Source organism: Mobula hypostoma, chromosome 7 (genome assembly GCF_963921235.1).
Source record: "Mobula hypostoma chromosome 7, sMobHyp1.1, whole genome shotgun sequence".
Lineage (NCBI taxonomy): Eukaryota > Metazoa > Chordata > Chondrichthyes > Myliobatiformes > Myliobatidae > Mobula > Mobula hypostoma.
In genome coordinates, this window is record NC_086103.1 from 125,352,850 (window position 1) to 125,424,938 (window position 72,089).

Consider the following 72,089-nt stretch of genomic DNA (forward strand, 5'->3'; position numbering starts at 1 on the left):
AACTCTGCAGATTGTGTCTTCAATCAAATGTGTCCATACTGTACATATTATAACATATCCTGAATTCTTTAATTGCGTGAAATTGTTTTACAATATATAACATCTCTGGTCTTCCTGAAATTGGCATGAAGTTAAAATAGCACAGACAACTTCACTGGTATGAGATTATTATCCCACATACACCATTTACCCACCTGAACCTTCACTTGTTCCTTGTTCCATTTTCAGGGAATGTTACATCTAATCAAGTGACATTTAATAATTTATTTGTGTTGCTCACTGTACTGCTGGCAACCACAATAACAATGCAAATGTCATATGGATTTAGGTTGGAGTATGCCTATTAACAAAAACTGCTTTTCAATGCAGAGGTGTGTGAAGCAGAGTGCAGGCACAATGAAACCTTTTGCCACAAACAAAAGGAGACTAAATAAGATTAGAATGCATATACTGTATTAGTGTTGACAAAATTGAGCTAAAAAAAGAAAGTGAAATAGTATTAACAGAAGTAATATTAGACGGGTTTTATGATTAACTTTGGTTACTTGTTTCAAATTATAGCAAAAGCAGCAAAGCCCATTCTTCCTTCAAAAACCATCAGAACTGTTGTCTAGTTAGTAACTTAATAGAAGTTTTGAGGAAGTTATGAAGCTGGTACATGGGAAACGCACACAGCATTGCGCTTGGTGATTATCCAAACAGAATATCTTTGACAAAGGTACTTTGAAAATATCATCCCTTAGTTGACCCTTAGCATGAGTAAACGTAATACGATATAGTACATGGGACTGTGCATTCAATTTAGCTGAGCAGGACTTACATTTTCTGGTACATGGAGTACAAGACTATCTTTGTTTATGCTTGCTGCTTCAAGAAGCTGGTTTACAACTATCTTTTCAAGGACAATTAGAGATGGATAATAAATGCCGGCCTCGCCAGTCTTACCAGATGCTGATAAATGAATGAATGAACAAATAAGTAAATAAATCAATCCAAAAATGTTTCATAGGTAACTAAAATTAAATGACAAGAGGTAGATAATGCAAGAGTGGTCTTTAATGCACACTTTGTACGGTATGCCATTATTGGCAATGTTGCTATTTAATGCAAATCTCTGTATACCCTTGAAGAGGTAGTAAGGTTGCCTTCTTGAATTTGCCTGGGTGGAAAATATTGCTTAACTAGCTGTGGACCAGGTGTGTCCACAACCTGTAAAAATTACACTAGTAAACAAAGTAAGGGAGGGACGGCACAGTAGCGTAGTGGTTACAACACTTCACAGTACCGGCAACCCGGGTGCTGCCTGTAAGGAATTTGCACATCCTCCCCATGAACGTGTGGGTTTCCACTGGGTACACCAGTTCCTTCTCACAGTCCAAAGACCTACTGGTTGGTAGGTTAATTGGTCATCGTAAATTGTAGCGCAGCTCAATGAGCCAGATACGGTATCTCAAAATATTAAAGATGTGGTAATTGTTACAAGGAGTGCTCGGAACGGACCCAAATGCAAGACACAGACACTGAAGTACAAGGAACAGGACTTGTCTAGTGTAGGGATATGACAGGATTCAGACCAGGAGCAGGTACAAGAATGCAGACTGAGGCTAGGGAAAGCGGGATCAGGACTAGGAACCATGGACTAGGAGACAAAGCTTGAACTCTGAGCTCAAGACTGGACAAGGACCCAGAATCTGGGTCTTGCCTCGGACTCGGACCCCAGAACCAGGCAAGGTCATGACATGGTTTGAGGCTGGGGTCTTGGCTCTTGAGCTTGGATTGGGGTCCTCAAGGCTTGGGTTCTTTTAAAGTGTTCCGGAGACTTAAAGCACAAATTTTATTTTTACAAGAGACCCATGTACGGAGGGGGGACAGACTACGTTTTTTCAAATTCTGGAAGGGACAACAATTTCATTCGAACTCCAATGCTAAGATTCGAGGCGTCTCTATTTTTATAGATTCCTCAGTTACTTTTATACAACAGGATATTATCTCTGATCCGAATGGTAGATTTTTATTGGTTAGTGGTTTACTATTTAATAAAAAAGTAGTTTTGGTTAATGTTTATGCTCCTAATATGGATTGTCCGGAATTTTATAAATCATTGTTTGATCAGTTTCCGAATTTGAACGAGTTTTCATTGATTTGGGGCGGAGATCTTAATACCTGTTTATCTCCAGCTTTGGACCGTTCGGCTCCTTTACGGACTTTACCTAATAAATCTGCAAATTTGATTAATTTTTTCCTTTCTGATTCTGGGTCGACAGACATTTGGCGTTTTCTGCATCCTCAGGAAAAAGATTTTTCCTTCTTTTCACATGTTCATCATTCCTATTCAAGAATTGATTATTTTTTCATTGATTCTCGTCTCATTCCTTCAGTGATTAAATGTGATTATGATTCTATAACCATTTCGGATCATGCTCCACTTAAGCTTTCTATTAAAATTATGGCCAATATACCAAACAATAGACAATGGCGTTTTAATTCGCTGTTGCTTCAGGACTCGGACTTTGTTAATTTTATGAATGAACAGATTGAGCTTTTTTTTTACAATTAACCATACAGAAGATATTTCGGTTAACACTCTTTGGGACACTTTTAAAGCCTATATTCGGGGTCAGATTATTTCGTATTCCGTTGCTTTGAGGAAGAAACAGAAGCAGGAGGAGATGGCAATTGTGGACAAGATTAAAGAAATTGATAAGAAATATGTTATGGCTCCTTCTGAGGAGCTATACAAACAAAGAACTGAACTTCAAATGGAACACAGTTTACTACTCTCGTCCTCGATTGTAAACCAATTAAAGAAAACAAGAAGTGATTTTTATGTTCACAGTGATAAAATTGGCAAGCTGCTGGCTAATCAATTGAAATCTAATTATGTTAAATCTCAAATCAATCAGATTTATAACCAAAATGATCGATTGATATTGGATCATGTGGGGATTAATCAAACCTTTTGTGATTTTTATTCTTCTTTATATCAATCAGAGTCTCCTCGAGATTCTAAATATATGAATGATTTTTTAGATAAGTTAGACTTCCCTCAGATTTCACAGGATATATGTCTTCTTTATTAGATACTTCCATTACAATGGATGAGATTAAGAATGTTATTTTTTCTATGAATCTGGGGAAAGCTCCTGGCCCTGATGGGTTTACCGTTGAATTTTATAAATGTTTTGCTTCTTTATTGATTCCTTGGCTCTATAAGGTTTTTGAGGCTTCTTTGAAACTTGGTAAACTTCCGGAATCTTTTAATAGAGCATCAATTTCTTTAATACTAAAGAAGGATAAAGACCCTGCTCAATGTGCATCTTATAGACCAATATCTTTATTAAATGTTGATTCTAAAGTTTTTTCTAAGTTATTAGCAAATAGACTAGAAAAAGTACTTCCTTCTATTATTTCGGAAGACCAAACGGGTTTTATTAAAGGTCGTTACTCTTTTTATAATATTCGTACATTGTTAAATATCGTTTATACTCCCTCACAAAATGTTCCTGAGTGTGTTATTTCTTTAGATGCCGAGAAAGCTTTTGATAGAGTAGAATGGCCTTATTTATTTAAGGTGCTTGAAATGTTTAATTTTAGCTTGAAATTTATATCCTGGATTAAACTGTTATATCACTCCCCTGTAGCCTCGGTTCGTACTAACTCTTTAAACTCACCTTTTTTTCCTCTCTTTCGTGGTACTCGACAAGGCTGTCCTCTTAGTCCCCTATTATTTGATATTGCATTAGAACCTCTTGCAATTGCTATTCGAGAATCTTCAAATATTACTGGGATAACACGGGGATTAAAGTCCCATAAATTATCACTCTATGCTGATGATTTACTTTTATATATTTCTAATCCTGAGAGATCCATTCCTGCTGTTTTAGAGTTATTAGCACAATTTGGTCTTTTCTCAGGTTATAAATTAAATCTTAGTAAGAGTGAACTTTTTCCGATTAATAAACATCTTCCCTTATATTATAAATTTCCATTTAAATTGATTAATAATTACTTTTCATATCTTGGGATTAAAATTACTTGTAAACATAAAGATTTATTTAAGACTAACTTTTTACCATTAATAGACCATATTACTCAACTTTCATCTAAATGGTTTCCCTTATATTTAACTTTGATTGGTCGTATTAATGCAGTTAAAATGTTTTTTTTTGCCAAAATTTTTATATGTGTTTCAGGCATTACCAATTTTCGTTCCTAAATCTTTTTTTGATAAAGTTGACTCTAAAATTTCTTCATTTATTTGGCAGAATAAGAATCCGAGACTGGGTAAAATACATTTGCAGAAAGCTAAGAGAGATGGAGGTTTAGCATTACCTAACTTTAGATTTTATTATTGGGCTATTAATATTCGACATATGAAATTTTGGTTACTTGACCGGGACATACTATCTATTCCTAAATGGGTAGCATTGGAATTACAATCTGTTCAGGGTTATACACTTGGTTCTATTTTAGGTTCCTCTCTTCCTTTTGATTCGAAACGCCTTAAGCAGGTCTCTAACCCGATAGTTAAATATGCTTTGCGCATTTGGTTTCAATTCAGAAAATTTTTTGATCTTAATCAATTCGGGTTAGCGATTCCTATTTTAGGTAACATATTTTTTCCTCCCTCTTTTACGGATCGCGCTTTTCAAACTTGGAAGACTAAGGGTATTTTACGGTTTTTGGATTTATTTTTAGATGGTTCCCTTATGTCTTTTGAACAATTATCTAATAAATATAACTTATCAAGAATACATTTTTTTAGATATTTACAAGTTAGAAATTTCCTAAGTACTATACTTTCTTCCTTTCCAATGCTTCCTCCTATATATATTTTAGATTCGATAATTAACCTTAATCCATGTCAGAAAGGTGCATCGGCTATGATTTATAATATTATTATGAAACTTAGGAAAGCTCCATTTGATAAGATTAGGGTAGATTGGGAACAGGAATTGGGGCTTACCATTTCTGTGGATGATTGGGGGCAGATTTTACAATTAGTTAATACTTCCTCTATTTGTGCTAAACATTCCCTAATTCAATTTAAAGTGGTTCATAGAGCACATATGTCCAAAGATAAGTTAGCGCGTTTTTACTCGCATATTAATCCTTTCTGTGATAGATGTTCGGGGCAGATAGCCTCTTTAACTCATATGTTTTGGTCTTGCCCTACTTTGGAAACTTTTTGGAGAGATATTTTCAATATTATTTCTAAGGTATTAAATATAGATATCTCTCCTCACCCTATTACTGCTATCTTTGGACTACCTAAAATTTCTAGTAATCTTTCCCCTTCAGCCCGTAGAATGATTGCATTTCTTACTTTAATGGCGAAAAGATGTATTTTACAACATTGGAAAGAGCTTAATGCTCCAACTACCTTTTTTTGGTTTTCTCAGACGATTTTATGTTTGAATTTGGAGAAAATTAGAAGTAACCTTTATGATTCTTCATTTAAATTTGAACAGATTTGGGGACCTTTTATTCGATATTTTCATTTAATGTAATATTTACCCTTCTTGTTTTTTTTTCACTGTTTTAATGGAGGTCGGGATTGAGGACGTGATTTTAAGTTTAACTCTGTTTGGTTTCAAGTTAGCCCATTGCTTTGCCTTGCTTTTAGTTAGCTGCACGGTGGGTTTTTTTTTTCTTTTTTTCCATTGATATATATAAAATTTAGTATACTATTATGTTATCTTGGTTTCTTATGCTTAAATTACATTGTTTGTAGTATTTTCTTTTTGGTATTGTTATCTTTTGGAATTTTATTATACTTTAACATTGTATTAATGTTTATATGGCTTACCTTTTTTGTATACTTACTCAATAAAAAGATTTAAAAAGAAAGAAAGAAAGGCTTGGGTTCTTGGAGCTTGGCTTGGGATCCTCGAGGCTTGGGTTCTTGTAGCTTGGCTTGGGATCCTCGAGGCTTGAGGTCTTGGAGCTTGGCTTAGGATCCTCGAGGCTTGGGGTCTTGGGTCTTGAGCTTGGCTTGGGATCCTCGAGACTTGGGGTCTTGAGCTTGGCTTGGGATCCTAGAGGCTTGGGGTCTTGGGTCTTGATCTTGGCTTGGGATCCTTGAGGCTAGGGTTCTTGGAGCTTGGCTGCGGGATCGTCGAGGCTAGGGTTCTTGGAGCTTGGCTGCGGGATCATCGAGGCTAGGGTTCTTGGAGCTTGGCTGCGGGATCGTCGAGGCTAGGGTTCTTGGAGCTTGGCTGTGGGATCGTCGAGGCTAGGGTTCTTGGAGCTTGGCTGCGGGATTGTCGTCTTGAAATGCGGAGGCTGATAACTCAGAGACTGGAGCTGAGAGACAGACTGGAAACTGAACATCAACGTAGAGCCGGGACTTATCCTTTGACAAGCCAGGACTCATCTTTAACACAACACAAACATGAGACAGGACAGAACATAGACATAGAGCCGGGACTTATCCAATGACAAGCCGGGACTCAACTTCATCTCCACACCAAGGTGGGACAGGTCCACCTGTTGGGTAACGGCAGGTCGGCCAGACTTACCCAACAGAGGCAAAGACAAGACATGACGCCTCCCCCCCCCCCCGCCCCAGCAGGGCAACGGCAAAACTGCCTGACTTACCCCATGGAGGCAAGGACAAGACTAGACAAGACATGCCCCCCGCGGGGCAATGGCAAGACAGCCTGACTTACCCCACAGAGGCGAGGACAAGAAGAGACAAACACCAAAGAACAACAGACAGTTCCATCTCTGCTCCGGGGTAGCTCCAAGTCTCAGTTCAGCCAGCAACGTCAGCTGGCTACAGAAACAGCGAGATCCCTACCTAGCTCAGAGTGGCTGGCAGCCACTCAGCTGGCCTGGGAAACAGCCAAATCCATACCGCAAAGACTACTCCAACAAGTGGCAACAAGGCTCCATGAAGCAGTGATCCTCCAACCAGGCCTAGGGATCACAAATAGTTTCATCAGCACATTGCTCCAAGGGGGACTGACAAGACAAACCAGCCGCCCACACTCAATCCCAAGGCTACTTATATTGCAAGCCCAAAGATGGGAATCAGTTGCCTTTGATTTAGTCAAACAAGGGACAGCTGGAAGACCCGGAGTCCTGAGTCCACGGACCGAACCATGAACCAGAATGCGGACATCATGGACCAGACCATGACAGAAATAGTTTTTAATATGCATCTTAGGTGCATAATGCCTAAATTGCATTTAAAAAGAATAAGCGATGAATAGAAATATTAAAAGCCAGATTATGAAGGGGTTTAGCATCTTTAAAACTGGATAAATAACCACAGCCGCACAGAAAGATCATCATTGTTTCCCAGAGTGAAACAGTTTCACGGTGCAGATACCAATGCATCATGCTGATCTTTTTTCCTATTTACACCAATCCCATTTGCCTGCAATAGGACTGACTGTATTCGTCCACAGCCCCTCCCAACCTCCCCCCCCCACAAGAATCAGAATTAGAATTAGAATCAGGTTTATTATCATTGACATATGTTGTGAAATCTTTTGTTCTGTGGCAGTAGTACAGTGCGTTACAGAAAAAGTAAAAGTAATATTGGTTACAATAAGAAATACAAAAAAAGTAGTGCAAAAGGAAGGAAGTGTTCATGGTTTCATGGTTTATTCAGAAATCTGATGGCAGAGGGGAAGAACCTGTTCCTAAAACATTGACTATGTCTCTTCCAGTTGGTGAACATCCCCCATGATGGTGACAATGAAAAGATGCCATGCCCTGGATGGCAGGGGTCCTTGGTGGTGGATGCCACCTTCTTGAGGCATTGCCTATTGAAGATTTCCTCAATATTGAGAAGGTTAGTACCACACTCTGTAGAAAGATTTGCCAAGAACAATCATAGCCATGGATAGACCATGATTGTCCACGTCATACGACACGGTACATAATGTTAATGATGATACCATAATGGAGCTGGCTGAGTCTATATTCCTCTGCAGCTTTTTCAGACCCTGTACATTGGTGCCTAAATAGCAAATGGTAATGCAGGTAGTTAGAATGCTTCTCACGGTACACCTATAGAGTCTTTAATATACCAAATTTCCTAAAACTCCTAATGAAATGTAGCCACTAGCATGCCTTCTTCGTAATTGCATCAATATGCTGGGCCTAGGATAGATCTGCAGAGGTGTTGACATCCAGGAACTTGAGTTCATCATTTGTACTGTGTATCCCTCAATGAGAAATGGTTTGTGTTCTCCCAGCTTTTCCCTTCTGAAGTCCGCAATCAAGTAATTGCCTTTCTGATGGTGAGTGCAAGGTTGTTGTTGTGACACCATTCAACCAGTCAATCCATCACACTCCTGTATGCCTTCTCATCACCATCTGTGATTCTGTACACAACAGCTGTGTCATCAGCAAACTTGTAGATGGAGTTTGCACTTTGCCTTGCCACACAGTCCTGAGAATAACGGAAGTAGAGCAATGGGATATTTATTATTTTACACACATTCTTTCTCTCACTCTCCTTTTTCTCCCTCTGTCCCTCTGACTATTCCCCTTGCCCATCCTCTGGGTTTCCCCCCCACCCCCTTGTCTTTCTCCCTGGGCCTCCTGTCCCATGATCCTCTCATATTCCTTTTGCCAATTACCTATCCAGCTCTTGGCTCCATCCCTCCCCCTCCTGTCTTCTCCTATCATTTTGGATCTCCCCCTCCCTCTCCCACTTTCAAATCTCTTACTAACTCTTCCTTCAGTTAGTCCTGACGAAGGGTCTCGGTCTGAAACGTCGACTGTACCTCTTCCTAGAGATGCTGCCTGGCTTGCTGCGTTCACCAGCAACTTTGATGTGTGTTGTTTCAAGGGGATAAGATGCATCTTTGAAGTGTGTCTGTGTTGATTTTCAGTGAGGAGGAGACACTATTTCTGATCTGCACTGAACTTGTCATGATGAAAAGTTAAGGATCTAGCTGGAGAGGGAGGAACAGACACCTATGTTCTGAAGCTTGTTGATCAGTACTGAGTGAATTATGGTGTTGAACACTGAGCTGTAATCAATAAACAGTAGCCTGATGAAGGCATTGCTGTTGTCCAGGTTGTCCAAGGCCAAGTGGAGAGACAGTGAGATTGCATTCACTGTAGATCCATTGTGGCAGTAGGCAAATTGCAGCAGGTCCAATTCCTTCTTTAGGCAGGTCCTTATTCTGGCCACGACTAACCTCTCAAAGCACTTGATCACAGTAGATCTGAGTGCAAGTTGATAAGAGTTGTTGAGGCAGCTCACCCTTCTCTTCTTGGACACTTACACGATCGATGGCCTTTTGAAGAAGGTTGGAACCTCTAGCTCCAACAGTGAGAGATTAAAGATATACTTAAAAACTCTCACAGTTGGTTGGTACAGGATTTCAGTGCTCTGTAAGACACAACATTGGGGCCTAATGCCTGTGAGAATTTACCCTCTTCTTTACCTTATCTATTTAAATGTCTGTCTAAATTCCTCTAAAACAGATTAATTGTATTTGATTCCATCACCTCCTCTTGTAGTTTGGCTAGATATCAACCACATTTTTCAGATCCTTTCAGATCTCCTTTAAAACTCCTTTCTGTCACCTTTAAATAATACCTTTTTGTTTTAAAGAACCTTAGCAGGAGAAAATAAATGACTGAATGCTCCATGTATGCCTCTCTTAATGTACATGCTTCTTTCAGGATGCCTTTCAGTCTCTTTTGCTCCAGAGAAAACAAGCTCAGTCTATCCAATTTCTTCCAACGACACCTCAGTTTGGTAAATCTCTTCTGCAATCTCTCCTCTGCACAGAGATTCTAGTCACCTCAATCTTCTAAAGTGCTCTAAGTGCAGCCTAATCATTGTAAGTTGCAAGATAATACACATGCTGTTATATTCTATGCCCTTTCCAATAAATGCAAGAATGTTATTTTTTTCATTGCCATATTAACTTTATGTTCTGTCTGGAACTAATGCAGCCTTCCGGAGTCAATATTCAATTCTCGAGTCATAGAGAAGTACAACACAGAAGCAGGCTTTTTGGCCTATCTAGTCCATACTGAAACCATTTAACCTGTCTACTCCCATTGACCTGCACTAGAACCATAGCCCTCCACATCCCTACTATCCATATACTCATCCAAACTTCCCTTAAATGTTGAAATCAAGCTCACATGCATCACTTGTGCTGACAGCTCTCATGGCCCTCTGAGTGAAAAAGTTACCCCTCATGTTCCCCCTAAGCATCTCACCTTTCACCCTTAACCCATGACCTCTGGTTGTAGTCCCACCCAACCTCAGTGGAAAAAGCCTGCTTGCATTTACCCTATCTATTCCTCTATCAAATCTCCTCTCAATCTTCTACGTTCTAAAGAATACAGTCCTAATCTATTCAATCTTTCTTTACAACTCAGGTCCTCCAGACCTGACGAAATCCTTGTAAATTTATCTGCACTCATTCAGCTTTGTTTACATCTTTCCTGTAGGTAGGTGACCAGCAGAGAACACAATACTCCAAATTAGGCCTCACCAACTTCTTATACAGCTTCAACATAACATCCCATCTCTGTACTCCAGATATTGACTTATGAAGGTCAATGTGCCAGAAGCTTTGTTTACATCTCTCTCTACCTGTGATGCAACTTTCAATGAATTATGTATCTGTATTCCCAGATGCCTTTGTTCTACCACACTCCTCAGTGCCCTACCATTCACGGTGTAAGACCTACCCTAGCTGGTCTTACCGAAGTGCAATACCTCGCACTTCTCTACGTTGAATTCCATCTGCAATTTTTCAGACCATTTTTGCAGCTGATGCAGATCCCCCTGAAAGCCATGATATCCTTCTTCTCTGTCTACTCTACCCCCAGTCTTGGTGTCACCCACAAATGTGTTGATCCAGTTAACCACATTATCATCCAGATGGCAGGTGACAAACAACAATAGACCCAGCGCCGATCCCTGTGGCACACCACTAGTCACAAGCCTCCAGTCAGAGAGGCAAACCCTCTACTTCCATTCTCTGGCCTCTCCCACAAAGCCAAAGACTAATCTAATTTACTACCTCATCCTGAATGCCAAATGACTGAACCTTTTTGTCCAGTCTCCCATGAGGGATCTTGTCAAAGGCCTTACAATGTCAGATTTCTTCATTGGTACCAAAAATGTGCTGTAAGTCATCCATCTGTGATATTTCTTTCTCCATTAATGCATTGGATCACATTCTTTTGTTCTTATTCTTGACTCAAGCTGCCCTTCTCTCATTGTATTTGTTCATTTTCTTTGCCTTTAACTACTCCCATTAATACATTTTGTTAGCCATTGCAATTTATCCCTGTGGCAACCTTGGTCTCACCCTTTTTGAAATGATGTCTTCATCTTTTCCATCCCTTCCCATCTTTCTCTGCAAGTTAAAACTTATTTCTTTCTCACCCAGATCTGATGAAGGGTCTTCAATCAGAAAGTGGCCTGATGGCATGAACATCAATTTCCCTAATTTCTGGTAGTTATTCCCCCTCAACCTTCCCACTTTTTCCATCCCCTCTCTGGCTCCCCTCCTACCTCTTCTCTCTTCCTCAGCTGCTTATCAGCCTCCCCCCTCCACCTTCCCTTTTTTCCAAAGGACCATTCTCCTGTCCTATCAGATTTGTTCTTTTTCAGTCCTTTGTCTGTTCCACCTATCACTTCCCAGATTCTTATCTCATTCCCCCCTTCCCCGCCCACCTGGCTTCACCTACCACCTTCTAGCTTGTCCTCCTCCCACCTTCTTATTCTGGGTTCTTCCTCCTTCCTTTCCAGTCCTGGTGAAGGATCTCAGCCTAAAATGTCAACTGTTTATTCATTTCCATAGAGGCTGGCGGACCTGCTGAGTTCTTCCAGAATTTTGTATGTGTTAACCTAGATTTCCAACATTTGTATAATCTCTTGTGTTTATGTTAACTTGGTCTCTCTTTTCATTCCTTTAGGTTCTTTAAGATGGTTTCAGCTGGGGAGGGGGTGTGGGTAGTGGGGACAAGCTCCCACTACATATTAAATACCCAAAATGGTATGCACCTCATATAGCCTCTGACAACCAAGTCCATCTTCTAGCCTTCATGTATGGCTTAGTTGCTAAACCTGGCATAACCATTTCTACTATTCTACTGACTTGAGAAGGGGCAGAAGTGGGTTACTAGCACCTTTAAACCAGCTGCCTTGGGCAAATGAGGTTCATCAGTGGTTGGTTGTCAGCTCATCTCTGATCTTAAACTTCTGCTGCCTTATGGCTATAAAGTCTCATGGTAAAGGCTTTGGGAGTAAACCCTAAGGAAATGTCTGGAGCTGGAGTCCCAAGGCAGTCATATGTCAGGTTCAATGCTGACTGCTAATTCCTGCCATGCTACTGGTGCCAAACTCTGCTGTTCCTTTGGATTCATCAGTTGCATGGAGGGGGAAGCCTGCTGCATGGGCAACAACTTGCTCTTCATATTGTACTGCCCTGGCTTGCATATCACGTAGATAGTGAGACCACAACATCCATGGTCAACCTTGACCAACAGTGGGCCTCTTCTCTTTTCACTGATGCTGTTTGACTTGATAAACGTTTCCAATCTTTTCTGCTTTTATTGCAGGTTTTCAGCATCTGCAGAATTTTGACTTTCATGTATGGGAAATGGGGCTGATGGGAATGGTGAAAGTCACTGTAGAGGATGGAGCAATTGGCCTGCCTCTATGTCATAAAAGAACATGTATGTGTGAATATAAGATGGGGTAGGAGTTATACTAGAGGAGAATGAAGATGAATGGATGGAGTTGAAGGAAGAAATACTTTAAAAGAGCTGCAAAGTTGATATTAAAGGTGATTGGTTTCCTGCAAAAACAGAAGATTGGTTGCCTTCCGTTGTTGATACTCTCATTGGAAATGTAACCCCTTTACTCTAGTGGAAGGACTCCGAGTACTTCACATTCTGTCTTTGAAAATGCAATGGTCCAGAAATTGAATGACTCAGCATATCTTTAATGAACAATCTGACTGACTAGAAGTTCAAGTCATTTGCTAAACTAGATCATCACTCTATGTAAGTGTACACAGCGTATTATGGGAAATTGAATTGCAGTTCTGTATCTGCGAAGTGTGTGTAGCTCTGGTCATGCAGCACATTTGATATTGCTTCTGCAACATTGGAGTGCTCTTAGTGAAACTGGGAAACAGTTCCTAATGATTAATAGGAGCTTCTTTGGGAATTATTTAAAAGAAAAGTCTTTATTGAAACTGATTTGGGCAGCTTACCTTAGAAAACATTGATTAATTCTTCTCCAATGCTCCATTGGCCCATGTTTCTGCAAATTGAAGGATTTTTATACTTTTGGATTACTCTGAGCCTGGTGCTCGGTGTCCATTTCCACTGCCACAATGCCTGATTGAGCACTAGAAAAGCAAGGTCCCTACCATTCCTTGGAGAAAGCAAGTCAAAATCAGTCCACGGTGCTGCTTTACGAACCCTACAGTTAGGGGTTCTGCAGATAAGTTTAAAGGAACCCTGAAGGTTTTTGTAGATACCATATGTACCTGCATTAAAAGCTGTGAAACTACATCGCTTATCCATAGCCTTGTCATACAAATTATTCAAAACTCATCCCTCACGAGCCCACTGCCCCTAAAATTTCAGCCTTTGTGTCTCAACTCAAGGCAATTGTATTAATGTGGCAAACTTCTTGAACTTCTTGAGCATATTTCTGCATTATAAGGCCAATAATTTAGAAGATTGGAATTTAGAAGATTGAGGGGGGATCTGATTGAAACGTATAAGATCCTAAAGGGATTGGACAGGCTAGATGCAGGAAGATTGTTCCCGATGTTGGGGAGGTCTAGAACGAGGGGTCACAGTTTGAGGATAGAGGGGAAGCCTTTTAGGACCGAGGTTAGGAAAAACTTCTTCACACAGAGAGTGGTGAATCTGTGGAATTCTCTGCCACAGCAAACTGTTGAGGCCAGTTCATTAGCTATGTTTAAAAGGAAGTTAGATATGGCCCTTGTGGCTACAGGGGTCAGGGGGTATGGAGGGAAGGCTGGGTTCTGAGTTGGATGATCAGCCATGATCATAATAAATGGCGGTGCAGGCTCGAAGGGCCGAATGGCCTACTCCTGCACCTATTTTCTATGTTTCTATGTTTCTATAACAGGCAATTTTCTAATTGCTCATCTCTCAGCGATATGTGTTTTCAAAGTGCTCAGACAGTCAATTCTGATTCATGTTCACCTACCTCCTAATCAGGCTTATGTCTGAAAATGCAGACTCACCTTAAGCCTAGATTTAACCCAACCTAATTGACAGGAACAATCTAGGTTCAGGTCAGCCACCTTCTCTACACCCTACCACATTTTACCTACCATAGGTTTGCTAAAGGATCTCAGATTACTTAAAACATCAAAACTTAATTTTATTTGCAGAAATCCTTTCCTTGGGTGTCAGTTGATGAAATAGACATGTTATAATCATCCATCAGTTTTCTAAATTGACAGTTATTCTATGTGTCAACTTGTCAAGGTATCATGAAAAAATCATCTTTTTCCACACTGCCTGAGAGTTCTATTACCACAATGTATAATTATAACTGTAGTTAAAAACAATTTTTTGATCATTTCCTTCTGACATTTTTATGATTGACAGCTTCTATAAAGAGCTGATTAAAGAGCATATGCTTTGAAACTCAAAACCTGTTGTTGTATTTCTTACTAACTTAATGGCCCTGAGATTCCTCTGTACCATTTACAATATTGCTGCACCAGAGAAAAGCTGTATCTTTCAGCTAAAATAGACCTGTAACTCTGTGTATCAATAGTCCACTCAAGAATACCCACCTCACAAAAGTGAATAAGATTCAAGTGAACAAATCTTCATTCTAATGAAGCTTCTACCCTGCTTTCTCTTTATTGCTGACCACCTTGGCATCTGCTTGGACCATGGATGAAGAAAGCACCATATTTGTAGAGTATCTGAAAATTTGTAAACCATATTCAATTAGTAAGCAAAATAAAAACATGCAAAACTTAATGAATTTGCACATTCTTAGTGATTGTCCTCGACATTTCTTTGCTTCTTGTACTGCTTTTGTGTAGTCTTTCCACCAGCATGGCATCCATCAGATTGCTGACTTTTAGTGGAGAAGCCTGCAGACAGTTTTGCTAAACAACAAAACATGCCTCTTGGCGGAACTAGCTTTTGATAATACTGTGCTATCCATCCATGAGCCGTAGTCATTCCTACTAGCTGACAGAGAGTAGAAAGTGGACTAGCAGAGGTCCAGTGATGGAATTACAGATGTTGACAGAGAAATCAGCTGATACTGAGTTCTAAAGATCACTCCACCTGATGTGGGCAATGCAGGCAATGTTTTGGAGGGCTGATATGCTGCAAAACTTTCATAGGTTTTTGTACAATGGTGATGCAGACTCCATGCACATAAATTTAGTCAGTTAATATTCACCTAATAAAATATTACCCTTACTACAAAGATCTACTTCTGCATGCATGGCTAATACTATTCATACTTCATACAGATGTGACTGAATTTCGTGAAAGTAATGTCAAAATGGACACTGATGCTATTTGAAAATATAGTGTATGTTCCAAAGACTTTTTGAGAAAATAGGACCTATACACAAAGAATCCTGAAGCAATTTTATATCCTTCATCATTGATAACCAAGCACCAAATTACTTTGTTTTCTATCAAACAATACCTATAAACTTTATGTTACATGATAGGATTTCCATACCCCCACCCTTTCGTAATGTATTTTATTGCCTTTCAGACTAATACATTGTCTAACAATTTCAGTTCATATTGATAACTCCCTGTATCAGGAGGGTACATGCTTGTAATGACCCCACTGTTGTTGCTTACTCACCCATTTTCCATTCTTGTCCCTTTGTCTTACTCCAGCATTCCACTTGTCATCTTCTTTCACTTCTGCATTCACATGAGCACAACAGATTCTGCAGATGCTGGAAATCCAGAGTAACATACACAATTGCTGGAGGAACCTAGCTGGTCAGGCAGCATCGAGAGGGGAATGACAAGGTAATGCTTTGGGCCATGACCATGAAGAGCTCGAGTAGTATTAGCCATGAAATGTCAGCTCTTTATTGCTATTCATAGTTGATGCCTGACTTGCTGAGTTCCTCCAGCAATCTGACTTGCTGCAGTCACCAATGCTTTCGGTTGAGACCATGAAGGCTGTGAATAGTATTAGCTATGAAAAGTTGGCTCTTTATTCTTCTGCATAAGTGCTTCCTCATCTGCTGAGTTCTTCCAGCATTTGTGCTTTCACATGTCTCCTTTGTCCCTTCTTTTCCATTTCCCCTGGATCTCTACTTATTTGAACCTGTTATATGTGTAATATTTTCTAGTTCTGCTGAAGGTTTAATCACTCAAAACATTGATGGTCTCTGTTGCCACAGATGCTTTTCCTTTGAAGAATTATTGGATTATCCAAATCTAAGTTTTAGTAGTTAGATTTACAGCACTTTGAAACTAAATTAATTTCATGATGGAGTATTTTTAGTTATTTAATTAAAGTTTTTCATTTCACATTGTTATGACAAACACATTCCCCCTCTCTCTCTCTCCCTCACTTCTGTTCCTTCACCCTCTCCATCCACCTTTCTCTTTCCCTCTTTCCCTCCAAATCTTTGCTGAACAACTGCTAATATTATCTCATGCTAAACAGCTGAATACAGATTGCTGTTCCTATTAAATTTTAAATATTCATCTTCAACCTGTTAATGGATTACTAAATCAAACACCTGTTAATGTGTTATTAAATCAAAAACCTTCAAACAGCTAATGGATATTTAAATTTTAAATAACCCATTTCAGGTGTCTCACGGTTTTGAAGATTACAATTCAGAAAGAGCAAGGAATGAATCTTAAACTTGTTAAATTTGCATTGGAAATAATGAATGACAACCTGGTTTGAGTGGTCAATCATTAGCAAACAATGGGAACTTCATAATGTATTTACTATAAGAGTGGCTGGGATAGGAAAACAGCTGCAGGAATAGAAGTGTGCTATTAATATCTGCCAACTTGGCCTGATGTGGCATGGTCATATATTTCAAGCAAATCCCCAATCATCATAATTTCACCCTGCATTCGAACAGACTGCAGTTTCATGAGTGGTTAGCACCAGCTGAGGTTAGCTAGCTGATGGCATTCTTTCACCTTTTAATGGAAAGGCCACTGCCTGTCATCACTGGAGAGATTCACTCCATGGCTTGTGATGGATGGAGCAAGACATTAGTGAAGAGTGGAAGGCAGCAGGCATCCTGATTTCCTGAACCAGCTCTGGATGCCTTTGGATGAGAAGGAAAGATTGAGAGGTGACAAATATGGAAGTTCTCTGGGTTCAGAGTAACATAGCAGAGGGAAGAAGTCACATAAAATCAATGCTATGTGAGGCCCAAAATTCATAGACTCAGTGGAACCAAAAAATTAATGACCATCCACTAGTGCTCAAGGTAAATAAGTGCATCATCAAATCTCATTTTTTGACTCCAAAATAGGGCTCGTGCATTTCCTTGATGTGAACTGCATCATTCATCTAGAAAATGCCCTTTATAGACAGGATTCAAACATTCACATTCCAAGAACAGATACATATCTTTGTTGTAACTCCAAACCTCATACTCACAAGGCATGTTATACACACATTGTCAGGCCATGTTCCCCTGTCATATTGCATAATTTCATTGGCGAACACCCCCTCTCTCACCAATTAGGGAAGATGGTGTATTCATGGTGCTGGTGACACAGACTAATATGGCACAAAATTAAGTGCTATTGATTTATTGAGAGAAAATCTCCAGTCCATTGCCCTGACATGATCTGAAGTCCCTATTTACTCAACCCCTGCTGAGGCAGTGACTTTATTGTCAATCCCCAATTTATTGCAATAATCCCTTACAAGTTGCAACCTACCTAACTTCATATAACTTAAATATGAAAAGCTTTCTCTATAGCGCATGACACCTTAGGTCTTGTGTGCTAATCACACAAAGTGCACATTGGCTTACTGCAGACCTTCAACTCAGACGTCTTCAGTCCCATAGAATTTCTAGGCTGAGATGTTATTCTTTGAGCTTCTGTGATATTTTATCATAGTAGGTGACTTGGGGATGGAGCTCAGAGTGGGAGCTAGCAGAAAATCAAAAAGATGATGGGCTTGACAGGATAGGGGTGGTCATGTGTTGGAATGGGGAGGCAGGTAACAATTATGTATCAATCTGTACTACTTGTCCCATTGTAGAGAAGGTGACATTGGGAGCTTTGAATACGGATTTGTAAATTGGTAGAACTGGGGCAAGAGTAGAAGTGATGTAATAGTGCAGCTAGCACAGTTACTGCCTTGCAGTTCCAGAAACCCAGGTTCAATTCTGACTTCTGGTGTCAAGTATTTTGAGTTTGCAATTGCTGCTTATGACTATGTGTGAATCCTCCAGGTGTGCAGGTTGAATTATAGAATCTGGGTGAAGTTGAGGAGAATTAAATGAGATTAATGAAAATGGGTGTTGGATCTTAGGCAAGGACAAACGGTCTGTTTCTCTGCTGGGTACAGATAGTCACAGTTGCACTGGAGTTATGGTAAATTGCAGGGAATGATATGTTGACTAGATGGCTTCCAGTGGAAACTGAGGTCAAATGGGGTCTCCTGTGGAGGTGTGAGGACAGAGGGCAGGTAGAAATGGGCAGATGCAGTAACAGCATCTGTGAACCATGGTGAAAGGGAAGCTTCAACTGATAAAAAAGTAATGTATTTCAGAAGCATTGGTATGGAAGGGTATTTTATGATTTTGTCTGAACAGATGAGGGGGAGAAAGAGAGAGAAATTGAGAGAATAAATATGAGTTTGGGAGAAATGTAATGAAACAGCTGGTGGGTATTTGGTGTAGTGGTATTCAACATAGCCCCAAAAATGGACAGCATTCTTTCTTAATTTCTTTATGGTCATTGAGAAAGGATATGAGCATAAAACATTAATAAACTTTTTTTTCCAAAAAGGATGTTGTTAAGCCTCCTCTATAAAATCAATGCAAGAAGTGACCTAGAGTACATAACAGTCCTGGTCAAAGGAGGTATTTGAGTATAAAAATGAAGGGAAATTAATGTCTACTGCCTTCTGGTGAGCTGAACAGATTTGTGCTTGGCTGTGATGCTTCAGCCCATAAGTATTGGTACCTAGCAGAGGAAAAGAAGACAAATAACATGTTGGAACTGTGATGCGATAAGGAGTCACTTCCTTCTGGACAGGAGGAGAGGGAAAATATGACATTAGCATTTGCAAAAGTAAAGAGCTTAAGTGGTAAAATGGTAATATTAGAAGCAATTATTGGTGTTATTTTATTTAGCAGCCTTTGCATTCTTTGTAACATCCTCCTGATTCAACACTTTCAACAAAGGAGATTTTTATGATAGAAAGAGCAACTGTGAGTGAAGTCATATAATTTAGTTCCATGGGATATAAAAGCCAGCATCTACTGGTAGAGCCATGCCATTCAGTTCGGAAACATGTACACATAAATAGACAATTGCGTACGTATGATGAGAGTTAGGAAAAAAGCAATTAAGTGGAAGTTGGTCAAATATCAGGATTCTAGCTTCTGTCTTTCTAAAGAATGAATGACTGTCCCTATCAAACCCAATGTACTCACTACAGTCACACCGATACTCAAAATTACCAAACACAATATGCCAGTTATTTAATATTTATAAGTGGCAAGCTGTCTGTGACTTGTAATATTGAACCCCTTATGACGACTCACAAAATAGATTTGCATTGACTAATACTTTATCTGACTTTTATATTTCAAAGGTTACAGGGAGCAGGCAGAAAAATGGCGTTCGGAGGAATAGTGAATAAGACCTTAAGACTACAAGTTATAGAAGGAGAATTCGGCCATTTGGCCCATTGAATCAGCTCTGTCATTTCATCATGACTGATCCATTTTCCCTGTCACCCCTAATCTCCTGCCTTCTCCCTGTATCCATTCATGTCCTGACTAATAAAGGAACTATCAACCTCTGCCTTAAATAGAACAAATGACCCTGTCTTCACAGCTGCCTGTGACAACAAATTCCACAGATTCACCACTCTCTGGCTAAAGAAATTCCTCCTCATCTCTGTTCTAAAAGGACATCCCTTTATTCTAATACTGTGTCCACTGGTCTTAGACTCCCCTACCACAGGAAGCAATCTCTCCACATGCTGTCTGACATGATCTTTCAGCATTTGATAGGCTTCAATATGGCACCTCTCATTCTTCTGAATTCTAGTGAATACAGACCCAGAGCCATTAAATGCTCCTCATATTATAAACCTTTCAATCCCGGAATCATTATCGTGAACATCCTTTGGACTGCCTCCAATGTTGACACATATTTTCTTAGATAAAGGGCACTAAACTACTCACAATACTTCATGTGACATCAGTGCTTTATAAAACCTTAACATTACAATCTTGCTTTTATATTCTAGTCCTCTTGAAATGAATGCTAACATTGCATTTGCCTTCCTCACCACTGACTCAATCTGTAAATTAACCTTTAGGGAATCCTGCACAAGGACTCCCAAGTCCCTTTGCACCTAAATTTATTGCATTTTCTTTCCATTCAGAAAATAGTCAACCCTTACATTTCTTCTACCAAAGTGCATGACTATACACTTCCTGACACTATTCCACCTGCCACTTCTTCGCCAATTCTCCTAATCTGTTGAAGTCCTTCTGTAACCTCTCTATTTCCTCAAAACTACCTGCCTCTCCACCTGTCTTCATATCATCTGCAAACTTTACCACAAAGCTATCAATTCCACCATCCAAGTCATTGACATATAACATAAAAGGAATCCTTCCTGACACAGATCCCTGTGGAACACCACAAGCAGAAAAGGCTCTCTTTATTCACACGCTTTGCCTCCTGCCAACTGTCAATGCTTTATCCATTCTATTATCTTTCCTGTAATATAATGGTTTCTCAACTTGTTTAGCAGCCTCATGTGTGGCAGCTTGTCAAAGGCCTTCTGAAAGTCCCAGTGCACAACATCCACTGATTCCCTTTTCTCTCTCCTGCTAGTTATTTCCTCAAAGAATTCCAACAGTCTTGGCAGGCAATGTTTTCCCTGAAGGAACCAATGCTGACTTTGGCCTATTTTATCATATGCCTCCAAGTACCCCAAAACCACATCCTTAACAATCGATTCCAACATCTTCCCAACCACTGAGGTCAGACTTTTGGCCTATAATTTCCTTATTCTTCTGCCTGTCTCCCTTCTTGAAGAGTGGAGTGACATTTGCAATTTTCCATTCTCCAGAACCATGCCAGAATCAATTGATTATTGAAAGATCATTACTAATGCTTCCACCGACAGTTCAGCTGCATCTTACAGAGCCCTGGGGTGTAGTCCATCTGGTCTAGGTGACTTATCTACATTCTGATCTTTCAGTTTCCCAAGAACCTTCTCCCACTTCACACACTTTTGCCTCCTGACACTCTTAAACTTCTGGCATACTACTTATGTCCTCCACAGTGAAGACGGATGCAAAATACTTACTCAGTTCATCTGTCATTTCTTTGTCCCCCATTACTTCCTCCCCAGCATTATTTTCCAGCGGTCCGGTAACTACTCTCACTTCTCTTTAAAAATTTATATATCTGAAGAAACTTTTAGTATCCTCTTTAAAATTATTAGCTATCTTCCACTGTTGCCTTCTGTTAGTTTTTTAAAAGCTTCCCAATCCTCTAACTTCCCACTAATTTTTGCTCTATTATATGTCCTTTCTTTGGTTTTTATGTTGGCTTTGACTTCTTGTGTCAGCCATGGTTGTGTCATCTTGCGTTTAGAATACTTCTTCCTCTTTAGAATAGTTCTTCTTCAGGGTTGAAGGATACTTCTATCCTGTACCTTCTGAATTGTTCCCAGAAATTCCACCCATTGCTGCTCTGTCGTCATCCCTGCCAGTGTTCTTTTCCAGTTTTGGCCAGTTCCACTCTCAAGCCTCTTTAATTCCCATTACTCCACTGCAATATTGATACATCTGACTTTAGCTTCTCCTCAAATTGCAGGGTGAATTTTATCATATTAAGATGACAGGACCCCAAGAGTTCCTTTACCTTATGCTCTCTAATCAATTTTGCTTCATTGTACAACACCCAATCCAAAGTACCTGATCCCTAGTGGGCTCAACCATGAGCTGCTCTAAAAAGCTATCTTGTCGGCATTCTAGGAATTCCCCCTCTTGGGATCCAACACCAACACAATTTTCCAAACCTACATGCATATTGAAATCCCCCATGATTATCATAAAATTGCCCTTTTGGCATGCATTTTCTATTGCCTGTTGTAACTTGTAGATGACATCTTTATCACTGTTTGGGCATCTGTATCCAACTCCCATCAGAGTCCTTTTACCTTTACAAATCCTTAGCTCTACACACAATGATTTAACACCTTCTGGCCCTATGTCACCTCTTTCTAATGATTGGATTTCATTTTCTTTACCAACAGAGCCATGCCACCCCCTCTGCCTACCTGCCTTTCTTTTCGATACAATGTGTATCCTTGGACATTAAGCTATATAGTCTTCTTTTAGCCATGATTCAGTAATGCCCACAAAGTTATCCATACGAATCTGTAACTGTGCTACGTTCCTCTACCTTATTCCCTGTACTGCAAGTGTTCAAATATAACACCTTCAGTCTGTATTCATCAGTCTTTTCAATTTTATCTGCAACTAATCCTGTTGACTGCAATTTTGCTCTATCATCAGCCCCCCCTTATTAGCAGTCTCACTACATACCGCCTCTGTTTGTAAACTAACTACCTCATCCTTAGCACTTTCACTCCGGTTCCCACCATCCTGCAAAATTAGTTTAAACCCTTCCAAACAGCTCCAGCAAAATTGCCCGCAAGGAAATAGGTCCCCCTCAGGTTCCAGTGTAATGTTTCCCTTTTGTACAGGTCATACCTTGCTCAGAAGAGATCCCAATGATACATAAATCCGAACCACTGCTCCTGCATCAGTTCTTCAGCCATGCATTCACATGCCAATTCATCCTATTCTTACCCTCACTGGCATGTGGCACACTCCGCAATCCAGAGATTACTACCCTGAAGGTTGTGTTTTTCAGCTTTCTGCCTGGCTCCCTAAAATTTCTCTTCAGGACTTCCTCACATTTCCTACCTTTGTCATTGGTGCCAATATGTACCAAGACATCTGGCTGCTCACCTTCCCCCCTTCAGAATGCCATAGACTTGATCCGTGACCCTGGCACATGGAAGGCAACATACCATCCAGGTGTCTCTATCTCTGTTCTTCTGACTATGGCATCTCTTATCACCACCGCAGCTCTCTTCACCTCAGTACCAGAGACTCAGTCACTGCTGCTCTCCTCGGTAGCTCATCTCCCCTAACAGAATCGAAAGTGGTATATATTATTGAGGGGAATGGTCATAGGTGTATTCTGAACTGGATTCCCTTCCCCCGACAGTCATCAAGTTACCTGCCTCCTGCAGCCTAGGGGTGACTGCCTCCCTGTAGCTCCTATCTAGCATCTCTTCCGTATGAGGTGAAGGTCATCGGGCCACAGCTCAAGTTCTTTAATCCATTCTCTGAGGAGCTGAAACTCCATGCACCTGGTGCAGATTTGGTTATCTGGGAGAATGGAGGTCTCCCAGAATTTCCTCACCTCACACACAGAACAAAACACAGCTCCTGGACCTATTCTCACGACACTAATAATAGCATAAGCTCTAACAGAGAAGGGATGAAAGATTAAGAAAGAACAAGGAAATTTATCGGATACTTACTTTGCTAAAGCCTGACCTTGCCTAAGCCTGATGAACCAAATCCAGTCCAAACACTGGCACACTCACAACAATGGCTGCTCCAAGAATGGCTGATCAGATTGTGCTTGCATTCTTTCTATTACTTTTCTAATGAATCCAGCTCAGTGTTTAGCTGCAGTTCAACTGTGAAAAACAGCTGCAAAGTTTTGCCTTTTTAATCTTGACTGCGAACCTGATTGAAAATGTAGCTCTCTTCACATACTCCTGCTCAATAATTGGTCACAGTCCAATTCAGCCATGATGGAATGGCAGAGCAGACTTGATGGACTTAATTCTCCTTCTATATCTTATAGTCTTATGGTTTTAGTAGTTCATTCCACTTAACTCTGGCAGAGAATTTGAAGTTGCACACATTTGTAAAATTTCAGGTGTATTTCTCTATGAACAAACAAACATGTGGAAATACAGTAACAAAATTTCATCCTGCATCGCATGTTATGAAACCCCTAAATGGATGTTTTAATGATAAAAATCAAATATTCCATGCACAAATTTACAATAGGACTTAAATAACTTTAGGATGTTATTTCTTTCAATTTACAAGCTGAATACACAATAATGAGCTCCACAGAACTTCACTTCATAAAAAAGGAACAACTGCCCTCATTTCAATAAGCAGTAATTACTGAATGAATAAACATAGTTTCTCAATGCATATTAAAGACATGATGTGATCAGCACGTCAATGACACACTCCATCAAAGCATTTCAGCTCATCAAATACTTCCCATGTACAAGCATGCAGGAAAAGACATGGAATGTAAAAAGTGACATCTTTATAAAGAGGAAACTGTGTGGTAAACTCATTGTATTTTGGTAGAAAATAATAGTAAAACAATGGGGAACTCACAACAGCAAGCAGAAACTAGCCACTAATAAGATATAGTTAAGAATCATTTTGCAGTCATGAATTACAAAGGCTGAGGGATTTGTTAACACCCTGCCCACGCTACTGGGGCAAAATGAATGCCTATGTATCCAAAATGGTAGACTCAGTGTTAGCATATTATAAACTGAATTTTTTTTTTGCATGTTTGTCACATCATGAATTTCAAGTGCACTAAAAACTGTAATGCTTATGCATTCCATAATTTCTACTTGCTGAAATAGATTTCATGCTTTTTGAGGTTCCACAATAGTAACAAAAATGCTATTAGTTACTGATACTGTTTATTTTACTGAATCTCTATGTTTGCATTTGCAGTGTGTCAATACATGTCTTTTATGCCCCTCTGGAATGAACAAAATAGTTTTAAGAGGAAGATAGGATCAGAAATTCATGACAATTATTCATGTAAATTATCTGTATCATTGTTCCTGGCTCTCAAAACAATAACAAAGGGTCAAATAATTCTTCTTGCAGATATTGTATTGTAAAAATTAATGGGATTAACATTTAGAATAGAAAAAAATGTTTCAATAGTAATCCTGCTGTACACTCATGCTATACTTTTGTAAATGTTGTAATCAAACCCATTGATGACAGAAGAAAATACAATTGTTTTCAAGTTATAAAAACACATATACTGTCCATACCTTGTTTTGGATCCAGAAATACCCATGTATGTCTAAGGATGTGCCCTGGGTCTCCAGCATCGAGGACGTCTTCAAAAGGCAATGCCTCAAAAAAAGAGGGCAACCACCATTAAGAGGCCCCATCGCCCAGGACACGCTCTCTTCTTATTACTGCCATCAGAGAGCAGATGCAGGATCCTGCAGACACACACTCAACGTTTTAGGAACAGCTTCTATTCCTCCGCCATCAGGTTACTGAACGGACAACAGCTCAGTAGTTTTGCTTTCTTTTTGTATTACTTATTTAATTTAATATATATAAGGCAACAAGACCATAAGATATAGGAGCAGAAGTAGGCCATTTAGTCTATCGAGTCTGCTCTGCCATTCAATTATGGACTGATCCAATTCTTCCAGACATCCCCACTCCCCTGCTTTCACCCCATACCCTTTGATGCCCTGGCTAATCAAGAACCTATCTATCTCTGCCTTAAATACACCCAATGACTTGGCCTCCACAACCCCTCGTGGCAACAAATTCCACAGATTTACAACCCTCTGACTAAAGTAATTTCTCCGTATTTCAGTTCTAAAAGGGTGTCCTTCCATCCTGAAGTTGCGCCCTGTTATCCTAGAATCCCTTATCATGGGAAATAACTTTGCCATATCTAATCTGTTCAGGCCTTCTAACATTCAGAATGTTTCTATGAGATCCCCCCTCATTCTCTTGAGCTCTAGGGAATACAGCCCAAGAGCTGCCAGATGTTCCTCGTACGGTAACCCTTTCACTCCTGGAATCATTCTTGTGAATCTTCTCTGAACCCTCTCCAATGTCAGTATATCCTTTCTAAAATAAGGAGCAAGCAAGCAGCTGAAGAAGGGAGTGGAAGAAATTGGGTAGAAAAAGTCATTTTTTTTTTAAACACTGCTCGGGGAGAAGGGTCTGCACTGTGCAGGCGCGTAACATAGCATGCCAAGGTTTAAAAGCAGACCACCATATACTGCGGCCATCGTTGTAGTGGCCATCGGAGTGGACTGAGTCAGAGTGGGACAGCTTTGGCTCAACAGGCTTCGGCGAGAACAGGCGGAGGCCAGGGTAGGTTCTGGTAAGTTTTTTATTCAGATTGTCTAGCGTAGAGAGAATGCCAGGCAGGACATTGGAATGCTCCTCTTGCAGGATGTGGGAAGTCAGGGAGCCCTCCGGTGTCCCTGACAATGACACCTGCAATCAGTGCATCCAGCTGCAGCTCCTGACAAACCGCGTTAGGGAACTGGAGCAGGAGCTGGATGACCTGCGGATCATTCGGGAGAATGAGGAGATTATAGATCGTAGCTACAGGGAGGTAGTTACGCCAAAGGAGCAGGAAATTGGGTCACTGTCAGGCGAGGGAAGAGGAAGCCATTCCCCTCAATAACAAGTATACTGCATTGGATACTGTTGGGGGGGGATGACTTACCTGGGACAAGCTGCAGTAGCCGGATCTCTGGCACTGAGTCTGGCTCTGCAGTGCAGAAGGGAGGGTGGAAAAAGAGGAGAGCGGTAGTGATAGGGGACTCGATAGTTAGAGGTACAGATAGGAGGTTCTGTGGTCATGACAGAGAATCCAGGATGGTTTGTTGCCTCCCGGGTGCCAGGATCAAGGATGTCTCTGATCGATTGCATGACATTCTGAAGTGGGAGGGTGATCAGCCAGATACTGTGGTGCACATAGGTACCAATGACATAGCAAGGAAGAGTGAGGAGGTCCTGGAGAGTGAGTATAGAGAGCTTGGTAGGAAGTTGAAAAGCAGGACCTCAAGGGTGGTAATCTCAGGATTGCTACCTGTGCTAGGTGCCAGTGAGGGTAGGAATAGGATGCTCTGGAGGAGGAACAAGTGGCTGAGGAACTGGTGTAAGGGGCAGGGTTTCAGATTTCAGGATCATTGGGACCTCTTCTGGGGCAGGTGGGACCTGTACAAGAGAGACGGGTTACACTTGAACTACAGGGGGACCAATATCCTTTCAGGGAGGTTTGTTAGTGCTATTGGGGAGGCTTTAAACTAGATTTGCAGGGGGATGGGAACCAGAGTGCCAGAGCTGACAGTGTGGCTGGGGTGAAAATAAATGATGTTAAAAGTTCAAGCAAATCCGCTAATAGAAAGGTTGTGAGTGGTGGTAAAAATCTTCTGAGGTGTATATATTTCAATACTAGGAGTATTGCGGGGAAGGCGGATGAGTCGAGGGCATGGATTGACATGTGGAATTATGACGTTATAGCAATTAGTGAAACTTGGCTACAGGAGGGGCAGGACTGGCAGCTTAATATTCCAGGGTTCCGATGTTTCAGATGCGATCGAGGTAAAGGAATGAAAGGTGGGGGAGTAGCATTGCTTGTTTGGGAGAATATTACAGCAGTGCTCAGGCAGGACAGATTAGAGGGCTTGTCTACTGAGTCCTTATGGGTGGAGATGAGAAACAGGAAAAGTATGGCCACATTAGTGGGATTGTATTACAGACCACCCAATAGTCAATGAGAATTGGAAGAGCAAATCTGCAGAGAGATAGCAGGCAACTGCAGGAAACATAAAGTTGTGGTGGTAGGGGATTTTAATTTTCCATATATTGATTGGGACTCCCATACTGTTAGGGGTCTAGATGGTTTAGAGTTTGTAAAATGTGTTCAGGAAAGTTTTCTAAATCAAGATATATAGAGGGACCAACTAGAGGGGATGCAATATTGGATCTCCTGTTAGGAAACGAATTAGGACAAGTGACGGAAGTCTGTGTAGGGAAGCACTTTGTGAATCACTTTCCAGTGATCATAACACCATTAGTTTCAATTTGATCATGGACAAGGATAGATCTGGTCCTAGGGTTGAGGTTCTTAACTGGAAGAAGGCCAAATTTGAAGAAATGAGAAAGGATCTAAAAAGCGTGGATTGGGACAGGTTGTTCTCTGGCAAGGATGTGATTGGTAGGTGGGAAGCCTTGAAAGGAGAAATTTTGAGAGTGCAGAATTTGTATGTTCCTGTCAGGATTAAACGCAAAGTGAATAGGAATAAGGAACCTTGGTTCTCAAGTGATATTGCAACTCTGATAAAGAAGAAGAGGGAGTTGTATGACATGTATAGGAAGCAGGGAGTAAATAAGGTGCCTGAGGAGTATAAGAAGTGCAAGAAAATACTTAAGAAAGAAATCAGGAGGGCTAAAAGAGGACATGAGGTTGCCTTGGCAGTCAAAGTGAAGGATAATCCAAAGAGCTTTTACAGGTATATTAAGAGCAAAAGGATCGTAAGGGATAAAATTGGTCCTCTTGAAGATCAGAGTGGTCGGCTATGTGCGGAACCAAAGGAAATGGGGGAGATCTGAAATAGGTTTTTTGCGTCTGTATTTACTAAGGAAACTGGCATGAAGTCTATGGAATTAAGGGAAACAAGTAGTGAGATCATGGAAACTGTACAGATCGAAAAGGAGGAGGTCCTTGCTGTCTTGAGGAAAATTAAAGTGGATAAATTCCCCGGACCTGACAGGGTGTTCCCTCGGACCTTGAAGGGGACTAGTGTTGAAATTGCAGGGGCCCTAGCAGAAATATTTAAAATGTCGCTGTCTACAGGTGAGGTGCCGGAGGATTGGAGAGTGGCTCATGTTGTTCTGTTGTTTAAAAAAGGATCGAAAAGTAATCCGGGAAATTACAGGCCAGTATTTTAACGTCGGTAGTAGGTAAATTATTGGAGGGAGTACTAAGAGAGAGAATCTACTAGCATTTGGATAGACAGGGGCTTATTAGGGAGAGTCAACATGGCTTTGTGTGTGGTAGGTCATGTTTGACCAATCTATTGGAGTTTTTCGAGGAGGTTACCAGGAAAGTGGATGAAGGGAAGGCAGTGGATATTGTCTACATGGACTTCAGTAAGGCCTTTGACAAGGTCCCGCATGGGAGGTTAGTTAGGAAAATTTTGTCGCTAGGTATAAATGGAGAGGTGGTAAATTGGATTAGACATTGGCTCAATGGAAGAAGCCAAAGAGTGGTGGTAGAGAATTGCTTCTCCGAGTGGAGGCCTGTGACTAGTGGTGTGCCACAGGGATCAGTGCTGGGTCCATTGTTATTTGTCATCTATATCAATGATCTGGATGATAATGTGGTAAATTGGATCAGCAAGTTTGCTGATGATACAAAGATTGGAGGTGTAGTAGACAGTGAGGAAGGTTTTCAGAGCCTGCAGAGGGACTTGGACCAGCTGGAAAAATGGGCTGAAAAATGGCAGATGGAGTTTAATACTGACAAGTGTGAGGTATTGCACGTTGGAAGGACAAACCAACATAGAACATATAGGGTTAATGGTAAGGCACTGAGGAGTGCAGTGGAACAGAGGGATCTGGGAATACAGGTACAAAATTCCCTAAAAGTGTCGTCACAGGTAGATAGGGTCGTAAAGAGAGCTTTTGGTACATTGGCCTTTATTAATCGAAGTATTGAGTATAAGAGCTGGAATGTTATGATGAGGTTGTGTAAGGCATTTGAGAGGCCGAATCTGGAGTATTGTGTTCAGTTTTGGTCACCAAATTACAGGAATATATTAATGAGGTTGAAAGAGTGCAGAGAAGGTTTACAAGGATGTTGCCGGGACTTGAGAAACTCAGTTACAGAGAAAGGTTGAATAGGTTAGGACTTTATTCCCTGGAGAGTAGAAGAATGAGGGGAGATTTGATAGAGGTATCTAAAATTATGATGGGTTTAGATAGAGTGAATGCAAGCAGGCTTTTTCCACTGAGGCAAGGGGAGAAAAAAACCAGAGTACATGGGTTAAGGGTGAGGGGGGAAAAGTTTAAAGGGAACATTAGTGGAGGCTTCTTCACACAGAGAGTGGTGGGAGTATGGAATGAGCTGCTAGACGAGGTGGTAAATGCGGGTTCTTTTTTGACATTTAAGAATAAATTGGACAGGTACATGGATGGGAGGTGTATGGAGGGATATGGTCCATGTGCAGGTCAGTGGGACTAGGCAGAAAATAGTTCGGCACAGCCAAGAAGGGCCAAAAGGCCTGTTTCTGTGCTGTAGTTTCTATGGTTTCTATGGTTTCTAAAGCTGCACACAATACTCCAAGTCTAGTCTCATGAGTGCCTTAGAGAGCTTCAACATCACATCCCTGCTCTTAAATACATATATCTTATTGTAATTTATAGTTTTGCACTGTAATGCTCCTGCAAGACAACAAAATTTCATGATCTATGTTAGTGATATTAAACCTGATTCTGATTCTGATTCTCATTTGCTCCAACTGTCTGTTTAACTAAAGAAACATTTTAATTAAGGATTCTACATTGCCACAAAGCCCATCATATTAACTATATGAAAACTGATAAATCCCAATGACATGATAAACCCATAAAACCAGAACACAATTTAGTCGTGGCAGATTTATTTTCCCTCTCATCCCTATTCTTCTGCCATCTTCCTATAGTCTTTGTTGTCCTTACTAATCAAGAACCTATCAACCTCCACTTTAACTCAATTATTTAGCTTCCACAGCCATTTATGGCAGTAAATTCCACAGATTCCCCACCTCTGACCTACCTTCCTTGAATTCCTCAACCCTCCCTTCTCCTCTGAAGCCACCAACTCTCTTCCTCCCTCTGATCCCAGTTCTAATCACTGCTATGTCTTCACCATTCTCCTTACTGAGGCAGAATGTTCTGTCCACAACAAGGGCCTCACCTTTTTCCCCTTTCACCCTCACCTCAATGAGTTCTGCACCTGTCGTGATGCCAAGCTCCTCTTCTGTCGCTTTTTTCTCTGAGCCCACTTCTTTAGCATGGATTCCTGACTTTGCATTGATGACCCCTTCCTCCTTTTCTCGTGAATCTGGTTTGCTCTGGTTTTCTGATCTCTCCCTGAAATGAAATGATCATTTCATCTCTAATTGCCGAAGAGATATCAACCAGCTTGAACTCAGCACTCCTCTCTCCACCTTGAAACTTTACTCTCCTGAACACATTGCCTCCACTCTCTCTGCACCAATCTAAATGTCACCATCAAGCCTCTGCTCAAAGGGGTTGCTGTTGTAGTGTGGCAGACTGATCTCTATCTTGCTGAGGCCAGGTGGCAACTCTCAGACCTCTTCTCTTACTTACCCCTTTGAAAGGACCCATTCACAACCATCAGGACTTTGTCTCCAACGCCATCAGTGACTCATCTGCTCTGGAGGTCTCCCATCTACTGTCACCAACTCTATAGTTCCCTTACCCCACACGGCTTGTTTCTACTTCCTGCCCAAGGTCCACAAACCTGACTGTCTGAGTAGTTCCATTGCTTCTGCCTGTTACTGCCCTACTGAACTAGTGTCTGCATACATTGAATCCCCTTTGGTTCAGTTCTGGCCCATCCGTGGCACTTCACATGCTCTCAATCTCCTCAAAGACTTCAAATTCCTTCGCCCTCACCATGGATGTCCAGTCCACGGTCCAGTCCCTATACACTTCCATTCCCCATCAGGAAGGCCTTAAAGCTCTCTGCTTCTTTCTTGACAACAGACCTGACCAGTTTCCCTCCACCACCATCCTCCTCTGTTTGATCCTCATCCTCAAATATTTCTCTTTAGGTACCTTCCGCTTTCTCCAAGATGTAGCTTTGGGTATCTCCATGGGCCTCTGCTATGCCTGCCATTTCATTGGTTATGTGGCACCTTCAAGCCTTCAAGCCTTCCACTCTAACGATCCCCAACTCTTTCTATGCTACATTAATAACTGCATAGGTGCTGATTCGTGCACCCATGCTGAGCTTGTCAATTTTATCTAATTTCCACCCTCCTTTAAATTCACTTAGTCCATTTCCGACACCTCTTCCCTTTCCTGATCCCTCTGTCTCCATCTCTAGAGATAAACTGTCTACCGATATATTTTATAAACCCATCGAATCCCACAGCTATCTTGACTAGACCTCTTCCCACCGTCTCCTGTAAAGATGACATTCCCTTTCCTCAGTTCCTTCATCTCTGTCACATCTGTTCCCAGGATGAAGCTTTCCTTTTTAGGACATCAAAGATGTCCTCCTTCTTCAAAGAACAAGGTTTCCCTTCTTCTGCTACTGATGCTACCCTCACCTGCATCTCCTCCAATTCCCAGAGATCCACTCTCACCCATCTTTCTGCTGCCTTATCAGGGAGAGAGCTCATCTTGTCCTCACCTACCACCCCATGAGTCTTTGCATACCACACAACATTCTCTGCAACCACTGCCATCTCTAAAGGGATCCTACCACCAAATATGACTTTATCTCCCCTTCCCCCTCCTACTCTCTGCTTTCTGTAGGGATCTCTCCCTCCATGATTCCCTTGTCCAATCTTCCCTCCTCACTAATCTCCCTCCTGGCAATTATCCCTAAAAGTGGTAGAAGTGCTACACCTGCCCATCCACCTCCTCCCTCACCTCCATTCAGGGCCTCAAATGCTCCTTCCTGGTGAGGCAACAGTTCACCTGCAAATTTATTGGATTTGCCTCCTGTATCTGGTGCTCCAGATGTGGCTTCCTCTACATTTGTGAGTCTCAATGTAGATCGAAAGACCGGATTGTTGAGCGAGCACCTCTGCTCCATCCACAATAAGTGGAACTTTCTGGTGGTCGATCATTTTAATTCGTACCCCCGTTCCCACTCTGACATGTCGGCCCATGGCCGCCTCTTCTGCCACGCTGAGGCCACTGTCAGATTGGAGGAGCAACACCTCATATTCCATCTAGGTAGCTTTCAGCCTGATAGCATGAACATCGATTTCTCCAGATTCCAGTATTTTACCCCTGTCACGTACCCCGTGACAAGGATAAAGAAACCAGCAGAAATAGAAAACACTTTGGAGTCCAGTATTGCTATAAACTAATAATATTTATTAGTAACTATGCAATACAGTAATATAAATGTAGATAAATCAAACAGGTTAGCAATGATTATATATTAAAGTAAGTGTGGAATATATATGTATGAAAACCAAGCTTCTTTAAATCTAGGGGGTAAAAGATACAGTCTTACAATGTTGAGTAAAGTTCAGTTCAGTTCAGTTCGTGGTACGTAGTTGAGTAGTAATGGAGAGAGAGAGAGAGAGAGAGGGAGAGAGAGAGAGAGAGAGAGAGAGAGAGAGAGAGAGAGAAAGTGAGTTGAGTCTTCAGGTGAGCTAATGCCGTCGATCTTCTCGTCGTCCTCTGAAATCCTTTACAAGTCACCGACTGTGACTTTAACCAGGGGGACCGGTTTTCCTGTGGTGAAGCTATCACCCCGGCAAGGGTGGACACATAGACAACTCCCCACCAGTCAACCCCTTCTTCACAGGTGGAATAGCAAGTTGGATCTATCCGCCTGATCGATCCTCCAAAACCCACTTTCTCTGCGGGCACAACAATGCTCATTCAGTGTCCAAATCATGTGTCTGAGGTCTGTATCATCTGACCTCCCATTTATTTCTCTGTGCTGAGCATCATCTGTCATTCAAAGAGTCCCTCCTTGCTTTGTCTGCAAAGAAGTGCACAAGCAGACAACAAGTCCTTGAAAGTAATATCAACAACCGGCCTTTGGTCACCATAGCAACTTATGAGCTGCTCGGTGCTGTCTCCAACTCCAAACTCAGTAAAAATCCAAAGTTACTTTCAATGCCTTAAAGTGACAGTCCAACTGTTAATCTTCCTCTCTCTCTCTCTCTTTTCAAAAGCAACATATCGGTGGTAAATAACTCTGTCTCTCTCTCCTTCCCAAACAAACCATCAATGATGAATGTCTCTCTCTGTCTCTCTTCAATCAGTTAATAGGGGCACTCCTGGATCCCCTCACACTCCCCGTCCTCAGAGAAAAAATAAGTGTCAAAGACTATTTTTTAAAAATGTCCATCACGGGGTTTTAAATAATACAGGATAAAAACATCAGATGACAAAGCAAAAATGGTTACAGTTTTCAACTTAACATCTGGATAACTAATCAGCTATAATATTGTCAGTACCTTTCACATGTTTGATCTTTAAGTCACCTTCCTGCAATATTGGACTCCAATTTAACAACCTTCTATTCTTATCCTTCATCTTAGTTGGAAACATCAACGGATTATAACCCATGTAAACCACAAGTGGTCTCTGAGCAACAGAAAGGTTTTGAGGTCTCTGATCATAGGCCTCAAAATGTTGTGAAGCCAGAATAAGTGCTAGTAGTTCCTTTTCAACAGTTGAATAATTTTTCTGGTTTACATTAAAGATCTTTGAGAAATAAGCTACTGGGTGTTCAATGTCATCCATTCCCTTCTGTAACCGTACTGCCCCAGCAGCTTCATCACTAACACCTGTTGTTATTGAAAATGGCTTTGAAAAATCAGGTGCTTTGAGCACAGGATGGTGTCCAGACGTTCAAATGCCTCCTGGCAAAGGTCACCCCATTCAAACCTTTCACTCTTCCCCAGGAGTTTTGTTAGGGGGAGAGCGATGTCAGCAAAGTTCTTACAAAATTTATGATAATACCCAACCATTCCTAAAATCCTTCTTAAAGCTTTCTTGTTAGTCAGAAGAGGAACTTCAACAATCGCTTGAACCTTGGCCTGTACAGAAGCCAGCTGGCCTTGGCCCACCACATAACTCGGATATGTGACTGTGGCATGGTCAAATTCACTTTTAGCAAGGTTCACCGTAAGATCGGCCTTGGAAAGTCTGTCAAACCGTTTCTCTACAGCTGCAATATGCTCTTCCCACGTGTCATTCCAGACCACTAAATCATTCATATGAACTCCTGTGCTTTCTAACCCTCCAATCACAGAATTGATTATTCTTTGAAGTGTTTCTAGAGGATTCTTCATCCCAAAGTGTAAAACATTGTATTCATACAGTCTAGACGGTGTCACAAATGTTAGTATCTCTTTAACCCTCTCTGTTAAAGGAACACCCTGGTATCCTTTTAACAAGTCAATCTTAATAAGGTATTTCGCCTTCCCCACTCTATCAATACAGTCATCAGTTCTCTTTCTTTGTTCTTTCCTGTTTCTAATTCCTTGTTCAACCCTTTTACTTTCCTCAAAGTTCACACTGTGAAGGTACCATTTCATAGGCTGGGCTAAATTCATAATGACATGATGCACTGCACCTGTGCACCATTTCAAAACACCAATTAGTCCTTTTACTTGTTTTTTTGGCTTTGGGTCCAACTGATGGTCCTTATCAGTAATATTTTTCAAAACAATGGAATTCTGACATATTGGTGAGTCTAGGTTCAGTGAGTAAACATGTTTTTCCCTTCCATTATCAGATTTCACGACTCCATTTTGTTTTACAACCATTCTCCCAGCTGCAATTCTAGTAAACAAGTGTCTTATTTTGACTCGACTATTTTGTAAACTTTCCTTAGCAAGGACACAAAGCTTACCAAATCCCTTCCAAAGTTCTCTGAGTAGGGTCAAAGGTCCTTTTGGCTTGTAACTGAACACAGGTTCCAACAAATTACCCTTCACTGCCTTCTGAATCGAATCTCCACCACTAAGTAAAAGGAGGGGAACCCCCCTCGTTCCAATTTTCCTCATTTCTCACACAATGATGTCCAACTAAAGGCATACTGTGAGCCATGTTTAAAATTTCAGCCTTGTAACCTTTCAAAACCACCACGTGACTTGCAGGAGCTGTGGCTGGTCTCCACCTCCTCATCAACACCCCATCTTTAAGGTAACATCCCACTGACTCTCTCTGAACCTCCTCTCCTGTGAGAGCCATCTCCCTTAAAGCCACCATTCCAGAATCTCGCTTCTGTTCCTCGATACATTCCTTTCTCAACAAAGACAAACCTTTCTTATACACCTTACCCTTATCAATTGTACTACCCTCTAAGTCCTGCTGAAATCTGGAGGGTAGAAATGTCTCTGACACATCATAATTTAAACCTTTGGTCTTGCTATAGGCCTCAGCAGCAGCTTCGCTCATTAGCTGAATTGCTGAAACACTCTTATCTTGGAGAGCTGTCAACATGCCTCCATTGTTTATTAAACTCAGTACCATCATCAGGCTGATGAGAATATGAAAGAGACCAAATAAACTACCCATCTCATTACGACCTATACTTCGACTTGTATCCATGGCAACTTTCACTCCAAATCCACAACAATTCTTCCTCCCCTCGATAATATCACTCTGAATAACAGTATGAACTTGCAGGTGCTCACTTCCAAATGTCCAAACAAAATCCAACAAACTAGCACATCCCGTCTCAGCAGGCCTTTGTCCTGCAAGCAGAGTCAAAGGTCGCACAACCAATCCGACCTTTTCCATCACTTTATCCAAAAGTCTAGGAACAGCACTTTTCCCATTATTTTCAACAACACTGACCTCACCAGGTTCCACTTCCTGACCAACTTTTAAAACACGGTTAGATACAAATAACTGAGAATCCTCACATTCCACTGGTACCAAGGTTAATCCCTTACTCACTGAACCAAGATCATCTGACACACTAAAACTGCATTCCTTTTCAACCAAGTCAGGCACCTCAGACTTTAACTGAGTCTCAACATAAGGTTCAGAATCCTGTGAACTCACAGGTACTTCAACAACTTCTGGGCTGTCATCACTTGTCCCAGTTTCAAATTCAAGGTCTTCTCGAACCTCCCAGCTATTCTCTGGCCAACTCTCACCCGGAGTTAACTCAACCTCATGGGTTAAAACTTCTTCATCTGCTTTCTCAACAGACCCCTGCAGGGTAGGGGCATCCTCTGCCACTGGGTATGCCCTTACCTCATCAGGAACACAACTTTTAAATTCATCACACGAAACAAGCCCTTCCGAGTTGTAAAAATCATCAGGGTCCGACAATAAACCTCTTTGCTGCAATCTCTCCCTTTTAACCTGTCTCTGCCTTTCTGCCACATGATCTTCACGTTGCCATTTCTCCCTCTCGAGCTGTCTCTGTCTTTCTGCCTCTTCTCTCCGTTTCTCTGCCTCTCTAGCCTCTCTCTCAAACTGTTGTAATCTCAATTCGTGCTCCCTTCTTAATATTTCCAACTGAAGCTGAAACACATCCTCAGCAGATTCACCTTCCACGAACAACTGTAGCGCCTCGTCATCAAATGTTCCCGTATCTATATAATATTCTATTATTTTCCTTTGAATTTCTACCTGACTCACACCCTTCTTTACCTCAATTCTCAATTCTTTAGCAATGTCCCGCAACTCATACTTTTTAGCAAACTTCAAAGTCATCAGGTCTGGTGATTTCAGAAAGTCTCTGACATCCATTTCTGCTGTTTTTCCACACAACCAAATCAAAAGGGATTTTCCCCAAATCAATCAAACTAGCCTCCCGACCAATTTGTTCATATTGCAGACGCAGGCCCCAATTAATGTCATGTACCTCGTGACGGGGATAAAGAAACCAGCAGAGATGGGAAACACTTTGGAGTCCAGTATTGCAATAAACTAATAATATTTATTAGTAACTACGCAATACTGTAATATAAATGTAGATAACTCAAACAGGTTAGCAATGATTATATATAAAAGTAAGTGTGGAATATATATGTATGAAAACCAAACTTCTTTAAGTCTAGGGGGTAAAAGATACAATCTTACGATGTTGAGTAAAATTCTGTTCAGTTCAGTTCATGGTACTTAGTTGAGTAGTGATGGAGAGAGAGAGTGAGTTGAGTCTTCAGGTGAACTGATGTCGTCATCTTCATGTCGTCCTCCGAAATCCTTTACAAGTCACCGACTGTGACTTTAACCAGGGGTCCAGTTTTCCTGTGGTGAAGCTATCACCCCTGCAAGGGTGGACACATAGACAACTCCCCACCAGTCAACCCCTTCTTCACTGGTGGAATAAGCAAGTTGGATCGATCCGCCTGATCGATCCTCCAAAACCCACTTTCTCTGCGGGCACAACAATGCTCATTCTGTGTCCAGATCATGTGTCTGAGGTCTGTATCATCTGACCTCCCATTTATTTCTCTGTGCTGAGCATCATCTGTCATTCAAAGAGTCCCTCCTTGCTTTGTCTGCAAAGAAGTGCACAAGCAGACAACAAGTCCTTGAAAGTAATATCAACAACCAGCCTTTGGTCACCATAGCAACTTACGAGCTGCTCGGTGCTGTCTCCAACTCCAAACTCAGTAAAAATCCAAAGTTACTTTCAATGCCTTAAAGTGACAGTCCAACTGTTAATCTTCCTCTCTCTCTCTTTTCAAAAGCAACATATCGGTGGTAAATAACTCTGTCTCTCTCCTTCCCAAACAAACCATCAATGATGATTGTCTCTCTCTGTCTCTCTTCAATCAGTTAATAAGGGCACTCCTGGATCCCTCACACCCCCTTCCCTCATCTTCAATTCCCCACTCTGGCCTCTTACCTCTTCTCTTCACCTGCATATCACCTCCCCCTGCTGCTCCTCCTTTTTCCCTTTCTCTTATGGTCCACTCTCCTCTCCCATTTGATTCCTCCTTCTCCAGCCCTTTGCCTTTTCCACCTATCACCTCCCAGCTTCTTACTTTATCTCCCTTCCCCCAACCTGTCACCTTCTAGCTTGTCCTCCTTTCTCTCCTCCCATTTTCTTATTTTTGCATCTTCCCCATTCCTTTCCAGTCCTGATTAAGGGCCTGAGCCAAAAACATCAGCTGTTTATTTCATTCCATAGATGCCTCCTGGCTTGCTAAGGTCCTCCTGCATATTGTGTGTTTCTCTAGATTTCTAGCATCTGCAAAATCTCCTGTTGTTACAAATACTTCTTCATACATATGAAAAGGAAAAGAATAAGTGTAGGAGATTAATATTAGGAAATAACAAAACTAGATAAACTTTGACAAATGTGTGTACATAACTTTGTATTCAATAATGTTAAAACATTTCTATAAAGGTGAAAATGTTGGACAAATTGAACTATCATTAGAGAAAGTGTTCCAGTCAAACTAATGGGACTAATAATTGATTCTTCAACTGCTGTCATTAATCCATGGATCTCACAAGAAGTAGTTGCAGAAACAGATGGAGTATTGGTCATGATCCTCCAATATTTCCTCGATTCTGGAAAGATCAGACTTTACTGGAAACCAAAAATGTAATGTCCCTGTTTAATGAAAGAGGGAGGCGAATTATTGGTCCATTGGCTTGAAATCTTTCATTGAGAAAACATTGGAATCATCATCGAGGAAGTAGAAAAAGCAACATAACATTTTAAGAATATATTTGCGAACCTTCCTGGAGTTCCTTGGGAATGTGTGGAGTGGGATGAATAAAGGGGAACTGAGAGTCACGGTGTTTCTGGGTTTCCAAAAGTTGCTCGATATGGTGTTACATGCATTGGGAGTAACATATTATCAAGGACAGAGGATGAGCTAATGAAGAGGGAATGGACCATTTCAGGTTGGCAAGCTATTAACAATGGGGCTTCACAGGGAGTAGAGCTAAGAATATGTTTGCTAACAGTAGAAAGATACTGTAGGTGCGAAAACAAGTTGTGAAGAGGATAGAAAGAAGTAGACTGGTTAAATGAGTGACAAATACTTGGCAGAAGTATACTATATAAAAAAGAAATGAATAGTAATCCAATTTGATAGAAAGGATCGAAAAACAAAGTGTTATTCTGCATGGACACAGATAATGCGGAGCTGTGATGCTAAAGGGTCCAGGTGCCCTTGGATATGAAACACAACAAATTAATTTGCAAGTACAGTGAATAATTTGGCAGGCAAAAAGAATACTGGCCTTTATTACAAAAACAGAGCATAAATTATGGGTGTCATGGTAATTTAGTGTTTAGCTATTACTGCTCGGGCTGTGTGAGTTCAGAGTTCAATTCTGGCATTCTCTGTGAGGAGATTCCACGTCCTCCCCATAAATGCATGGGTGTCCTCCGGATGCTCCAGCTTCCTTCCACAGGACCAGTTAGTAGGTTACCTGGTCATTGTGAAATTGGCTGTGATTAGGATAGGTTTAAATAAGTGGGTTCCTGGGCGGTTCAGCTCATTGGGGTGTTAGGGCCTGTTCCACTATAAATAAAAGTAAGGAAGTTTTACCACATTTGTTGTTGAGACCATCTTTGAAGTAACGTGAACAGTTTGGTCTCCTTAATTAAGGAGGCATGACCTTACAGTGAAAGTAATTCAGAGAAGGTTCATTCAATCAATTTTGTATTGAAATATTTGCCCAATGAGGAAACACATTGTGCCAGGATAAAATGTAACTTTAAAGAAATGTATAAAATTCTGTGGGAGTTGACAGTCAAAAGCAGAGCTGCTGATCAAGGCTTTCTCATTCCCCTTCCCTGGATCATCATATTTTTTAATGTACTCCTTACTCCCCCTGTCTTATGGCATCTCTTCTAAAAATCATGTAAGCTTTGAAATAAGTGTTGCCAAGCCATTTGATAATATATCACATATTTGTCAGAGGTGGGGCAAAATAAACTGGAGGTGTGCATGACATTGGATTTGGAGAAATGCAGAGATCTGATCATTGTAGGACAGGCTGATTTAATAAACAGGGCCCTCATATCCAAGGACACCTGGCCCCCTTAACATTGTAGCATCATCCACTGAACAATTGGGATATGATGAGAATTTTTAAATAAATCAACAGTATATTTAAAATACATTATCAGTAACATTAACAGTATATTTAAATTATATAAACACTATTATATATCAATAATAAATTCAGAAAATTTTTCATTTGACCATTCAGATTTATTGTTATTGTGATTTCCCGGAACCATTCAAAATTTTGGTCTCTATTACTGTTTAGTGGTGCAATTAAAACCACTTTTAATTCACAGTTTTTGGTGCACAATTATTAGCGATAAACATTTTTAATTACTTGACTACTCTTGGTCAAATATATTGTAGAGATCTGACATAAAAAGATAAAGCAGCATTTTTTCTATAATAAACTTCTATTGAAAAAGTAGTCATTTATAGATTTTAATGCGGTGCAGGCTCGAAGGGCCGAATGGCCTACTCCTGCACCTATTTTCTATGTTTTCTATGTTTCTAATACAATTTCATTCTCAGCTAATTTGTGACAGAGGATTTTCACAAGTAAATTAACTTGAAAATAAAAGAAGCACTTTGGGATTCTTTAAAATAATTGATCAATAGATCAGAAGTTAATGTAATGAAATTGAGTGAAGTTAAAGATAGAACTACATATGTTGGTATATTGACTATAGTAACTTACTTTTAAAGATAAAACATGAATATTATGGTTAAACATCTGCTGTTTTCATGATTTCATTCAGTGTCCATTGTTAAAGACAACTTATGGAATAGATTAGGTCTCTTTCGCTCTCTCTTGAAAGAAGACATTTCAATTGAAACACCTCAAGCAGCAATAAGATTGCAGCCCTCAGAAAATTACATGGTGAATATTAAATGCTGAGTGGACCAGCAGAGTTGCGTGTGAATAGGAATATGACACTTAGCGGTTAGCAAAAGTATTCAGGACCAAAGATGAATCCGATGACTTGACAATATTAATTGCGAACAAAGGAAATAGTAAACTCATTAATATTGCCATTAAAAGATAAATGAGATGTATAAAGGTCAAATTAATCAGTTGCATACTTACTTAGGAAATAAACATGATTGCTCTAATTTCAATATATTAAGCACTGTTAATTTCTATAATATTGCTTCAAGAGGATGACTAGCAGAGAAAAGATACATCATTTTCAGTTGTAAAAGAAAATGAATTTTAAAATCTATGATATTTAACTACAGGAATATTCTATCTACTCAGCTAAATGCAGATTGAAGACTGACACATGAAGGGAATCCTTGGTAAATTATTCTTGTCACTCTCCATACGTTTAATGCATACATTTTGACATAATTCTTCAAAAATCAATACAGATCTATTAAAATGAAAATGAAGCTTGTATATTGATAAATGAAAACTGAGGTTTTCATTTCATTAGATAATGCTGTGTTGTATCCATTTTCCATTCAGTCAACTAAGGGCAAAATAGCCTTAATGAATTTTGGATATCCAAATGCAATTGCAAATGTAATTTTTTTTTGTAAGTAACAATTGTATATCCAATCTGGTTGTATTGTCTTTGCGGTCCATCTGATCTGGCTCAAAAGGCCAAGTTTGTTATTTTTGGAGTCAGATGAAAAAGCAAAGCTATTGCTTGTCAGGGAAATAAATGCTTGCCTTCTTGTACTGCCATTCATAAACATTCTGTATTTTACAACATTTATGTGGGGAGAAGAAGATGGCAGTGCGACGCAGCGCATGCGGCCGCTCTGGAATGATATCTGTATTTGTTAAATAGGGTACCGTGCACAATCCTGATTTGATGGAGACAGACGTGAGAAGCACGGAGGAACATCTGGAGAAACTTCTGAAATGTCCGCTTCGTTGCCGCTGCTACTGTGTGATCGAGAATCTTCGGAGGGGAAGGACCCAAATCCTTGGCTTTGCCTATTGCTCGGCAGCCGGGGCCGGGGTCGAAGCGCTCGGCAGAGATGGTGCTCGGTGCTCGGTGTCAGAGGGCTGGTCGGAGGCTCTAAGTTTTCGGACGGACTCAAGAGTCTGCTGTGGTCGAGTGTTTCCAGGATGCTGCATCGACAAGTTTGCGGCACTGGAAGTTTATGGCAGGGAGAGTTTTTCTTCCTTCTACCATCTGCGTGAGATGATGGGGCTCTCAAGAGACTTTGAGATTTTTTTTTACCGTGCCCATGGTCTGTTCTTTATCAAATTACGGTACTGCTTTGCACTGTTGTAACTATATGTTATAATTATGTGTTTTTTGTCAGTTCTCCAGTCTTGGTTTGTCTTGTGTTTCTGTGATATCATACTGGAGGAACATTGTATCATTTCTTAATGAATGTATTACTAAATGACAATAAAAGAGGACTGTGTGTCCTCATAATCTAATCTAATCAAATGAAGCCCTTTTAAGTTGAATAACTTTTGCAATGTAACAGAAACACAGCATCCAGTTTGCAACCTGCAAAGAACAATGGACAAAAAGGTGATTATGACCAGAAAATTTTAATTGTGGATTAAAATTAACAGGCACTACTAATTTCAAACAAATCATGATCGTAAGGTGCCATACAGAAGGGATAGAAAATTAAGTTGTGGCCTACAGCAGTTCATTTTGGAGCAGCAAAGTAGAATAGTTGCATCTCCTGTTGGCAAGAGAAATATATGGAATTGCAGAACTATGAAAAGAAATAGATCTAAAGGTTCAGCATTTATTTTTAGGCTACCAGATGGCTCTATATGTTCTTTATGTCTTTGCACTTTACTGCTGTTGGAAGCAACAAATATCTTGTCATATGTCAGAGATAATAAACCTGATTCTGATACTGATTTTGATGTTGAGCAGATACTATGAAGACTTCAGTTGATAAGTATCCTATTCACTTCATTAGACCACAAGACCATAAGACCATAAGATACAAGATGGTGAGAGGCATTGATCATGTGGATAGTCAGAGGCATTTTCCCAGGGCTGAAATGGCTAACATGAGAGGGCACAGTTTTAAGGTGCTTGGAAGTAGGTACAAAGGAGATGTCAGGGTTAAGTTTGTTATGCAGAGAGTGGTGAGTGTGTGGAATGGGCTGCCGGCGATGGTGGTGGAGGCAGATACGATAGGGTCTTTTAAGATACTCCTGGATAGGTACATGGAGCTTAGAAAAATAGAGGGCTATGGGTATCCCTAGGTAATTTCTATAGTAAGGACATGTTCGGCACAGGTTTGTGGACCGAAGGGCCTGTATTGTGCTGCAGGCTTTCTATGTTTCTATATAGGAGCAGAAGTAGGCCATTTGGCCCATTAAGTCTGCTCTGCCATTCAATCATGGACTGATCCAATTCTGCCAGTCATCCCCACTTCCCTGCCTTCTCCCCATACCCTTTGATGTCCTGGCTAATCAAGATCCTATTTATCTCTGCCTTAAATACACCCAATGACTTGGCCTCCACTGCCGCCTGTGGCAACAAATTCCACGGATTTACCACCCTTTGACTAAAGTAGTTTCTGCGCATCTCTGTTCTAAATGGACATCCTTCAATCCTGAAGTCATGCTCTCTTGTCCTAGATTCCCCTACCATTGGAAATAACTTTGCCACATCTAATCTGTTCAGGTCTTTTAACATTCGGAATGTTTCTATGAGATCCCCACTCATTCTCCTGAACTCCAGGGAATACAGCCCAAGAGCTGCCAGGTGTTCCTTATATGGTAACCCTCCCATTCCTGGAATCATTCTCGTGAATCTTCTCTGAACCCTCCCCAAGGTCAGTATATACTTTCTAAAATAAGGAACCCGAAGCTGCACACAATACTCCAAGTGTGGTCTCACGAGTGCCTTATAGAGCCTCAACTTCACATCCCTGCTCTTATATCTTATACCCCTAGAAATGAATGCCAGCATTGTATTCGCCTTTTTCACAACTGATTCAACCTGGAGGTTAACCTTTAGGGTATCCTCCACAAGGACTCCCAAGTCCCTTTGCATCTCTGCATTTTGAATTCTCTCTCCATCTAAATAATCGCCTGCCCATTTACTTCTTCCACCAAAGTGCATGACCATGCACTTTCCAACATTGTATTTCATTTGCCACGTCTTTGTCCATTCCCCTAAACTATTTAAGTCTCTCTGCAGGCTTTCTGTTTCCTCAACACTACCTGCTCCTCCACCCATCTTTGTATCACCGGCAAATTTAGCCACAGATCCATTCATCCCATAGTCCAAATCATTGACATACATCGTAAAAATCAGCGATCCCAACACCGGCCCCTGTGGAACTCTACTGGTAATTGGCAGCCAGTCAGAATAGGATCCCTTTATTCCCACTCTCTGTTTTCTGCCGATCATCCAATGCTCCACACAGGCTAGAAACTCCCCTGTAATTCCACAGGCTCTTATCTTGCTAAGCAGCCTCATGTGTGGCACCTTGTCAAAGGCCTTCTGAAGATCCAAGTACACCACATTTACTGCATCTCCTTTGTCTACCCTGCTTGTAATTTCCTCAACAATTTGTAGTAGGTTTGTCTGGTAAGATTTTCCTTTCAGGAAACCATGCTGGCTTTGGCCTATCTTGTCATGTGCCTCCAGGTACTCCATAATCTTATCCCCGACAATCGATTCCAACAACTTCCCAACCACTGATGTCAGGCTAACAGGTCTGCAGTTTCCTTTCTGCTGCCTTCCACCCTTCTTTAATAGCGGTGTAACATTTCCAATTTTCCAGTCATCTGGTACAATGCCAGAATTTATTGATTTCTGAAAGATCATTGTTAATGCCTTCGCAATCTCTCCAGCTACTAACTTCAGAACCCAAGGGTGCATTCCATTAGATCCAGGAGATTTTTCCACCCTCAGACCATTAAGCTTCCTGAGCACCTTCTCGGTCGTAATTTTCACTGCACATTCTTTACTTCCCTGACACTCTTGAATGTCCGGTATACTGCAGATGTCTTCCACTATGAAGATTGATGCAAAATACGCATTCAGTTCCTCTGCCATCTCTGCGTCTCTCATTACAATACCTCCAGCATAATTTTGTACTGGTCCTATATCTACCCTCAACTCTCTTTCACCCTTTATATACTTAAAAAAGCTTTTAGTATCTTCATTGACACTAGTCACCAGCTTCCTTTCATAATTCATCTTTTCCTTCCTAATGACCTTCTTAGTTTCATTCTGCAAGTTTTTAAAAGCTTCCCAATCCTCTATCTTCCCACTAGATTTGGCTTCTTTCTATATCCTCTCTTTTGCTTTTACTTTGGCTCTGACTTCACTTGTCAACCATGGTAGTGTCCTTCTTCCATTCAAAAATTTCTTCTCATTTGGAATATTGAATTGAATTGACTTTATTTCTAACATCCTTCATATACATGAGGAGTAAAAATCCTAATGTTACATCTCCATCTAAATGTGCAACTTGCAGTGAAATGTGCAATGTACAGTCAATGTAACATAGAATACACTGAAATCAGTGTGAGTTAATCAGACTGATGGCCTGGTGAAAGAAGCTGTCCCAGAGCCTGTTGGTCCTGTCTTTTATGCTGTGGTACCATTTCCCGGATGGTATCAGCTGGACTAGATTCCAGTTGGTGTGACTCGGGTCCTCAATGATCCTTTGGGCCCCTTTCTCACACCTGTCTTTGTAAACATCCTGAATCATGGGAAGTTCACAACTACAGATGTGCTGGGCTGTCCGCACCACTCTCTGCAGAATCCTGCGATTAAGGGAGGTTCAGTTCCCATACCAGGTGATGCAGCCAGTCAGGATGCTCTCAATTGTGCCCCTGTAGAAAGTTTTTAGAATTTGGGGGTCCATACCAAACTTCCTCAACCGTCTGAGGTGAAAGAGGTACTGGTGTGTACAGACCGTGTGAGATCCTCGGTGATGTGGATGTCTCTCAACTCCAGAACCATTAATGTCAATAGGGGTTAGCCCATCTCCATTCCTCCTGTCATCCACAACCAGCTCCTTTGTTTTTGTGACATTGAGGGAGAAATGGTTTCCTTGACACCACTGTGTTAGAGGGATGACTTCTTCCCTGTAGGCCACCTCGCTATTGTTTGAGATAAGGCCAATCAATGTAGTGTTGTCAGCAAATTTAAGTAGCAGATAAGAGCTGTGGGTGGACGGATATATCTGTCTTGCACTTCCCTCATTTTTCGCAGAAACTCCAGCTATTGCTGCTCTGCTGTCCATCCTGATAGTGTCCTTTTCCAGTCAACTTGGGCTGGTTCCCCCCTCATGCCACTGTAATTTCCTTTATTCCACTGAAGTACCAACACATTGGATCGTACATTTTCCTTCTCAAATTTCAAAGTGAACTCCATCACTTTTTCCTAAGGGTTCCTTAACACTTATCACCTCTTATCACCTCCGGATCATTGCACAACACCCAGTCCAGCACAACTGATCCCCTAGTGGGCTCAACAACAAGCTGTTCTAAAAAGCCATCCCTTAGACATTCTACAAATTATCTCTCTTGAGGTCCAGTACTGACCTGGTTTTCCCAATCCACTTTCATGTTAAAATCCCCAACGATTATCATGACATTGCCCTTCTGACATGCCTTTTCTATCTCCTGCTGTAATTTGTAATCCACATCCTGGCTGCTATTTGGAGGCCTGTATACAACTGCCATTAGGGTCCTTTTACCCTTTCCACTTCTTAACTTAACCCGTAGAGACTCTACACCTTCTGATGCTATGTCATCCCTTTCTAATGATTTAATACTATTTCTTATACACAGGCCACACCACCCTCTCTGCCTACTAACCTATTTTTTTGATACACCTTATCTCCCTGGATGTTCAGCTCCCAATGGCAGCCATCCCTTAGCCAAGTTTCAGAGATGGCCACAACATCATACTTGCCAATCTGTATCTGAATTTCAAGATCGTCCATTTTATTCCTTATGCTGAATGCATTCAAATATAACACTTCCAGTCCAGTATTTGTTGCTTTCTGTTTTAACTGCACTATGCATCTATTTCCCTGTAAATTATCCCACCAGCTGTGATTATGCCTCATTGTCTGCCTGTCCTTTCTATCATCTCTGTTGCATGCTATCTTTGATTTATTTCTGCTTTCCCCTTCCTCCACCATATCACTCCGGTTCCCATCTCCCTGCCAAATTAGTTTAAACCCTCTCTAACAGCTCTATTAAACATGCCTGCTCATAGTCCTAGTCATACTTTATTGATCCCAGGGGAAATTGGTTTTCGTTACAGTTGCACCATAAATAATAAATAGTAATAGAACCATAAATAGTTAAATAGTAATATGTAAGTTATGAAATAAGTCCAAGACCAGCCTATTGGCTCAGGGTGTCTGACCCTCCAAGGGAGGAGTTGTAAAGTTTGATGGCCACAGGCAGGAATGACTTCCTATGACACTCTGTGCTGCATCTCAGTGGAATGAGTCTCTGGCTGAATGTACTCCTGTGCCCACCCAGTGCATTATGTAGTGGATGGGAGACATTGACCAAGATGACATGCAACTTAGACAGCATCTTCTTTTCAGACACCACCGTCAGAGAGTCCAGTTCCATCCCCACAACGTCACTGGCCTTATGAATGAGTTTGTTGATTCTATTGGTGTCTGTTACCCTCAGTCTGCTGCCCCAGCACACAACAGCAAACATGCTAGCATTGGCCACCACAAATTCCTAGACCATCCTCAGCATCGTCCGGCAGATGTTGAAGAACCTCAATCTCCTCAGGAAATAGAGAGGGCTCTGACCCTTCTTGTAAACAGCCTCAGTGTTCTTTGACTAGTCCAGTTTATTGTCAATTTGTATCCCCAGGTATTTGTAATCCTCTATCATGTCCACACTGACCCCCTGGATGGAAACAGGGGTCACCGGTACTTTAGCTCTCCTCAGGTCTACCATCAGCTCCTTAGTCTTTTTCACATTAAGCTGCAGATAATTCTGCTCACACTATGTGACAAAGTTTCCTACCGTAGACCTGTACTCAGCCTCATCTCCCTTGCTGATGCATCCAACTATGGCAGAGTCATCCGAAAATTTCTGAAGATGACAAGACTCTGTGCAGTAGTTGAAGTCCGAGGTGTAAATGGTGAAGAGAAAGGGAGACAAGACAGTCTCCTGTGGAGCCCCAGTGCTGCTGATCACTCTGTCAGACACGCAGTGTTGCAAGCACACGTACTGTGGTCTGCCAGTCAGGTAATCAAGAATCCGTGATACCAGGGAAGCATCCACCTGCATCGCTGTCAGCTTATCCCCCAGCAGAGCAGGGCGGATGGTGTTGAACGCACTGGAGAAGTCAAAAAACATGACCCTCACAGTGCTCGCTGGCTTGTCCAGGTGGGCGTAGACACGGTTCAGCAGGAAGATGATGGTATCCTCAACTCTTAGTCGAGGCTGGTAGGCGAACTGGAGGAGATCTAAGTGTGGCCTGACCATAGGCCGGAGCAGCTCCAGAACAAGTCTGTCCAGGGTCTTCATGATGTGGGAGGCCAATGCCACCGGTCTGTAGTCATTGAGCCCACTGGGGCGCGGCGTCTTCGGCACAGGGACGAGGCAGGACGTCTTCCACAGTACAGGAACCCTCTGGAGTCTCAGGCTCATGTTGAATACATGGCGAAGTACTCCACATAGCTGAGGGGCACAGGCTTTGAGCACCCTGGTACTGACACCATCCGTCAGTATGGATGTAGATCAGGATCAGGATCATCCAGATCAGGATATTGGACCCCTTTGGGTTCAGGTGTAACCCGTCCTTTTTGTACAGGTCATACCTCTCCCAGAAGAGATTGCATCAATTCAGGAACTCGAAGCCCTGCCCCCTACACCAGTCTCTCAGCCACACATTAATATGCCTGATCATGCTATTCTTGTGCTTGTTTGCACGTGGCACCGGCAGCAGTCCTGAGATTACTGCCCTGTAGGTCCTGCTTTTCAGCTTTCTACCCAACTGCATGAATTCTCTCTTCATGACCTTGTCCCTTTTTCTACCTACGTCATTAGTACCAATGTGTACTAAGACTTCTGGTTGTTCACCCTCTCCTTTCAGAATACCCTACACCCCATCCGAGACATCCCATACCCTGGCACCTGGGAGGCAACACACCATGTGGGTATCTCTATCAGGCTGACAGAAACTCCTGTCTGTTCCCCTCACTATGGAATCCCCTATGACTACCGCATTCCTCATCTTCCTCTTACCCTTCTGCACCACAGAGCCAGGCTCAGTGCCAGAGACCTGATCTCCATGGTCATCCCCTGTCAGGTCATCCCTCTCAACTGCATCCAAAACGAGATTATGATTACTGAAAGGGGTAGCTACAAGAGTGCTCTCTACTATCTGAGCTCTTCCCTTCACTTCCCTGATAGTCACTCACTTATCTAGCTCCTGTGGCCTTGAGGTGACTAACTCCCTGTACCTCCTATCTATCTCCTGTTCACTTTCCCTGATAAGCTGTAGGTCGTCAAGCCGCAGCTTGAGATACCTAACACGGTCTCTCAGGAGCTGCATCTCGGTGCTCCAGAGAGACTGGAATATTCCCAGAATTCCCACATCTGACATCCAGAGCAAAGTACTAACCCTATAGACATGCTCTCTGTTCCGCAAAAAATACAAGGAAATATGAAGTCCACTTACCCACTTAACTCGCCGAAGCCCGAACGAGCCAAAGCCCTAACACTCTGACTTAGACCACTCCGCTAGACAGTGTCTCCCTTTTATGCCGGAACCTTCCCTGATCTCCAACACATGATTGGAGCTCTGGTTATAGCCGAGTTCCCGCGAAGCTCACCCTTTTAAACTTCGCTCCCGGACCTGTGTGCTGCCTCCTCTGTCCTGCCTCTCCAACTCACGATTGGTGCGCCGGTTATTAGTTGATGGCTGGTGACAGCAATGCTTGTTTGCACTGTCCTGTGTGAAAAACAATTTAAATTTGAATCCTGTGCTTTATTGAGGATGTACTTTTACATCAGTATTTTAATCAATACACTCTGGCCCATGTAACATGACACTACCCAATGTGAAAACTCTTAGTTCCTGCAGGTTAGTTGTTTTAATGTTTCTGTCTGTTCTTTGAACTCTGTGCATGTATTTTTGCTGTGTTCTATTACTTAATGCTGTCAAAATTGTTGTTGTGAAGCGTTTAGTGTGGGAGTGCAGTGGGTTGTGCTTGTCGCACTCACTTTCAGCTTTACGTCTGGCTAGCCTGGTGAAAAGGACAGCTAAATGTTTGAGTCTCTCCCTGCCTCTCCGACAGCAAACCTCATGTCGTGCCTACTTGCTGCTGACACACAGAAACTGAACTTGTTTCAGACTCAGGCTGAACTACAGAGGACAGAGAGGATGTCTGGCCCCTGCATATATAGCGCACAGGCCCTCCAGTGTGTAGGCACTGGCGGAGATGACAGAGGAACTGAATGCATACTTTGCATCAGTCTTCACAGTGGAAGACATCTGCAGTATAGCGGACATTCAAGAGGGTCAGGGAAGTGAAGTATGTGCAGTGAAAATTATGACTGGGAAGGTGCTCAGGAAGCTTAATGGTCTGAGGGTGGAAAAATCTCCTGGACCTGATGGAATGCATCCTTGGGTTCTGAAGGAAGTAGCTCGAGAGATTACGAAGGCATTAACAATGATCTTTCAAGAATCGATAGATTCTGGCAATGTACCAGATGACTGGAAAATTGCAAATGTTACTCCGCTATTAAAGAAGGGTAGGAGGCAGCAGAAAGGAAACTATAGACCTGTTAGCCTGACATCAGTGGTTAGGAACTTGTTGGAATCGACTGTTAGGGATGAGATTACGGAATGCTTGGAGGCACATAACAAGATAGGCCAAAGCCAGCATGGTTTCCTGAATGGAAAATCTTGCCTGACTAACCTACTGCAATTTTTTGAGGAAATTACAAGCAGAGTAGACAAAGGAGATGTAGTAGACATGGTGTACTTGGATTTTCAGAAGGCCTTTGGCAAGGTGCCGCACATGAGGCTGCTTAGCAAGATAAGAGCCCATGGAATTACAGGAAAGTTACTAGCATGAATGGAGCATTGGCTAATTGGCAGAAAACAGAGAATAAATGGATCCTATTCTGGCTGGCTGCCAGTTACCAGTGGCGTTCCACAGGGGTCAGTATTGGGATTGCTGCTTTTTATGATGCATGTCAACGATTTGGACTATGGGATTAATGGATTTGTGGCTAAATTTGTGGATGATACAAAGATGAGTGGTGGAGCGGGTAGTGTTGAGGAAGCAGAGAGCCTGCAAAGAGACTTAGATAGTCTAGAGGAATGGGCAAAGAAATGGCAAATGAAATACCATGTTGGAAAGTGTATGGTCATGCACTTTGGTGGAAGAAATAGACGGGCAGACGATTATTTAGATGAGGAGAGAACTCAAAATGCAGAGATGCAAAGGGCTTGGGAGTCCTTGTGGAGGATACCCTACAGGTTAACCTCCAGGTTGAGTCGGTGGTGAAGAAGGTGAATGCAATGTTGGCATACATTTCTAGAAGTATAGATTATAAGAGCAGGGATGTGATGTTGAGGCTCTATAAAACACTTGAGAGACCACACTTGGAGTAATGTGTGCAGTTTTGGGCTCCTTATTTTAGAAAGTATATACTGACATTGGAGAGGGTTCAGAGAAGATTCACGAGAATGATTCCAGGAATGAAAGGGTTATTGTATGAGGAACGACTGACAGCTCTTGGGCTGTATTCCCTGGAGTTCAGAAGAACGAGGGGGATCTCATAGAAATATTCCGATTGTTAAAAGGCCTGAACAGATTAGACATGGCAAAGTTATTTCCCATGGTAGTGCAGTCTAGAATAAGAGGCCATGACTTCAGGATTGAAGGATGTCCATTTAGAACAGAGTTGTGGGAAACTACTTTAGTCAGAGGTAGTAAATCTGTGAAATTTGTTGCCACAAGTGACTATGGAGGCTAAGTCATTGGGTGCATTTAAGGCAGAGATAGATAGGTTCTTGATTAGCTAGGGTATCAAAGGTTTGGGAAGAAGGCAGGGGAGTGTGGATGACTGGAAGAATTGGATCAGCCCATGATTGAATGGCAGAACAGACTTGATGGGCTGAATGGCCTACTTCTGCTCCTATATCTTATGGTCTTATGGTGCTCGTGAACCAGAATCCCAGTTATAGGTAAATAGCCCCATTGCCTTGTGGGCAGCCTCGGGAGAGACGAAGAGTAAACCCAGACAGCAAATCCGGAGTGGAGCCCCTAAGGCGGCTGAACATCATTGAACATCCTTCCAGCAGCTCCTGCTGCGAAGCTGGTGCTAAATGCATTGCTTCATAAGCTTTCTTTTGGATTACACTGGTGAGGCTGAGAGGGGGATCTTGACGAATGGACATCTTAGGATCTCCGTATCTTCTACCCAGGATTGTGATGATGATCATTGTCCTTCAGGACAGACGGATGCCAACCTATTACTTGGCAAAGTTAATCTTACCTGCACAGCAAGGTTTTATTGTGTTTGCAATGCTACTCAGTTTCTGTAATGGTCTACTGACAAACATAAGCAATCTGGTTTGGTTATATTTGGAAATAGATTAATTTAGAATGCAATAGATGAGTCAACAGTGCTGCAGAAATGATTATAAAAAGTAGAACTAAACAGGAGACTAAAAAATCTACATAGAATAATCCCTCTTCCTCAATTGAAGTGGAATTTATGGGATTTCTGCTCCATCGAGGAGGCGATCCTTGAGCCATGTTGCTTTTACATCAGGTATGTACACTCTGCTTTGGGCTGTCAAGGTCATTAGTGTCTGTCAGGGTGTTTGTATATGGCCCAGATGTGGAGAGAGAGACACACTGAAGCAGGTTGATTGTTAACAGACTTTAATGCTTCACATCACAGACTTCACAGACAGGATTTTAAGGGAAAGGAAAACAATAAACACTAGGCCAAACAGGGCCATAAACTAAAACTCTCAAGCGAAAAACTAAATGCCAACACCATGACTGGAAGGAATGTGAAAGCAGAAAACAAGTACTGCTGATCTCCAACGTCTGTGAACTCGATCGTCCACTTTGTCAGGCAAGGTCGAATGCAAGCAGGCAGCGTAACATTGCTGCACTTTGCTCAAGTCTTGATGAGCGCTGCAATGAAAAGGTGTTAAATACCACTATAATGAAATAGTAATTAGCTGACATGTGGCATATTCACAAGTGTAATTCCCAAATCTGCTGTGCAGCCTGCCTGTGAGGGCATGTAGACCCTGCAGTGGTTGTGACAGGGCTCCGCTCCTAGGCGCAGCCTCCTGAGGTGCCACTGAACTGTGCCACTGGGAAGTCCTAGATGAGAGACTTGTCCAAGATGCCCTTCCTCAAGAACATTCTTCAGGACCATACCCTTCTCAATCCACTAGTGGAATTTACCCCATAGCTGGCGAGATGCCAGGAGATGCTGCACAATCTCCTTCTACTTCAATCTCCTGGTCAGGGGATAGCAATGGCTAGAATCCCTTCTGGCATTCAAAGGGGGACATATCCATGGAAGATGACTGGAGATTATTGTGAGCAATCTCTGCCCAAGCCAAATGGGAGCTCCGGGACGTGGAGTTGGAAGAGGCAAGGCAGCGCAGGGTTGTCTCCAACTTCTGATTCATTTTCTCCATCAGGCCAGTAGATTGGGAGTGATGACCAGAGGAGAGCTTCTCCTACATGAGAACAGAAAGCCTTCCAAAAGCAGATAGTGAACTGTAGCCCATAATCAGATTATGTCTCGAGGGAAGCCAGGAAGCCTGAACACGTGTTGAACTATGAGGGTGGCGGTCTCATGAGCTGATGGGAGATTAGGGAGGGCAATGAAATGGGCAGTCGTGGAGAATCGATCCACAATGAACAGAATGGTAGTGTTTCCATTGGACAGGGGCAGACCAGTGATGAAATCCACCAAGAAGTGGGACCAGGGGCAGTGAGGTACAGGCATTGCAGACCTGCAGGACATTGGCATGACATCTTGTTCTGAGCGTAGGTGGGACAGGCAGATATGAAGTGTGGACATCTTGGTGTATAGATGTCCATGAAAATTGTCTCTTTATAAACTCCTGGCTGAGTCTCTTTGTGCCCTGAATATAGGAGCGGTTCTTGTGATCTGTCCAAACCAAGAGAGGCTGTTCTGCCCCCTCCAGCCAGTGTCAGCATTCCTCCAGGACCTTCTTGACAGCCGGATGTTCCCAGTTCCCAGTTCCCAATGTTATATTTACCCTCAGCCAAAGTCAAGTGACGGGAGGCAGAAGGGTGCTGCTGGCTAATCGCATAAGAGGGCTGAGACAGGACAGCTCCAATCCCAACATCAGATGCATCAGCCTCAGCAGTGAATGGCCATGATGGGTCTGGGTGTTGCAGAACTGGGGCAGCAGTGAAACGTCGCTTTAACTCCAAAAATGCTTGGTCAGCATCGTTTGTACAACGGAATCCTGCAGAGATCTTCCTGGTGGGTGCATTTATAGGAGTTGTGATAGAGCCAAGATTCCGGATGATGCTGTTCAAAAACCCCATGAAGCACCGTACCCGTTTGACTGTAGCTGGTTTGGGCCACTCTGTAACTGCCCCTGGTGCACTTGAACACTGGATGGGGTAAGTATATAGACACCTGGTCTTTACTGAATTCACCTTTCTCAGGCTTGGTGTGCAGGTTATTTTTGAGGACCCATCTGAGAACCCTGTGGACATCCTGGATGTGTTCCTGATGAGAGCAGGAATAGATAAGGATGTCATCTAAATACACAAAAATAAACTGGTTCAACGTGTCCCTCAGCAGATTATTAACTAAGGCCTGGAATACAGCGGGGGAATTGGCGAGGCCAAAGGGCATCACCAGAACCTCATAGTGGCCATTCGCAGTGTTGAAAGCCACCTTCCACTCATCCGCTTCTCCCATGCAAACCAGATTGTAAGCATTGCGCAGATCAGTTTGGAAAACATGGTTGCCCCTGAAGATGTTCGAACACAGATGTCAGCAGGGGAAGAGGGTAAGCAGTTCTTCACAGTGATATTGTTCAGGGGCTGATAATCAATGCGGGGTCAGAGCTTGCCGTCTTTCTTGCTTAAAAAAGAGAAGCCTGCTCCCGCTGGCAAGGTTGAAGGACAGAAAAGCCCCGTGGCCGATGCCTCCTTGATGTATTCCTCCATGGCCACCGTTTCAGGTCGACAGAGGGAAAAGACCTGGCCCCAAGGCCAACTAGTGCCAGGTAGGAGGTCTATGGCACAGTCATATGGCCAGTTTGGAAGTAGGGAGGTGGCCTTCCTTTTACCGAAGAGCTCAGGAAGATTTGCATATTCATCTGGAATCCCAGAAAGATCCATATCCTTAGCTGACACAAGAAGTGATTCAAGGAACGCAGCTTGAGCTGGACCCAGTCAGACAGACAGGCATGCCGGTCTCCACTCTTGGAGTGCTTTAAGAGAACAATCAATCCGTGGGTCTTGTTGAGGTAGCCAGTGGAGACCAAGCACCAGTGACAGTTCAGACGAATCAACCAGACAGAAGGAGAGTTCTTCACTCTGATTGCCTTTGAGGGGTTCAGTGGAAAGGTGGATCTGGCTGGTGCCCAGAAGTCGATCGTCCAGGACCTTGAAGTTGATTTTTTCTCCTAATTCCTGAGTCAGAGATCCCCATCTTTAAGCTAAAAGAGAAGTCCATGAGATTCCCAACTGCACCGGAGTTGATAAATGCCTTGTTCATGGGTCTGAGATCCCTATGACAAGAAAGCGGTGGGCATAACAAAATTAAGGCAAGTTGACTGCAGAGAGAACAGACCCATTAGGACTCCACTTCCTGCTGGAGGGTATCCTCTTTCTCTGGACATTTGGGACATGAAGCCATGAATGTTCCTGAATCACCACAATAGAGGCAGGACCCTGTTCTCCTGCACCAATCCCATTCCTCCTTTAATAGGCACATGCACCCCACTTGCATAGGCTCCTCCATGGACTGGGTACTGGCTGATGAGGGAGAGCGGGAGGAAAGACAGTGATCAGATGGCACTTGGGAAGCTTGAGGTATTCTTTTCCTGTGCCACTCGGTTGCCTGGATGTCAACTTGAATTGCTAGATTAATCAGGCCATCTAGACTGTCCTGCTCATTCTGGACAGCAATCTCGTGCTGGATCCCTGTGTTCAGTCTACGCTGGAAGGCAGTGATGAGAGATCTTTCATTCCATATGAACTCTACTGCAAGCATGCGAGATTTGACTGCATAGACCCTCACCGTCCCTCTGCCGTGACACAGGTCCAGGAGTTGGTGGGCAGCCTCTTGACCCTGTACAGGAAGGGCAAAAACCCTCTTTACCTCTGCAACAAAATGTCGGAATGACTGGACTGCAGGGTATCCTTGCTCCCATAAAGCACTGAACAGGCTGAGTGGAGGTCCATCTAGAATGACCGTGTTTTTGTGCATCATCACCAAAGTGACCCAGAACAGATTCAATCGCCCGTAGCTTGTCGCCTACCTGACCACTGAATCTCAGGGCCAAGGTCAGCTGTTATCTCTCTGCTAGGTCTACCTTTGTGTTGGTCAAGACTTGCTGAAAGAAATAATGTCCTTGATCCTCATTCTTAATTTTAAAGATTGAAAATATAATACTTTAGCTTTCAGTATTAGCTTTTGCTTCCTCTTTCTAATGGTGGTTTAATATTGCATCAAAAAGATTATTTGACAGATTGCATATTATATAGAGACAAACCCTAGACACCAGTCAGTAAAATCCAACTTCACTATTAAAATGATGAATGTACGATTTCTACTGGGAATGCCCTGTTCAAATTACACAGACTCAGCAATATAAATCTTACAGAAAAGAAAATATTGGTCATCCTGAATGAAGCCTTTGGTCATACTTGTATTGTACCCTCACTGGATGCATAAAAGGACAGATCTGTGAAAAAAAATCTATTAGTTAGAAACATGTCCTTAATTGGAATGGAATGTATTCCCATCCTCCATAATATCCAGTCACTCTTATAGAAGCAGTGAACACTGCCCGAAAAGAATGATTTCAACTAGGAATGCTCCCATTTTCCTTTGATTTAAGATAACTTTGTAAAACCATTTTGAGAGACACTATGAAACAGATTACAGATGTGAAAAATGAAAAATTAGAGATTCACATGAAAGACTGCAGGAATGATTATTAACTGTACCACTAAAATAATTAAGCATTAAAGACGTGTAATGGTCTGGGTCATTCTGATGAAATTAATAACGCAGATTACATTAAAATTGTTAGGTAGGGTATTTGAATTTGTCATTTCATAGCATCAGTTTGGAGATCGTGACTTAATGATTCTTAGACACATTGACAATATAGTTAATTCGTCTGTGTTGATCAGTTAGAGGTAATAGGTTGCTTCAAGGAAACCCAGTGATGAGGAGAAATGTCCATTTGTTGCTATGAATTGCTAATGCTGGAAAGTTCTGAGATATTTTGTTTAATTAGATCTAATAAGTCCATGAGTGTGTTTGCTAGAAATAGTAGCTGGGGTGTTATGTAATACTGGGTGTAAACATCAATCGCTATTTTAAGACTAGCACCTTTTACTTGCGCTAAAAATGCCCATCTATTTGATTAATGAGCAGAAAGTCTCTCAAAATACATAATAAATATTGAGATTTCCGGTGTAACTGATCTCGGGTTTTCTGCCATTTTATACTTTCTTACACTTCAGCTATTACCAGAAGACACAAGAGACTGCAGCTGCTGGATGCCTGCAGCAACAGACAAAGGAACTGGAGGAGCTCAGAAGGTCAGGCAGTATCCATGGAGGAAGGTGGATAGTTGTATTTTAGATCAGGACCCTGTATCAGGAAGGAAAGAGGGGAGATAGCCGGTATAAAAAAAGTCAGGGAAGGGTGGGGTTGAGAATTGGTGATTGATAGCTGGATTCAAGTGGGGGAGGGGTTGTTAGGCAGGTAGAGATAGGGAAGGGAGACTGGAAATCAAGTAATAAGCAGAGAGGTGATAGGTGTGTAACACCCTGGGAAAGGTTTCACTGCTAACGTAATGGTCTTTCTGTAGAAGCAGTGTTTGGGTTATGGTTAGAGATAACGGGTGCTTTGGACTGTGAGCCATCCAATGAAGGGAGTGTGTTTTTGTGCTGTGTGACTGACACCGGGGTGTGAGCTGGGTCTTTTGTTCGGCAGGAGATGAAGAGAGAAGACGCTGGAGAGAGGAGGTCCTAAGACTTGACCCGGAGCGGGGCGATGATCTGATAAACCCTGGGGAGATCGAAGGAGAAACTGTGAGCTCCTGCTTGTGCACATTAGACTGTTTCATTAAACTGGACCCTTTTGTGTTTTTTGCTTTTTATTTACTAACCCTTTAGTCAAATTAAGAATTATAAAGCTAAGTCATTTAATTGTGTATGGTGTACTGTCTGTTATGTTGTGGTACTGATTTGTAACAGGGTAATGAATCACGCAGCATCCACCCAAACAGGGTTTTGGGGTGAGCTCACATCTCAAACTCACACGTTTGGAGGGGCCAGAAATTGTCTTTCCTAGACTTAAGCAGCCGATGGAACCAGAGTATTTCAGGTGGAAGTAGCAAAGGCTGGAGAAGATGGGATCTGATAGGAGATAGCGGTTCATGGAATAAAGATTAAGAAATAAGGAGGGCAATCAATCACACCCAAAGTTACATAATCCACAGTAGCTATTTTGAATAAATACACTCATGAACATATCAGCTGACCTAATTAAAGGAGCCAATGGGTGATCGGCAGTCTAAGAGAGTGGAAGAAGGGAAAGAGGTGGGGTTATGAGCCACCTATCACTCACCAGCTCTTGCTACAGCTTTCTATTCTACTTGGTTTACCTTTTTATTCTGACTATCTCCCTACTTTCATTTTAGCTCTGGTGAAGTGTCCTAATCTAAAACTCCGACTGTCTATGTCAGTTCCTCCAGTTGAACTTTTGTCTTTTTGTGTGTTTTCCCCCTAGTCTGTGGTTTTGTATTGCCATGTGCTCTTGTTTGTTTTCATGCCCCATGTGCTCCTGTCCCCACTCCTGCCCTACTCTGGCCTCTGTATTACTGAGTACTCTGTCTCTCACTTGTTTCTCATTATTACCTGTATTGCTGTCACCTGTGTCTCATTGTGCTCCACCTACCATCTGCCTCTCTGTTTATTGCTCAGTGTATTTCAGTCCTGTGTTTTCACCTGTTGGTTGCCAGATTGTGCTAATGAGTTTTCCTGAGTCTTTCCAGCATTTGTATCTGAACTCTGTCCATCTGAACATCGACTCTGCCTGTTTCCCGATTCTGGTTTTTGGATTTCTCTGGATGTTTTGATCTCTGCCTGAACTTTGACACCGACTTTGTTTGTACCTCGGGATTTGTTACTCATTTAATATCACTGTGTGCACAGTACAGGGTCTGCGATTGGATCCCTGCTCCAACGTCTTGACAGACCATCTTCCTCCACAGATACTACCTGACCGTCCAAGCTCCTTCTGCTCCATTATATAAACTGCGCTGCTGAATTCCAAAGACCCCTCATTAGCAGTTCATCATGGTAGGAGAAACATAAGCTTATCCAAATTGCCACATTAACTCTATGAATCTGACCCTTTTAAAAATATCTCCTTTGTTTGATACAAAACTCCCTGCAATTCCCTGCTGCTGAAAACTGCATCCAGCATTTTGTGTGTGTTGTCTCTCTTTTCCAGTTCTCATGAAGGGGCTTATTCCTGAAAAATTAAATTTATTTATTTTTCCACAGATGAATGTTTTCAGCATTTTCTATTTTTATTCCATAATATTTCATCCCTTGATTTTATTAAGAACCTGAGATATATTTTATCTGGGCTTGACTATTTATTTAAATATGCCAACCACTTAATATGTCCTTGTTCGCTATGTTTAGCATTGTTCATTCATTACCACCCCCCCCACCACCCAATGCCAATGCCCCCTTTCCAGTAAAACAATTGCAACAAACTTGCTCAGAACTTTACAAATATATTTTAACCACACAGTTAAGCCATTGTTTGGTTTCTAATAGAATCTTTTATCTTTTATTGCCATCTTACCATTTGCTTGCTCGCAACATCCTCAGAGAATTATTCTGTTTATGTTAAATGTCACTGTTTTTCATGTATCATTTTTGTCCTAATTCCCTTTGTTCATCTCAGCTTTCTGTACCTTCTGAACTCTTCTCAGCTTTCTGTCAAGTTTTACTTTCGGCATCAGTTAAAGTTTTCTCTCTTTGAACTAATCCAGCACTATGGGTTCTTTGACTTCCACAAAGGTCTGGAATTGGGAGCATTCCAAGTGCATTGTCACTAAATTTTATCTTTCAGTAGCTGTTTCCTATCAACTTTTACAAAATGAATCTGTCAGGAAAATCTGCACATTGTAAAACAAAGAACTTTGATTTCTATTCCTTACCTCCAGCATCCCACTAGAATAATTGCCTCAGTTGATCACTCAGTAGTTATCATGAGTTTTATGTAAGCCACTTACATGAGTGCATTTACAGGAGCCAGTGATGTGCAGAGATCATTATTTCCAACCACTATCCAACTCTTGTTTTCTATCTCCAATAAAGTTAGTTTCTTTGGACTTTGAAAAGCTATTCACAAACTATTACCTGTCACTCCAATTATATCACTGTAGCAATGTTGAAAATAATAAATACCAAGTTCCAAACAATTCCATTCCCTCGTCAATTTATTGTAACTCAAAGGACCCAATTTATTTCCAGTCTCATTCCTTTTGGTAAGTACTAATTGGGATATTTGAAGGACAAAGAAATGTTAACACTGATTCATCTTCCAACTACAGGAGGATGGCAATATTCTCCCCCTCTCTTAGAACTAGACCTCTTAACTCCTGTGCCAAAATAAGCTGATCTCTCTTGCTAATCAAGGACATCTCACGTTAATAATTTTCTGGCAAACCAGGCACATTATCTGTGACATGTTGTAAAGGGAGCCCATTATTTCCTATTGGATGCCTCTCTCCATTGCTCATTCTATGTGTATTCCATGTGACTGGAATTTTGCTCAGATGCTGATCATGTTATCGCAGCTGCTTAATGTTAATTTATTTTTGCAAATCTGACATTTGGGTTTCCCCACGATTCCCAAAAGTATCTTAGGAGATGCGTTAAAATATGCTTAGTGAAAGTAAGCCAATGCAGAGAAGGGGCAAGCTATAATAGAGAATAAGAACAGGGCAGAAGTATCAAATAGATAAGATCTACGTATTTTATTTATTTAGCGATACAGGGTGGAACAGGTCTGTCGGGTCCAACGAGCCCTGCTGCTCAGCAACCCACCTACTGTATACTGGCCTAATCACAGGACAATTTACAATGACCAATTAACTTACTAACCAGTACATCTTTGGACTGTGTAGGAAACCGGAGTGCCCAGAAAAACACACATGCACACGAGGAGAATAGGCAAATTTTCTCTCAGAGGATGCTGGAATTGAACTCTGAACTCCAATGACCCGAGCCATAATAGAGCGGTGTAACCTCTCCGCTACTGCGACATCCACTCAGCAGTTTCCTCTGTGCATGTTCGACTGCCATGATACGACATTGATCTTGAGTTCCTAATAGATTTCAGCTGCCCATTTTAGTGTCACTTTAGTGCATTATGTTGCCTTCAGTGACATGCATGAGACATGATGTCACCAGCCAGTGTGTTGATAATATCAGCCTCAAAAACTAAACTTTAAGTTCATTTCAGGGTGAGGAGCTTTGTTGTTCTGCTTTTCCTCAATGTGGTTGTATTGCAGCTCAATTTTCCAGCTTTTTGAAGTCACCATGCGCTGTATTTATAGGATTTTACAATCTCAAACTCATTCAGCAGGGAATATATAAGGAGCCTGTGCATCAAAGGGGCTCACTGGGTAGCCTGTTAATATGGCTGCTGCCACAAAGTGGAGTATAAACAGATCTTTCTCAGTTTGGCAGGATATGATTAATGGGGTGCAGGGACTGGTGCTTCTACATGATTTTTATCGACAACTCGGCTGAGGAGAAATTGTCCTATTTCTAACTTTGCTGGTAGAACCAAAACTTAATGGGATTTTAAGTATTCAGGGAAATATAAAGAGACTTCATGGGTATATAGACAAGCCGAATAAGTGGGTTTGAACATGATAGATGTGGAATAGTGTGAAGTGATCCAACTTGGTGTACTAAACAGAAAAATACCAAAATATTTTGTAAAAATTCAAGCTATGATGAATAAAGTATTTTCATATGGACTGGAAACATAGTCCTCAGTCCACAAAGTAGATAGTGGGTGGTCTGAATGAATTATATATGTTTGACTGTAGGATACTAGAAAGACTGTAATTCATCTCAGTACATTTGAATGATGCTCATTGTTACAAACTTTCCCCAACTGAAGTGGAAGATATTTTGTTCATTGTCAGTTGATTCACTTTTATCTCATGAACATTCATCTGTTTGAAAACTCTTAGAATATATAGTTTGTGGATGTGACTCTTCTCTTCTGCCTCATATGGAAGTTTTCTTTAGTCTTGCTGAAGAGTATGTAGTGTACATTTTCTTCAACTGCAATCTCAAATACATTACTTCATCTTCTTTTCTGCTAAGCTCTTTTGTTCACCATTTTGACATTCTTATAGTTTTGCCTCTGGATTTGTGCCACTTAGTCAGGGACATGGAGCTTTAGTATACCTGAACACATGGTTGAAATTAAGGACCCTTATAAATAGAATTTGGAAGTATGATTCCAGAGTATTAAATGAGTCAATGCTGCTGAAAAACATAACACATATTAAACATTATTCTAAAATTGTCTCACAATGAATTTTAAGAAACAAAAACAGAAAACACTGGAACCACTTGGCAGATCTGATGGTGTCTGTAGAGAGAGAAACAGAGTTAATATTTTAGGTTAAAGACCAGTCATCTGTACTGGTAAATACAGAAAGTAAGTTGAAAAGAGGGAAGGAGAACTAAGGACTTGCTGAGAAAAAGTGGATTAATCAAAAATAATTGGAAGAGGTATTAGGAAAGGTAATTAAAACCAGTTCAAGAAAAATAATCTTTTGGCGTGCTTTTAAGGAAAAGAAACAATGGCATTTGGAAGGCTTTATAGAAGGAATTGATGAGAGGATGTGGGCATTGATGCTACATTAAGGGAAGTGGGGAGTAGTGGGTTTTACGAGAGAATGGAGTGTAAGGGTGAGGAATAGCAGGAGTCATAAGGCTAGATAAGGACCAGTAAGGCCATGAAGTACAGTATTGTGATATCATGGTGAAAATTCAAAACTAAAATGGTAAGGGGAGCAGGGGGAAGGAATCAGTGGAGGGTATCAAGTACAGTTGATGGATGAGCAGGACCCAAACACGAGGAATTCTGCAGATGCTAGAAATTCAAGCAACACACATCAAATTTGCTGGTGAACGCAGCAGGCCAGGCAGCATCTCTAGGAAGAGGTACAGTCAGGGCCCCAGACAGTCCTTCCAGGTGAGGCAACACTTCACCTATGAGTCGGTGATATACTGCGAACGGTACTCCCGATGTGGCCTTCTATATATTGGTGAGACCCGACGCAGACTGGGAGATCGTTTTGCTGAAAACCTACGCTCTGTCCGCCAGAGAAAGCAGGATCTCCCAGTGGCCACACATTTTAATTCCACATCCCATTCCCATTCTGACATGTCTATCCACGGCCTCCTCTACTGTAAAGATGAAGCCACACTCAGGTTGGAGGAACAACACCTTATATTCCGTCTGGGTAGCCTCCAACCTGATGGCATGAACATTGACTTCTCTAACTTCCGCTAATGCCCCACCTCCCCCTCGTACCCCATCCGTTATTTATTTATATGCACATATTCTTTCTCTCACTCTCCTTTTTCTCCCTCTGTCCCTCTGACTATACCCCTTGCCCATCCTCTGGGTTTTTTCCCCCCTTCCCCCTTTTCCTTCTCCCTGGGCCTCCTGTCCCATGATCCTCTCATATCCCTTTTGCCAATCAACTGTCCAGCTCTTGGCTCCATCCCTCCCCCTCCTGTCTTCTCCTATCATTTTGGATCTCCCCCTCCCCCTCCCACTTTCAAATCTCTTACTAGCTGTTCCTTCAGTTAGTCCTGACGAAGGGTCTTGGCCTGAAATGTCGACTGTACCTCTTCCTAGAGATGCTGCCTGGCCTGCTGCGTTCACCAGCAACTTTGATAGGAGCAGGCCCAATGACGGACAAGATGTAAGGAGACAGCTTTGGATCAATGAAGATTTCAGACTGTGGAGTACGGGTTCTATACCAAGAAATAGGTTTAATCACCAGTACAACCAAGTTATGTCATTGTATGTCCTCACAAATTTCCTTTTATGTGTTGCAGCTGTGGGTACTAGTTGTTTTCCATCATCTGTCCATTATCTAACCATAGATATCTACAATACGTTGCTGCCTTAATTTTCTGACAATTCATTCTTTGAAATGTTAATGGGCTTCAGTTATTTACCTAGAGTCAAATCTCATGCATCAAGTATTTCTCAAGCCCCTTGAGCGAAATAATGTCAAATGATCAACAAAGTAAACATCTTCACAAAAACCAGCAAGAGAAGGCATTGAAAATGTTACTCCATATGAATGCCTATGTACCTCTAAGAGCTGTGTGCACTGTGTAGTACTCCTACACATTGCTATAAAAGATACTGGTCTTGAGCAGTGAATACCTTCAAAGAAGAGTATTTGGTTGTTAACTATTTCCATTGCTTACCTTCATGAGCAGCAACACAAAATAGCCCATCAGTACTACAAAGTTGATTGATAATGAGGAATAGGAAACATATGGGCTGAGCAATGGCTAATGTTAGTCGCCACTTCCTTTGGAATGATATCTGTGACAAGGATATAATGGATGTCCACATTGGGATGTATAGGATCTGCCTTTGGTTTGAGGCAAAGGAAGAACTCAGTTAAGGAGAGGAGGAAAAGTAGTAAAGTTCAACTTGATCTATTTGTGTTTGATAACACAACTGAGAACAGCCATTTACTGAACCAAGGTCAACAGGGCATTGTTTGGCAACAAGAAGTACTTGCAGTGAAAAATGTGAAGGAAAGCCAGCATAAAACAAAATTTATTCATTCTGCTATTAGTAATATCCTAAAGGATTACATCCACAACCAGTTCTACTGTATAAAAAAAAGCACATATAAGACAAAAAAGAGGGAAACAAAATCGCCCAAGTAATAAACAGCCTGGCATATATGATGGTAGAGTTCTTGCATAATATATAGTGTGTGCTCAGTCAAATTTAATGGTTGTTGTTTCAGTACATGGGTGACCTTAAACAAAACCAGAATAGAAATGGTGAAGCATGAAGTCGTCTTGGGCAGCAGCGCAAAACAGCATATAAGCATACTAGTATTGAGGTATTTTACCTAATTTGCTTTTAAAATGGGAAAAGAATACTAACAAAGTACAAAACAGATAATCAATTCATTATTACTCATTTGTACTACGGCATAAAGTCAATACATCCTCTAAAGTGTTTGACTCTGATTATTATAATTACAGGCATTCAGACAAGCTTAAATAGGGAAAATTCACAATGAGTGACAAGCAGTTACAGTTTTCCTCCAATATGATATGGCTTTACCAACAGAAACATTAGAGATGAACTTGACCCCTGATATGCTTCATTACCCATAGCGAAAGGCTAGATTAAAATGAAAGCTAGGTGAAAATGGAGAGTTTACCAATTAAAAGAAAATATCATCAGACATAATCACATTCAGCGATGTTGACACACTGGGCTTTAGGCAGAATAGTACTTTCCTGAATTATTTACTTTTAAAGCAAATTCTTTCTGTGTATTAATAGTTGTATTGCCCAACATAAAATAAAACATACAAAATTACAGTCAATCATGTTGATACTAACTGAAACCTTAATAGAATTACTTTATATATTTAAATATATATATATATATATCTATTTCTGCTCTGTATGCAATTTATAAGATGTAAGTAAGATTCATTTTAGAACAGTAAGCATTACAGTGCCACTATACCCATACAAAAGTTGAGTGTAACCTTACTGTCGATGCTTTAATAAGGAATTGTAAAATTATTAGGAGTATTCTTCTTTAGTACATTATTGTTCACTAATGAAATGTACAGAAAACATTCCTCTATCTAAGGAGATAAGAGACTGCAGTTTTTATGGAATCCGTATTATTTCCTGGAATATTATCAAAATCAGTGTGTTGCACATTTTTATGCACAAATTCATATTACTCGTTAGCTTTAACCCTGAAATAAACCATAGAACCATAGAACCATAGAAAGTACAGCACAGAAACAGGCCCTTTGGGCCTTCTTGGCTGTGCTGACCCATTTTCTGCCTAGTCCCACTGACCTGCACACAGACCATATCCCTCCATACACCTCCCATCCATGTATCTGTCCAATTTATTCTTAAATGTTAAAAAAGAACCCGCATTTACCACCTTGTCTGGCAGCTCATTCCATACTCCCACCACTCTCTGTGTGAAGAAGCCCCCCCTAATGTTCCCTTTAAACTTTTCCCCCCTCACCCTTAACCCATGTCCTCTGGTTTTTTTCTCCCCTTGCCTCAGTGGAAAAAGCCTGCTTGCATTCACTCTATCCATACCCATCATAATTTTATATACCTCTATCAAATCTCCCCTCATTCTTCTACGCTCCAGGGAATAAAGTCCTAACCTATTCAACCTTTCTCTGTAACTGAGTTTCTGAAGTCCCGGCAACATCCTTGTAAACCTTCTCTGCACTCTTTCAACCTTATTTATATCCTTCCTGTAATTTGGTGACCAAAACTGAACACAATACTCCAGATTCGGCCTCACCAATGCCTTATACACCTCATCATAACATTCCAGCTCTTATACTCAATACTTCGATTAATAAAGGCCAATGTACCAAAAGCTCTCTTTACGAACCTATCTACCTGTGACGACACTTGTTAGGGAATTTTGTATCTGTACTCCCAGATCCCTCTGTTCCACTGCACTCCTCAGTGCCTTACCATTAACCCTGTATGTTCTACGTTGGTTTGTCCTTCCAACGTGCAATACCTCACACTTGTCAGTATTAAACTCCATCTGCCATTTTTCAGCCCATTTTTCCAGCTGGTCCAAGTCCCTCTGCAGGCTCTGAAAACCTTCCTCACTGTCTACTACACCTCCAATCTTTGTATCATCAGCAAATTTGCTGATCCAATTTACCACATTATCATCCAGATCATTGATGTAGATGACAAATAACAATGGACCCAGCACTGATCCCTGTGGCACACCACTAGTCACAGGCCTCCACTCAGAGAAGCAATTCTCTACCACCACTCTCTGGCTTCTTCCATTGAGCCAATGTCTAATTCAATTTACCACCTCTCCATGTATACCTAGCGATTGAATTTTCCTAACTAACCTCCCATGTGGGACCTTTTCAAAGGCCTTACTGAAGTCCATGTAGACAATATCCACTGCCTTCCCTTCATCCACTTTCTGGGTAACCTCCTCGAAAAACTCCAACAGATTGGTCAAACATGACCTACCACGCACAAAGCCATGCTGACTCTCCCTAATAAGTCCCTGTCTATCCAAATGCTTGTAGATTCTGTCTCTTAGTACTCCCTCCAATAACTTACCTACCTACTGATGTTAAACTCACCGGCCTATAATTTCCCGGATTACTTTTCGATCCTTTTTTAAACAACGGAACAACATGAGCCACTCTCCAATCCTCCGGCACTTCACCCGTAGACAGCGACATTTTAAATATTTCTGCCAGGGCCCCCGCAATTTCAACACTAGTCCCCTTCAAGGTCCGAGGGAACACTCTGTCACGTCCTGGGGATTTATCCACTTTAATTTTTCTCAAGACAGCAAGCACCTCCTCCTTTTCAATCTGTACAGTTTCCATGGTCTCAGTACTTGATTCCCTCAATTCCATAGATTTCATGCCAGCTTCCTTAGTAAATACAGACGTAAAAAACCTATTTAAGATCTCCCCCATTTCCTTTGGTTCTGCACAAAGCCGACCACTCTGATCTTCAAGAGGACCAATTTTATCCCTTACAATCCTTTTGCTCTTAATATACTTGTAAAAGCTCTTTGGATTATCCTTCACTTTGACTGCCAAGGCAACCTCATGTCTTCTTTTTGCCCTCCTGATTTCTTTCTTAAGTATTTTCTTGCAATTCTTATACTCTTCAAGCACCTGATTTACCCCCTGTTTCCTATACATTTCATACAACTTCCTCTTCTTCTTTATCAGAGTTGCAATATCCCTTGAGAACCAAGGTTCCTTATTCCTATTCAATTTGCCTTTAATCCTGACAGGAACATACAAACTCTGCACTCTCAAAATTTCCCCTTTGAAGGCTTCCCACCTACCAATCACATCTTTGCCAGAGAATAACCTGTCCCAATCCATGCTTTTTAGATCCTTTCTCATTTCTTCAAATTTGGCCTTCTTCCAGTTCAGAACCTCAACCCTAGGACCAGATCTATCCTTGTCCATGATCAAATTGAAACTAATGGTGTTATGATCACTGGAACCAAAGTGCTCCCCTACACAGACTTCTGTCACTTGCCCTAATTCATTTCCTAACAGGAGATCCAATATTGCATCCCCTCTAGTTGGTCCCTCTATATACTGATTTAGAAAACTTCCCTGAACACATTTTACAAACTCTAAACCATCTAGACCCCTAACAGTATGGGAGTCCCAATCAATATATGGAAAATTAAAATCCCCCACCACCACAACTTTATGTTTCCTGCAGTTGCCTGCTATCTCTCTGCAGATTTGCTCTTCCAAGTCTCGTTGACTATTGGGTGGTCTGTAATACAATCCCACTAATGTGGCCATACCTTTCCTGTTTCTCAGCTCCACCCATAAGGACTCAGTAGACAAGCCTTCTAATCTGTCCTGCCTGAGCACTGCTGTAATATTTTCCCTAACAAGCAATGCTACTCTCCCACCTTTCATTCCTCTGCCTCGATCACATTTGAAACATCGGAACCCTGGAATATTAAGCTGCCAGTCCTGCCCCTTCTGCAGCCAAGTTTCACTAATTGCTACAACATCATAATTCCACGTGTCAATCCACGCCCTCAACTCATCCGCCTTCCCCGCAATACTCCTAGCATTGAAATATATACACCTCCGAAGATTTTTACCACCACTCACAACCTTTCTATCAGCGGATTTGCTTAAACTTTCAATATCATTTATTTTCACCCCAGCCAATTCAGAAACAATTCAGAAAAAAGCAAAATTCCAGCGTAATGACGTACTCCGGGGTCCAGATGCTGCTTTAATTATCTAACATATAATACATTTTAGAACCTTCCTCTCAGTTATTTACTGGAGAAATGTATAATTATTTCCGAATTTCAATTCTATTACATTGAATAACATAAGAGTACCACATTCTCACACATGTGCAAAGCTAAAGCTGTATTTCTATTAGGAGCTGGTTCCCCAATGGAGCTTTAAAAAGACACATCAGACAAAACATTACCCTGGCTACATACCAAGCATTTAGTTGTCATTAAAATCCTTTCTTCCAAGCCTTCTGGTAACAAAATGAATTTATTTCATGACTTTACTTGAGAGAATTTGGTGGGGAAGCGGGGTAGAGACTGAGAATGGTAATAGAAATGATTATTTACTAAATGAATTTAACTGATATCAGAATATTTAGGCAAAGACTTAAAAGAGGAACCAGATTGACGCAATAAATCATATTCTGTGAACACAATGCATTTCAGTCACACGTGTCAAATGAAAGTTGCTGGAAAAAAAGGTATAACTTCTTAGTGACAGATTTTGATACTGCTCTCATGGGGAAGTGGTTTACTCTATGTTAATGCAATGGATTTTTGACCATTGGTATAGTCAGGGTCTTTTGCGTTTGGTGAGTTGAGGGAATATTATCATTCAATGCATAACATGCATTTTGTAGCTTTGGGAGATTACAATACAGGGCGCCATTGTAGCGTAGTGTTTAGTGTAACAGTATTACAGCTTGGGTGTTGGAGCTCGGAGTCCAATTCCAACGTCATCTGTAAGGACTTTGTACATCCTCCCTGTGAATGTGTGGGTTTCCTCCAGGTGCTCCAGTTTCCTTCCACAGTCCAAAGACATACCAGTTTGTAGAAAAACTTGGTCATTGTAAGTTGTCCCGTGATTGGGCCAGGGTTAAGTAGGTGGGTTGCTGGTGACATGACTCGAAGGGCCTGGCCTGTTCACTAAGTAAAAAAATAATAAATCTACTGCTATTGCAACATCTCAAATAAATGTAAAAATTTTAAAAATGAAACCCAAGACATAACCCAACATAAATTTTAATCTGAGTGCTGCCAGTTACCATGAATAGAGTGAGCTGAACGAACACTGAATTTTTCAGAGTTGAAAGTCTTGCTTCTATTACCCAGCAGAACTAATATGTCAAGCTGTGACTGGAAGAGTGGAACAATGCAAAGCATTAGTTTTAAAATTAAAATGTAATCATCTTCAATTTAACCTACCTGATACATCTTTGGACTGTGGAAGGGAGCAGCAGCACCCTGTGATAACTCATGCATTCCTCGGGGAGGACGTACAAAGACTCCTTACAGAAAGGTGTCAGAATTGAACTCTGAACTCCAGAAAACCCCGAGCTGTAATACTGTCACACTAACCGTTCGCTACCGTGGCACCCACAACTCTTAGTTCTGGTACCATTGCATGGACGTCCCTCTATTCTGTGGCTGTGCTCTGTAATCCTAGACTCACTCACTACAGGAAAGATGTACTCTACATCCACTTTGTCTAGACTTTTCAATATTCTTACTTACTTACTTTACTTTATTGTTGCCAAACAATTGATACTACAGCGTACAATAATCACAGTGATATTTGATTCTGCACTTCACACTCCCTGGAGTACAAATCGATAGTAAATATTAAAAAATTTAAATTATAAATCATAAATAGAAAGTAGAAAAGGGAAAGTAAGGTAGTGCAAAAAAAAAAACTGAGAGGCAGGTCCGGATAGTTGGAGGGTACGGCCCAGATCTGGGTGAGGATCCGTTCAGTAGTCTTATCACAGTTGGAAAGAAGCTGTTCCCAAATCTGGCTGTATGTGTCTTCAAGCAATAGATTTCAATGAGATCCCCCTTCATCCTTCTCAACTCCAGACAGTACAGGCTCAGAGCCATCAAGTGCTCTTCATATGTTAGCTATTTCATTCCTGAAATCATTCTTGTGAAGCTCCTCTGGACACTCTGCAATGCCAGTATACTTATATC

General features: G+C 41.5%; 1 long non-coding RNA gene across 2 annotated transcripts; it reads right to left on the reverse strand.

The window, feature by feature from the left end:
• Positions 1 to 7,497: 7,497 nt before the first annotated feature.
• Positions 7,498 to 38,523, reverse strand: LOC134349513 (uncharacterized). Of its 2 annotated transcripts, none has more exons than XR_010018699.1 (3): positions 37,902 to 38,523; positions 14,793 to 17,288; positions 7,498 to 8,407 (listed from the first exon to the last, which is right to left on the reverse strand). It is a non-coding gene; the product is annotated as an uncharacterized LOC134349513 (long non-coding RNA). The 2 variants fall into 2 exon arrangements; XR_010018700.1 differs by having other exon boundaries at positions 13,221 to 17,288.
• Positions 38,524 to 72,089: the final 33,566 nt, after the last annotated feature.